The 72,089-nt window shown below is 33.4% G+C and overlaps 4 protein-coding genes across 6 annotated transcripts; 3 read left to right on the plus strand and 1 right to left on the minus strand.

Moving 5' to 3' along the window:
* Nucleotides 1–5,157: 5,157 nt before the first annotated feature.
* LOC105194585 (SEC23-interacting protein) lies at nt 5,158–21,688 on the plus strand. 3 transcript variants are annotated; one of them, XM_011159571.3, is made up of 9 exons: nt 5,158–5,490; nt 14,785–15,222; nt 15,895–17,687; nt 17,928–18,410; nt 19,033–19,210; nt 19,333–19,760; nt 19,886–20,252; nt 20,353–20,680; nt 20,757–21,688. In XM_011159571.3, the coding sequence occupies exons 1-9, from the start codon at nt 5,358–5,360 to the stop codon at nt 21,013–21,015; spliced, it is 4,407 nt and encodes a 1,468-aa protein (XP_011157873.1). In that variant the 5' UTR covers nt 5,158–5,357; the 3' UTR covers nt 21,016–21,688. The 3 variants fall into 3 exon arrangements, with proteins under 3 accessions (XP_011157873.1, XP_011157881.1, XP_011157891.1); XM_011159579.3 differs by having other exon boundaries at nt 19,060–19,210; XM_011159589.3 differs by lacking the exon at nt 5,158–5,490 and adding an exon at nt 5,780–5,889.
* LOC113003178 lies at nt 6,226–13,970 on the minus strand. Its single transcript, XM_039458828.1, has 12 exons — nt 13,281–13,970; nt 12,982–13,064; nt 12,322–12,419; nt 12,114–12,260; nt 11,903–12,035; nt 10,824–11,033; nt 8,965–9,038; nt 8,538–8,813; nt 8,049–8,374; nt 7,170–7,326; nt 6,816–6,942; nt 6,226–6,718 (listed from the first exon to the last, which is right to left on the minus strand). The coding sequence occupies exons 1-12, from the start codon at nt 13,751–13,753 to the stop codon at nt 6,357–6,359; spliced, it is 2,466 nt and encodes an 821-aa protein (XP_039314762.1). The 5' UTR covers nt 13,754–13,970; the 3' UTR covers nt 6,226–6,356.
* Nucleotides 21,689–21,806: 118 nt separating the features above from the next.
* Nucleotides 21,807–49,416, plus strand: LOC105194872. The gene is made up of 3 exons (XM_011159993.2): nt 21,807–23,964; nt 25,146–25,242; nt 48,024–49,416. Exons 1-3 carry the CDS (start codon nt 23,939–23,941, stop codon nt 48,246–48,248), a joined length of 348 nt encoding a protein of 115 aa, XP_011158295.1. The 5' UTR covers nt 21,807–23,938; the 3' UTR covers nt 48,249–49,416.
* A 5,323-nt stretch (nt 49,417–54,739) lies between these two features.
* On the plus strand, nt 54,740–66,457 carry LOC105194601. Its single transcript, XM_011159601.3, has 2 exons — nt 54,740–55,913; nt 60,128–66,457. The coding sequence occupies exons 1-2, from the start codon at nt 55,899–55,901 to the stop codon at nt 63,530–63,532; spliced, it is 3,420 nt and encodes a 1,139-aa protein (XP_011157903.1). The 5' UTR covers nt 54,740–55,898; the 3' UTR covers nt 63,533–66,457.
* Nucleotides 66,458–72,089: the final 5,632 nt, after the last annotated feature.

Here is a 72,089-nt window from a genome sequence, read left to right on the forward strand (position 1 = left end):
TCTCTACATTACGAATCGATATTGAATTACTTTTATCACGCGTTTCAAACTTTATTGTTTTATGTTTTGATGAGCACGTTGCCTAGTTACTCATTATCATTAACTTTTTGTAACAAGAGCATAATATTAAAATAAAGACATTATTTTATGCAATAATTGCTTTAATTTAATATTTTTATATACAGTCCACATCAATTAACACATTGCATAAATCTTACATTGAAACATTGTAATATTGTATGGAAGTTACAAAAAATTTCTATAATGTGACTACAAGCTTGCAATAACGTTGAAATGTCCGCAATTTTAAACCTGAAAATCTTTATGCCGTTTTAAACTATGTGCAATTGTCTACTGGTTTTACTGGTGGAAGAAACAAAACGTAAGGCCAGTAATTTTTATTTCTGCCAATTGCACTATTTTTACTAATAATAATCAAACTCATTTTTTAACTATCAATGATTATAAAATAAATGAAGATAGTTTTGTAAGTAAAATATTATATTTACGATACATGCCTCAAAAATATGATTCAAACTTTCAAAGATAAGTAAAAGGTTTGGTTCATCCTATTTAACCTAATTAACAGACTGCCGACTTTGTCACAGCGATAGAGAAACGCTGGTTGTCTGTACATACACACAGGCGGATCTGCCGCAGCGGACTTGCTACCCACAAGCAACATGAGTGAAATGTGCAATGAATCCACCATAGCAGACCCGCTCGCATTAAAGAAAAAATAATCCTAATACAAACATATTTAATGTTAAACGAGCGCAATTCTATTATTTAAATAAAGTAAAATTAGTTTTTAATTAAAAATATCTTTTCGCTTTGTTTTAAGAATAATTTATTCTTAATCAAAGATTATTTATTCTTGGTGCTATTCTAAGTATAAAATATTTTTAGATTAAAGGATTTATGCATTTTTTTAAGAATTCATTTTTTTATGTAAGCGTCTATCGCACAATACAATTAAAAGACGAAGTGCTTTACAAAACAATTTAAGGATTACAGAAATCTCAAACGTTTGTAGCTCGTTTCAACATCCAATTAGCGTTGCGGACACGACAACGAGTGGTCGAGTATAATTTATTACGAGGTGAAACGACTGGTTGCAACTGATTGCAATATTCTTCCCAGATGTCTCGCATCGACCAGCATGAGCGACGCTCGCGTTATTAAGGGGTGAAGCGCATAAATATTTTCCCAACGATTAGCTGTGTTCTACTATCTGTTACATCTTTGTAATTCTCATCAATATCATAACTTTCAATGATTATCATTGTATTCATGTATGACGATTCTCGAGACAATGACAATTTTTATTTTAATAATTTTATTCATATATTGACTGTACCAGCGAATACGAATAGTCTCGAAATTGTAAATATTTTAAATATTTAATCACAATTGATTTATTTGTACTTGTCATACAAAATGTTATATGTGTGTTGTCTGTAGGACAACTTAATCATATATTTAACAAATTATAAATATTATTAAACAACTTTATGTCTTATACGTTCCAGTAATAATGAAGTTAATAAGTAATTTTATGTATGTGTCATGATGATTATTTGTATCTATAAACGTATTAATTTAAATATTGAAGCTCGATAAAGATAAATGTTTTCATGCGTATAACTAAAGTGGTGCTTGTGATTTTGTTCAGCTTTTATGGAAATTAAAACGTTCCATCGAAATTCTTCAAAAAGATACAAAAAAATTATATAACATTTTACGAATAGCCGTCTATTTATTGGCTAATTGGCTTCAAATGGATGATATGTTTACTTTTCGAGTATTGCATTCTAAACGCCACAAGAAACATATATATTGTTGCACGCAAAATATTACAATAAATTTGGTTTTACAGTATCTTTAATCTTTGTTTTTACTTTATGATTTATTTATTTGATACTATCAAATTACAAAAAAATAAAACGTTTTATAAGTTAAAGGAGCTAAATTCTATAATATTTAATAAAAAAAAATGTTTATGAGCTGGGAGTCTAATTAAAAAATTTTTATTAAAATTAAGGACAATTTTCAATCGTGATGCCATACACAGATCAATGTGGTATAATATTATACAGGCATCTCATATCCTTGCGGCAAATAATTGAGATTTGGGGATGTTTGGTATTTAGTTAAATGGGGGTTGTGTATACGCGCGTTCGCGACTGTCACTAATCATGACCACGAATATACATGCCGTAAAAAGCATAACCGCTATGCAGGACATACGATGGAAGGGAAACGTACGCGCTCGAGGGGCTGCGTACAGGTCGCATTCATAACATCAGACGGAGTAATAAAAGTCAGCACCCTATCCCCGTTGCTTTCTACGCCGCCCTCGTTCTGCCTGGATACCCAGAGGAACGTGGAGGGGCGTGGAGATGCGTAGGTGAGTCAAAAAAGCGAAAAGAGGGAGGAACGCTGCGACTCGTATTGTTCGCGCAGGCATGTGATATATTCGTGAAACGTCGTTGCACCATACATGCCTATGTATATATGTAATATCTGATATTTTCAGATTTATATGTTCACCGAAGAATTTGATGGAATTTAGTGTCTTGTGGAGCGAATACTTTGTTGAAATGGAAAGATGTATGCTTTGTGATTACGCACTAGATAAAGCATCTAGAAATACTTATGATATAAGACAGTAAATTTTGGAATAATACTAATAATTTAATTAAATTAATTAAATTAACATATAAGGAGAATTTTTTCTAAAATTTATGGAACATTCTCTTTAAACGAGAATTGGCATTTTTTATAAATATTCTACTTCACAGAACGATGACTGACAGTTTTTGGTTGAGATTTTATTTTATATAAATTAACATAAATAATACTCTGTAATTTAATAATAGTTTATATAAACTGTTAATAATACTAAATAACAAATATTTTTGAAAAACAAGTTTTCAAAGGACTACAAATAAAGCGCTTGAAAAAGTCGATTTTCAAAGGCTCGAGAGACATGCTAACACGACCAGTTAGAGGGGCGATGATCGTACCCCGACAGTCACTTTGTCCCAAATATAATCCCCCTGTTGTAAACCACTTCAGAGGCCACCCTTCCTAGTCGGGTCAAGTGTTTTCTCCCACTAACATGCATCTAAAGGGTGCCATCGAAAGAATCGCAACTATTTCATTTTGGGGCAGATTAGATAGATTAGCGGAGAAGGACGCACGACCGAGCGATATTTAGCGATGTCATCTGTGACCAACGACATGGGGTCAAAGAATATTATTTTTTTCCCAACCCCTCATACGCCTCGTAATTTCATGACTGGTGTGTGAGCTATGTGATTGTGTCTATAAAATTTTGCAAAGTAGCATTATTGCCAATACAGCACCTTAATTTTAAATGACATTTATATGAATATATACAAATCTATCATAAATTTTTTAAGATAATGTACAGCATATAAATATATAACAACATATAAATATATTTAAATTCCACAATGTTTCAAATGCTTTAATTTCTAAGACAAGAAAAAAATTATTTTTAGAAATATTTTTCAAGACATTTATTTTTTGTGAATATAATATAAATTTAATCTTAAAGTATTTTAAATTTTAGTAAAGTATAAAATTTAATAAAATTTTTTATAATTTATAAGCTTAATTTTTATAAAATTTTTAATAAATGTTATTTTTAAATAATTATTCTAAATAAAACTAAAAAATACGTAAAAGAAATGACAAAGTATAAAACAAAGTTTGTTTTATATATTGTTTGTTTTAAACAATAATAAAATAAATTTACATACGAACAGTATTTTCTCTGTAAATTATTCTTAAGGCGAAGAATTAACCTGTTGATAAACTTGAATCACTTTAAAGGGATGAATGCACAAAGGGTTAAAGTTTCGCTTGACATATAAGGGACGCAAATCTTTAGTACTTGTATCACATGCTACTAATTACGCCACGCTTTGAAGATTTAATGCCTCCATCTTTACATAAGCTCTCGCCAAAAAGGATTATATCGAAAATCGGATTTCGGTGTTTAATCTTTTGCGATATGAACCTACAGAAGTCAAAGCAATGATTAAAATAATTCTCGATTAATGAGGACCTATACAACAAAAACGTAATTGTATCATTTTCAAATATTATCAAATATTATGAATATCAGACAGAAGATAACTATTAAAATTTTTTTATATGTATGCATTTATTAAATTGTTTTTGTGTCATAGAGAATTATATAGAAATCATAACATCTAATTATATTTCTAACATTGTAAACGTAACTGTGTCGTGTTTATATTTAAAACAAAAATAATTAAGTAATTAAACGCAATGTTAAAATTTAGTGTTCAAAATCGACAATTTTTTCTAGCGTTAAATTAAAAATAATAAGTTAATAATAAAATAAACAGTAAAATAAATTAGTTAATAATAAAATAAGTTAAAAATGTTATATGACGTCATAAAATGTTTTACAGTCCTACGAGATAATTTTTAAAATAATACAATTAACAAATAATTATTGTAATTGTACAATATTATTTTAAAAATTATCTTGTAGGACTATAAAATACGTCATAACGTTATATAGCATTTTTAATTTATTTTATTATTAACTAATTTATTTTACTATGTATTTTATTAACCTATTATTTTAGACTTGTTATTTAGATAAAATTAATATTATCTACAGCTAAATCTAAATACAGCTAAAGTTTCCATTAAGACTAGCTATCGACGAAACAGAAATTATAATTACCAATGGTTGTAAAAGTCACATATCTGTTTAGTCATATTTAATTCTTTTAATATATTAAATTTGTTTAATGCAACAATCAATATTTCTTTTATCTGTTACTTAATTATTTATGTTGTCTAATATTAAGTTACATAATATGTTTAAGTGTCATATAGTTCTGTTGTATATTATTTTTTGTTAATAGCTATTGTTAAAAATCTATTTGTTAAAAATCAATTAATTTTTAGAGCACATAATTAATTTGATTTAACATGTGCTTTTTTTTATAACCAACTACATAAATCGATGAAAACACAATGGATTTTAGCGCCATCTTCGACACATATACAAGCTTCAATACCAATGTAAATCTGGGGATACATGAAACTTCCTACATCAATATCTCGAGAAAATTACGTTCCAGCGAACGGAACAGGCGCAACGTTCCCACTGTCAAATTGCAGCGATAGGCACACGTGCTTACGTGGAAGATTGGGTCGTGCAGGTTTATATTTCGTAGAAGAATTTAAAAATACGGTTCACGTGATCGGAGTTTCGTAAAGGGTAAACATCCTCTAATGTCAGTGCCATCGCAAACAGTGTTAGCTACGACATCGCAGTGAACATGAACGGCTCATCGCGTAAAGTGAAAAATCCGTTGTTGTCCGCCGCTGGTCCGGGCTTTCCTTTTGAGAATTACGCGGAAAACACACTGCTGGTGCCAGTTACACCCGCGACACCAGCTGTGCTCCGAGACGGTGAGTTTATTCAACGAAAAATCGTGGGTGGGGCTCAGCAGTCTGCAAATTTTGTGTAATATCCAATCTAACGATATACAAAATTGGCTCGATTCCAATACAAAATTTGTAAGAGAGCAATCTCTTGCTCCATTTACTCCAGTCAGAGAGGTCCCTCTTTGCTCCAATTGACTGAGCTTGATCTCAGCATCGCTTTATTGCATCTGACTAGAATGTACTCGTAGGCTAACATCTGTTCGGTCTTCCTTTACTCTATCGGCATTGCAGAGAGAAACATTGTGTAATGAAAGTCCCTGACACTTCAGTATGGGGGACGTTCGTAACTACCTAGGTTTACTCCAGTTTTCATAGTTGTGTAAAGCATATGCACAAAAGTAGCAATGACGCAACGAACATCATGTAAGGTGATTTCTTTGTGAATATTTTTCTGTGACAATGTATAAATCCATCTAAAACTAAATTATAAAAGGTAGAGTTTTCAACTATAAAAATTCCAAATAATATTGCATAGATAAACTGGCAAAAGCTTCACAGTGTGTACGTATTGAAAAATCTATCAAACAAGTGTCTAGTGTAGAGAATATAATGTGTTCTTTAATAATAGTCTGAATGATTTGATTGGAACAAGAGGAAGTGAAAAGTTTTTAGGTTCTTGTGATTTTAATCTGTGAATAAGAGTCATGTTTTATTTTATAATGGTTACAGTATCAATTTGATTTTACATAATCAAATTGATAAATTAATAAAATACTTTATTTATACACACACACAATAATATTTAAAAAGTTTCATTTACAGTTTTTATGATACGATTGAGATTGATGGTCAGATTATAACGATATTACAGTTGATTCTCACAAGCACAGTTAGAAGCTTGTTCTTTCGGCTCGAGGAGGCTGTCTAGAACCGTATCTTTGTGTGTAAGGTAGATCTTCACTTTTCCTTTTACGAACACAGTAAACTATTCCTACAATAAGAAGTATTAAAAGAAAAAGAAGAAATAGCGCACCAAGTACAATAGCTGCTATTTCTCCAGTTTCCAAATTGTTCCATGCTGTTACATCAATGCTACGAGTATACTGATTTTCAGCTATGTCTATTGCTGTAATTGTGGCTGTTGTTATGCAGCACGTAGCCAAATAATAAAATGTAACACGGTCTTTTGTGCCACTAATGTAATTAGTACGTGAATATACTCCATTTGGAATCGCTATTAAACGTTTCAAACCTGCATAGAAGAAAAGAAGTGAATGATTCACAGTTACACAAAAAAGTGTCTGTTATTTAATCACATGTACATATTTTATAATTCATTCATTGATTACCTGAGTCATAGTCTTGAACAGTGATATCAGCACTCCAAAGTGTTTTTTCACAACGATCTTTGTCCAATTTACCAGCGCAGTTGCTATTGAATGAATACTCGATTGTCGGTTTTACATTGTCATTGAACTAAATGCAAAATAGAAATCATGGTTAATAGAATTTACATAGTAATAGTAAGCGAGAAATATAGAAAATGTAAAATCAAAATATTATACCAAGTATAATTAATTTTATATTATTTTGTATTTATACATATTGTCTTATACTACTTTTTTTAAATTTTATTTATAAATTTAAGTTTTTTTCAAGGAATTTGTGATTTTTTGGATTATTAATCAGTTATATTATCTTACCTTGGAAAATGCATTTTGAACATAAATATTTACTGTTTTTTCGGATATTTCTGTACCAAAAATAAATAATGAAAGGGTATTGATCGTCTCTTGGCTTCCTGACGGAACAAAAATATCAACAGCTACTTGATCTGTTTGGCCCGGATATAAGAACATGCTAGATATAAATTTATGAATTAATACATAAAATTTTAACAAAAAACGAAGCACGTGCACATGTACTCATAAATTATGATAAATTATTATAAAATATAGATTGTAGCAAGTGTACTTCTAACAAACAGCGCGATGTTAGTTTCAACTTTATTTCAAAATTTTCTTAATCAGCGTGGAAATATTAATTATTTTCTCAATCAATATAAAAATATTAACTATGTAAAAAATGTGATGTATTTATCATATAGCGTTTAATACAATTTTTACTATTGCATGTGATCTTCAATATTTGAATAAAAATGAACAAATAATATTTATGGTTTTATTTAAGATCCAAATATTATTTGTTCGCTTTTGTTGAAATGTTGAAGTCACTTGCCAGGATGACGTGAGAATTATAAATAGATGTTTTTATTCAATAGTTCCCATAATTTCAATAGCTTCAGTAGCTTTATTCAGTTATTTTAATAATTAACATAAATACATAGTAATAAGATTTTAATTGTTTAAATTTAAACAGGAATTGAAATTATTCTACTATGTTATTAGTTATAAATTTACTATTTTATTGGTTATAAATTATTTACGATCAGTATCGTGAATACTTGTTCACTGTAAATGTCACGCATTTTTTGATCTGTTTTGATTTATCTAATTTCATTTAAAAATATGTAAAATTATTATTCTTTATTTCACTTGCTTCTGCTAAATTAAGTTACTTACAAATATGGCTGAACATTGACGATTCTGAATGACGAACTTCTCGCTCGAAACACATATCTAACCGGAAGGATGCAATTATTCGATGCATCAAAAAGCACTCTGTGCGTTGTTCCTGGTGCGGCAATCAATTTACTATTGGCATTCAATTCTAGTAATATCTTCTTTTTTTCATACGGATCTTCATTAACTTGTGTTGAAAGTTTTTCATTTTTATTGCTATCCGCCATTTGCATTGATACAGTTTCACTGATGGTTGATTTCACCTTTGTATCGATATCTTCATTTAATGATGCGACTTCCGATGATCGCGTTTGAATGTTTTGCTCCTGCATGGTATAAAAATCTTATTTATTTCATGTCATATTAGTAAATGCTTTTCCCTGTTAGTCTCGAATCAGAGATAAAAAATGTTAGTAAAAAAGGTTTATATTATAAATTCTTAAAAATATTTGCGCCTTAATAAAAGTACAAAATTTTTTCGATAAATACCTTGGTATTTAAGAAATTTGGTAGAATTTTAAATTCACCGTAACTCATCCAAGAATTATTACGTAAAATAAAAGAATTGATAATATTTTTGTCAACAATAGGTTCATGCGAGGAAAATGATGTATTAGAAAAATTTGTCATTATCTCGTCGTTATTTTTTCTCGAGTCCATAATTGCTGATCTCTCAAACACAAATTTTCGCTTTCCATTTATCGTAGAATTTATCAAAAATAAATTAGTACTATTAGTACTACCGGCAGTGTTTTCATCAGTTTCCTATAATATACAGTTTACGTAAAGGTATATTCAAACAATTATATGATTTTATGTTATATAATTACATAAGATATCGTATGTGTATGTTATATAAAATTTATAGATGTTATGTATATAAAATAAAAAAATTAAGAAGTTTCATTTAACTTACTCTAGTCACAGTCGATGTTTTGCTTTGTATGATACGTTTTTCATTTAATATTTCAAAATCCTTTTTTTTGACATCTAGGAAAGGAAAAAGGAAGCAAAAATTTATAATAATAACATATTCTAATGTTAGAACATATTATTTTTTTATAATTTTATAGGCTATTATATAAATAGTATATATTACTAATTTTGAAAGTTTCTGTTTGTTAAACGGCATAAGTAATATTATTCTACAATACTATTTAATTTTATTATTGACGCATAAGAAAAATTTCCAAGGTTTTCTTCAAAGTTTTTATTTAATTTTTATCAGTGCAACTGAAAATAATAAATTTATTGCGTTGGAAAGCAATTCCACATTTATGGACATAGAAAGTAAAGAATAATTAAAAATTGTTTAGAAACATAAAATTACAATTATTAATAAAACTCTAAGAATTTATGCGGAAAAAATAATAATAACATATTTATAAACAAGTAATTTGAAATAATAAGGAATTTATAAAACCACAATTAATTTCACTAAGATGCGTGATAAGAAAAGCAGATATATTTGATAGATCGATTAAAAATAGAATTACGGATAATAATAGCATTGGCGTCGTTTCGAGAAACTTAGTGGTCATAAGAAAGTTGTTTAAATCTCTATTCTAAGAAACGTTTGATTGCACGTCTTTTTGAAATCGGAAGTTTTCGCTTCTCTTAGCTTGCATCTTAAACAATACTGTGAAAAACAAAACAAAGAATTTTCCTGTATCATCTTATTTCGTATGCGAACTGACGACAGAGTATGAGTCGAGTAAAAATAAAAGAGAGAGAAAGAGAGAGAGAGACGCAGAGATCGTGGCCAAAGGGCAGTGAGTGAATTACACAATCTCGTGTATCCACGAGCCAGAAGCTAGCGGGTTGGCAGTTGTCAGACAACTACCGTGTTAAGAGGAAGTAGAAAGTTTGTCGAGAGTGCGGGAATCGTGCGTTTCGCCGACCGTAAAGTTGCAACTTATTCGCGAAAAGATAAGAGTGAGTAATTTCTTTTGTTATTATAACAAAATAAAAGCATGTGATGCTATATGAATTATTCCAATCATGCATAACTGTAAAAGTTGCGATAAATATGTTGTTTCTTTTGATTTGTACTTCTGTATAATTCTACTTGTAATTATGCGATAACGTTAGTATGTAAACTTGTCATTTGTTTCTTCCTTTTAAAGCAAAATGACTATTTTATACTAAAAGATTTAAATTGTTTGTATTAATATAAATTAACTCTTATCTTGGTTTGACTATTTTCTATTTTTTTTCTTAATTTTTAACTCTAGATTACTTGATTTGGTGCAACTCACAATTTAATGATATACTGTCAACTTCTTTTCCTGATTTAAACAATATTATATTGTACAAAGATTAAATTTGACAGATTTTTGTTAAAACTTTACATTTATAAAAAAATTTAGTAATATCTTTAAACTGTCATTTTATTTTGACATTTCTCTCTCTCTCTCTCTCTCTCTCTGTTTATTTGATTAATAGCTTATAAAATAAAAGATACGTCTTATGAGCCAATTTTGGACTTTGTATTGTTGAGTAAAATGTGACCTTGATGTATAAAACAGTTAATGATCTCATATCAAGAGCTTCAGAAAAAATAATAAATTAGAATTGATACACATCACTTCTAAATCTTCGAGCAAATCTGTTCAATCCAAGTGTATTGAGAATTTACATGATATATTATGGGTAATATTTTTAATGTATAAACTTTTTATAAATGCATCTATGTATAAAAAATAAACATTTATTGAATGTACTCTGTTGAATAGTTGTGTAATCAACACGATTCAACAGCGCAGTTCTACTTACTATTAATGGGGTTAGTGATAATATCATTTTTCACATCGTCCTTATTTGTTCCGTAGTAAGCAATCACGTCGAAATTGTAATTTGAATTTTCCACGCCTGTTAGCTTTATGCACCATCTACCCGGAATGTTGCGCGCGCCGATAGCCATCCCTTTCGTGTTGCTTGCATTTACCAATGACATCACTATCCCTGGTCTCTGCACTGTTTTGTCTGTTAAAAAGTGTATATTGGAGGTAAAAATTATTTTTGAAAATTATTTTGAAGCATTTTGTTTGTTTAGAAGGTAAGACATGTTGATTAACAATGAAAAAATTGCAATTTAACGATAAAATAATCTGTTTTCTTGCATAGTTTTGAATTTATTTACTAATTATGAGTTTTGTATGTAAAGTATATAGTGTATTAGTAAAAGACAAAAAATACTTATAAATCAAAAAAAGTGCAAAAACGTGTGATGTGTGTGACATAATTTAATCTTAATGCGACGCAACGAATACGAAGGAAGCAACCAACCGGTCGATACTGCCCTTGAACGTAAAAGTTAAACGAAACCGGGTGTAACGACAGTGAACCTATATACAAGTGAATCTACATCTAATAATAAAAAAAAGTGTATAAGAGTGTATTAATGCGGTACAATTTGCAAATTGTTTCACATTTTTTTATAACACGTTTCTTGCACGACAAGTATTTTTGTCAAATGTAACCTCAGCAAACGTTGAATATTACCGATGTAACACTATGTAAGATATAACGCATATGTTATGTGAAACTACGTCTATGCTATATTCGATGTTATTGGGAGAGATTATAATATAGAATGTATCGATTTCATCTTTGCACTAATAGCATGCACTTAAACACAATAATCGATATGAATTGTTACATTATTTGTTTCCATGAGTTTATTAATATCTTAAACGTTCAAATGTCCAAAGGTGATAAGTAGTTTAGAGCGCACGGAGTATATAAAGTTAACCATTATGTCTTTGTCGTATAAAATAATTTTGATAGAAATATTCTTTAAATAAAAACAAATTCTCTTTACATTTAAAAGTACAGAAAAAAGAATTACTTACTTGTAGGGATTATTAAAACTGCATGTGTAAGATTTCCCAAAATGTTAATCTCAATTCTAGTCACATTGGCATCAGCAGTTTCAAAATTGATTTCAGTATATCCGCTCAAATTAGTCCTGTGCACTAATTTTTTCTAAGACATACATATTTAAATAATTATTCCTTCTTTTTACTTTTTTTTTAATATGAAGGAACTAACTGAGTGACTTACTGAGAATTCTGTAATGGTACTCGAAAAATCATTTTTCAATATTTTTTCATTTTGTCGATTAAAATTGTGTGTGAAACTTGAATACAATTCGTTATGAATAAAATTTCTTTCCATGTTTACAATGTCACAGTTCAAATTAAGATAAATCTATAAATAATAGATAAGTTATAATATTTATTCGAAATTTATTTTACAAAATTTAACTTACACTGCAGTAGTCTAAGATTGTTAAACTTTTGTTATCGACAGATGTATGTCTTAATATCTTTAAATTTTGATTCTCTCTATTTTTTAATAAAAAGTAATCTGAAATGATATAAAAAATAATTATAGAAAGCCTGTTTATTATTGTTTTTCATAATTTATGTGTAAAAGTTGTTTTTTAAAATTTATGTTATATTAAATATTTAACTATAATTAATTAAATAATGTTCAATTTATATTTCCGTTAGTTTTTTATTTAAATTTTTATAAAAAATTCTTAAATTTTCTATGTTTTATGAAATATTTTAGATAACATATGTATACTTGTGTGTATTAACAATAATATCTATTGACTTTAAATCGACATCTTAAATCAGTATGTAAAACATGTTTCAACATATGTTTATAATAAGGTTATTACTGTTATCAACAGTATCGACGTCATGTTATTTAACATCATATCTCGAAAGTTTCAGATAATGTTTAATTATGAGTCATAAAATATCAGGATGTGCAGTTAAAAAATAATAATTTTCAATACAATTTATAGTATCTACTTAAGAATTATTTAATCAATTATGATAAATAATATCAATAACAATAATGACTTAAAAAAATTTATTTACGTTATATTGCACTATAATTCACGCTATAAAAATGTTACCATTTCCGTTTTGATCGGCAAATGACCAAACAAGATTAATTTCTTCAAAACCATTGCCATTTTCCAATTGTTGTATACAGTACCTTTTAACAGAAATATGTTACATTTTTATTTTTTTTATATTAATTTTTTTAGAAAAGTGAAATTTTTCAATATAGTTTTCTATTTATTTGGGTTTATATGTTAAAAATATATCTACAAACAATGATTGATTATAAATAAAAGTAATAAAAATTGTATCGACATGTTTACGGTTATCTTTCTATAAATCATTATTATTGCGTAAATTAATAACAAACCTAAAACAATTTGCTTCTTTCAAATTGTTCAAGATTCTCGTCTTCATTGATTGATCCTGCATCTCCGGAGTTTCTCGTGGAGTTTCAGGCATAAGCCAATCATCTTTCAAAGTAATCCCATCCGGCCTCGTTTCCGTCTCGATTGATTGCTCGGTTCGCGTATTGCCTATCTCAGACATTTTCGTATCCGGTTCAGAAACGTTATTAATTGACGGAAAAACTGTAGCGAGCGTTGATCCATCGACTGCATTTCTGCATAGAACGCAAGTCAGATAGCACGTCACAAAAAATCGGAACACGCGCAATTCCATTCCACCGTAGTCGCAAGGAAAACCTCGAACGAAAGACTCGACACAAAAATGTGCGGCATACTTATAAAGTTTCGTTCGCGAGAGTTTACAGAGGGGTAATGTGTCTTCAGTTACATTGACGATAATATGAACGCGAAAGTAAATCTGGGCGTTGACGGGCATCGTTGCACAATCGTAGATATCTTTTTATGTGTAAATTTTGATACACGATACTTAGGGAAACCCATAATACATACCAAAGCCATTACATGCAATCTCCTTCTGTCTCGAGTTAGGCATTTATTCCAATTAAAGCCACGTGATATTTATGAAGAAATATTGTCTTTCTAAGTTTTAAAACAATAGATACAAACATGAAGTTTGAACTATGCATTTTTGTAGTAACTGTTTACCAACGAGTGCACAAATATTATTATTGAATAATGCGAGCATGAAATGTTAGCAAACCATTGATTTGAATTTCTTATTCGCATATGAATTTATGCAACGAATATTATTGTAATATTAATTGTCGTAAATAAGTTTTACGAATACACGCCCAGAAATAAAACATCACAGAAACGTTAGTAATTCAAAGTCCATCAGGATGCTCGTAATCAACTACGTAAAAGAACAAGAAGAATCCTCATTGGCTCGCATTATCTCCGTCATTGGTTCTTATATTCATTGCATCCTGTTCAATATTGACAGTTCGTGAATAATCTGCTGGAGAATTCAGTCGAAGGAAATAGTTTAGGAACAATGTTATATCTGATTACTTAAAAGTTAATAAATAGACGTACTAACTTATTAAATGCTGTACTAACTTTTGAAAATTTTTTGTCATTTTCTAAAAAAAAGTGTTTACTCTGTCAAAAATAATATTAATAGTAAAACCGATATTTATTTTTGTTATAATGCTTTTTTGATCTTTATACAAATGTTACAAAATGTTTGATAATACCAAAAATATAATTTTTATACTTTTATATATTTTAAGTACACTAAATCAATATATTAGAAAATTATATAAATTGTTTCTATTATAAGCAACGCTTTTAAATAACAAAAAATATTAGAGAAATATCGAGCGTATTATAATTATTATAAAATAATAATTATAATTATTATAAAATAATAATTATAATTATTATAAAATAATATTAAATCACATTTTTCAATTATTGAGTAAGTAAGCAGTCATCTTTTTTTAGATACCGAGCTCGACAATTTCATAGGACAAGAGCCGGTCAATATTCAAGCCTCAAGAACGAACGAGGATTTTCCCGCGAATGCATCTTGTCAATCAAAAGAAACCAAGGACACGGTGAATCAACCAGTAAAAGCAGGATATTTCACATCGATTCTCTCTTCTCTACCGAACCTGTCGTTGTCATCGAGTAAATCCGATTCCTTGGGACCGCAAATAAGTCAGACACCGGAGAATACCAGCAGAACGCACGAATCTAATCCTTACATAACGCCGCAAGGATACCATGGTTCTCAGTCGGAAATACCAGGATTCTTAGCAATTAATCCTCAGGATTCTCGAAGTACAAACTTGTCCGGATTTACTGCTTTTGGCCCTACCGGTACTGCACCCAATCCTCCTCAGCCCGCAGTTCCACCTAGTATATCTCAACCTGGCTATGGTAAGTGTTTGAAATAATGATAAAAAATTTATAATTAATAATAAAACCGTATTTTAATCAATATTAACATATTCTTTTTTATAGCAACTTTTAATTAAACCTTTAAGTCTAATCTCTCCTTTTGTTTTTACTTTTTTGTATATTATTTTATTGACAGTCGTATTTCTTGTATCTTTCAAAGGTCAATTTTTATCTTATCAATTTCAATAAAATATTGAACTAAAAGCTATAAAGATTATAAGAGAAAGCAAGAAACAGGAAACAAAGAGCACATTATGTTAGACTTTACTACATGTATGTAATATAAGTTTGATACTTCAAAATTATAATATAATACAATTCCAAGAAATAAAATTGAATAAAATTTAAGGTTAATGTTAACTTTATTTTAAGTATTATTTATTTATGCAAATATTGTACACACACACACACACACACACACACACACACACACACGCACACGCACACGCACACTCACACACACACACACACACACACACACACACACACACACGCACACGCACACTCACACACACACACACACACACAATTAATTTTTATTCGATTTTATTCTTCCACTGTCATGTGTGTAATAATGTTATATTGTACATGTGTAATGATTTATGTTTATAAGTATATTATCTAATCGGAAACAATTATTTCTTGTTAAAGCGCCCGTTTCTTATCGACTTGGTAACCAACGACGCTTGAAGTACGCACCACCGCCTGATCTAACATCGAGCAACGCAAATCCATATTCGAATCCAGCATTACAGACATTCTTACCGACTCAAAATGTTTCTGCACCACCAACCATTTTGAATCCATATGAATCAGAGAAATTGGCGCAGGGTAACAATTCTAGCGTACAGCAGACTAGTTCCTTGCCCGAACAACTTCCAACGTCTGAGCAGTTATCGCGAAATAGCTCTCTTCAAAATTCATTTCGATCCAGTCCAGTCACAACAGGAACGTCATATAATGTATCTGTAACTTCCGCAAACCAAAATCCATTTTCTGAAAGTTCTTCTGTGTCTGCGCAATTTCCTTCGTCGTCATCTAGACCGATACCTTCACGAATATTAGAGCCTGCAACGCCACAGAATACTCCGGCGAACGTTTCGTTTCCCGGTTTTACTTATACAAACCGAGATCTACCACCGATATCTAATTTCGACAAAGAGGTAGCTGTGCTTAAGAATCCTAATCAGCAAAGTTCACCGCCGGAATTTTCGAAAAGCGGTACCCTTGAGACAACCACAGAATCTGCGTATAAACCTACATTGATATCGGGAGAAACTGAAGCGACATTTGCGCCAATATCAGCAGCCAAGGTAACAGAGAAGTTAGAACATTTTCTTGCGGAACAGCAGGAAAATTCTTCCTCCAAAGCAACTACCGAAGCTGTCGCGGAAGTTGACGAAATTACATCCAGCGTCGCTACCGAATTAACGAAAACATTGGAATTGCAAGGCGATGCGTTAAAGGCAACAAATGAGATAATCGATAAATCACATGAAACAACGTTGAATGACGTACAAGGGAAAGCGGCTCGATCTGGAAATGACACATGGAGTGACGTGTTTCTTGGGCAAGAGCCAACGGCGCAATCAGTGATCTGCCTGGAAGTACATACTACTGATAACAGTCCAATTGTAACGGATCTTCAAGCTAAGTCAAACGCGCATCCGCTTCAACAGCATTACCAAGTGCAATCGATATCTATCCCAAGCACCACCTTTTATACAGACAAGCCCGCAGAACAAAAGTCGAGCTTAAACTACGTATCGCCTGTTCCATTTCCGCAGCAAGCTCCTTCTTCTGTTAATTTCTATAACTTACCGAAGTCAACGGACCAATCGGAAACCGTGTTTTTTGAATCGGTGAAGCCGAATCAGGTCTCGAGTTTTTCGTCTCAGGAAAAAAATGCAATCTCTCCGTTTGCACAGCCAGTAGTTAACGCATCGAATAATCCACCGCAAGCTCAAGAAAATTTCGCGTTTAACTCGAAAGCGATCGATTCCGCGGCTCACGTACCGTTCTGGAATACGAATCAATCTTCTCAATCGCAGGTGTTAAACGTTGCCTCTAATCAACCGACATATATCGCCCCTAACCAATCCGTATATACTGCTCCCAGTCAACAATCAGCACCAATATTTTATAATCCTGCCCAATTTGCGAATGAACTACCTAAGCAATCGACTTTACCGCATACGTACGATCAACGCTCCACTCAACAGCAGTCATATCAAAATTCGCCGTTTTACGGAAATAGCAGTGGACTGCAACAACCCTACGCTATTCCCGAAAATAATACCGTATATCCTTCGCCCGCTGTATCGATGGTAACGCCAGTACCTGAACCAACCGGATCAGCTACACTTAGTCCAGTTCAAATGTCGGTTAATTCGCCAACTAATCGCACCACACCAGATACTGTTCCACCGAGTTTTCAAAATTGGGTAAGGATAACCTGTGCACACCATGTTTTCTATTTATTTATCAAATTAAATAAAAATGTTCAAAAAATTTAGAACTGGACGCTAGATAATAATTTTTTTTTTTACTTAATTTATTTTTGTTTTTCTTAATACATTTTTGCACATGCATAAAATTATATTTATGTAAAGTAATTACAAAGTTATGATTTTTAATTGTCCAAAGCAGTGCATAATTACATGGAGAATGTTATTACTTTTTAGGCCTCTGGATCTTCCGACAAACGAATGCAGTACAGACCAGTATATCATCACTGGTTTTACCGTAAGGAAGTGGAGAGTAAAACGCTATGGCAGCCGTTTTCCATGCAGGACAGCTTAAAGCTGGAAGAAGTTCACAATTCGAGCGATATTACGCCTGAGACCACGGTGGCTACCGATGGCGGTCGTTACGATGTTGACATTTTACATCGTCAAAGAGCACCCGTCTATTGGACCGGAGCATCTAACGAAGTTAGACGATGTTCTTGGTTTTTCAAGGGAGCAGCTGAAGCGAGATACGTTCCTTACAGTGAGACCACAGCTGTGAAACTTGAGGATGAATACAAGCTAGCGTGCATCTCGAATAATTGGAACCGAAGAGTTGAATTAAATAATGGAGAATATATTATTTTCCATAGTGCTGCAGTCCAGTTTCATTACTTACCAGCTTCTGCCGATGCGGCGGGATCTTGGGGAAATAACGTTGTACGTAGATCAATTATATATAACAAATTAAATGTTGAATAAAATTTAATAAGTTAAAAAGAATATATTTTGTATAAAATATTTAATTAAAATTTTGCTATAAATGTTTTTAGTAGATAAAATTACAAAGAAATTAAAGTATAAATGTTTAGTTGCACAAATATTATATATTAATATTTTTTCACAATTTTTTAAACACTTTCTTGTTATTGTATAGTTTGTTTTAATTTAAATAAGCTTTATTTTATATATCATTAAAATAAAATAAATATGTTGCTACTATAAATTTGCTTTTTGTAATGTAATCTTATTAAAAATGTTTTGCTTTACAATATCCAAGCTTTTAGTTTCATTTAACAATATTGTGTTAATGTTTTTGTAATTATTTAGCTTTATGTGTACAGCTTTTGTTTATATGTTGCAATTAAAATCATCATACAATAATAAACAACATCATGACCATTTTATTAGCACATATTTTATTTATTTTGCAAAGTATTACTGCTGTTATTTTAAAATATTTTGTGTTTTTTTTATAAATCACATTTTGTCAGATAATATGTGTAGGTTTTCTAATTGCACGCATGGTTCTGTTTGATATGGTGGATCCTAATTTCTACAGGCTTCAGAGGACAGTACATATTTACAGGGTTCTGCAAGTAAACCAAAAAGTGTTAAAAGAGGAGTCGACGAATTCAATATAGATGAGGGTGAGCCCGAGAAAGTGGATCATCTTCTATTTCTCGTTCATGGTATTGGTAGTGTTTGCGATCTGAAGTTTCGCAGTATAGAAGAAGTTGGTAAGTTGTAAAAAATATAATATTAATATATATTAATTGAGACTAAATTAATTACTTTAGTTATTTATAAAACTTTCTCAAACTGTGGTATCGACATTTATATAAATTTTTTTTCATGACAGTTGATGAGTTCCGAAGTATATCATTTCAATTGGTGCAATCACATTATCGCTCTTCGTGCGAGCAAGGAACCGTAAATAGAATAGAAGTTTTACCGATTTCCTGGCATACAACACTTCATTCCGATACGGGAATTGATAAACAGTTGCAAACCATCACGTTAGAAAGTATTCCAAAGTTACGATTTTTTACAAACACTACTTTGTTGGACATACTTTTTTATACTAGTCCAACGTACTGTCAAACCATCATGCAAACAGTTGGAAGTGAGATAAACAGATTGCATGCATTATTCAAAGAAAGAAATCCTACTTTTGACGGAGAAGTTGTCTTAGGCGGTCATTCATTGGGTAGTTTAATCATGTTTGATCTGTTGTGCCATCAAAAACCCGAGAAAGAAAGTAAAGATGATAATGAAGAAAATGATGAAGTGAGTAGCGATAAAGAGAATATAAATAAAAGAGATTATTATATTTCATCGCTCAATTTTATACTTAATTTAATTGCTTTCATTTTTGATAAGTAGGCAATACGATAAAATGTTTGTCATTGCAGGAAAGTGACAGTGTTGGGGTCATTAAGCCAATGGCTGCGGCCGTTCTCAAGAGGCGTCTTAGCAGAAAAATCAGCTACGTGATGGGAGCTGCAGGAACAGGGCAACCTTACATACATTATCCGCAACTCAATTTTCACCCGCGTGCCTTCTTCGCTCTCGGCAGTCCGATTGGCATGTTCGTGACGGTCCGTGGCATCGACACTCTCGGAGAAAATTTCACTCTACCTACTTGTCCGGCTTTCTTCAACATCTTTCATCCATTTGATCCGGTAGCTTATCGAGTGGAATCCTTAATTAATCCAGAAGCATGCAAATTCCGACCTATGCTGATCCCACATCACAAAGGAAGAAAGAGAATGCATTTAGGCGAGTACAAATCGTTGATTTCTAAAATATGCACATAATGATTTCTAATTTACAAACTACTAGTTTGAACTTTTGTGCTTATTTACATTTATGATTGTAGAATTAAAGGAAACAATGGCACGTGTCGGAGCGGATTTGAAACAAAAATTACTCGATTCCGTAAGACAAACGTGGAATTCTTTTTATCAATTAGCCTTATTTCACAAGCCAGACAACCAAACTCTGGAACGTGAAATCGATAAAGTTGTCGAGGAGCAATTACAAAATCCGCCGAACGTACCAGATCAACAAAACAACGACGATGGTGGTGCCAATCTAAAAGTAGGAAAACTTAACGGTGGAAGAAGAATAGATTACGTTCTTCAAGAAGCGCCTTTCGAATATATTAATGAATATATTTTTGCTATTACAAGCCATGCCTGTTACTGGTAAGTCATACATTTCTTATGAAAAATATTTTGCATTATATGTATATTGATTTTTTTATAATTTGGTTAAATTTAGGGAATCTGAAGACACCATGCTTTTGATACTGAAGGAGATATACGGGTCTAGAGGTATTCAGACCGACGCACAACTTCCTCAGCAGTCAATGTCAATCGAGAGAATGTCCCCTTCTCCATCTTTAAATTTATCAGCTGCCTTGTCACCGAGTGGAAGTAATGTAGGAACGCCACTTGTTATGGGCGTAGATCCTACAGTGCCTATGTCCAGTAAACCTGTCGGTCCACCACCCAAGGCTGGTTTTGTACCGAAATCCTGATCGATGGAATATTTTTCCCATAATTACATGCCGCGAAATTCATATTAAATTATATTAAAACAGAAATCAATTTTACTTAATATTTAAAAATTATTATATTAAAAATTAGAATATTTATGTTAACGTTAAAAAGAAAAGATAAAATGCAGAAAAATCAAATTTAGTATTTTACAATGTTTTTTCATTACATGTAAATTTGATTACAACACTATTTAATAATGTATAAATATAAAAATTATATATAAATATAAGATATTAATTGCACAAAATTGGCCTATGTAACGTTTTGGACGAACTTCGTAGTGAATCAGTTATTAAATGCATAAGGATGTAAATAATAATTCGATCGACAGTTTTCCATTATAACTTGCGTTTATTTAATACATATTATTATACTTAGTATATACTATTATACTTAGATTGTATGTAATTATGGTTGTATGATGATGGAAGACATGGTTGTATGGAAAATATATGTAGAATGTTAACGTTAAAGAAGAAAGATATGGAAATGAGAATGTGCAATTGTGGAATAACGTGTAAATACACGATTTAGTCGAATAAAGGCATAGTAGATTATAAACTTTTGTAATTTGTGCTTGAACGAATTATGAACATACCGACTTTAATTCCGATGTACGCGCGTATTTTAATAAATTACTGTATTCTTTTACATTATTAACAATTATTCTTATTCCCTCTCGTATAATGTGATTATAGATTAATGCATTTCTTATCAAGTATCATTATTTAATTGATATTAATAGTATTAATTTCAAGTTCATGTCGGAGCGTATAGCGGCACGTGAATTATGGAGAACTTCAACTTCAGTAATCTCGACATCGTGCAGTTAGGCAGTGCCGATATGTTCTTTAAAATGGTGTTACATGTTCAATCGGATCAGCGAATGGCGTCACCTTATCGCGCAAGCGGCTTTAGCAGGGCTAGAAAAAAAAGAGAACGCTTCGGCACATGCACGGCTATCACGAAACGCTAATTAATTGCGGTGCAAGCCCACCAGGTTCGAGACTGCTTTGCATTTTGCGTGCAGGCCCTCGTAAAACTACATGCCTGTCAGCCCCGGCGAATTTCAAGATGATTTATCGTCCTTGCAAAACTAAGTTTTTCGCGGTACTTCGTGGCTTCTCGGCGGCTCCGAAAGGCACGGCCGACGCTTTCGACATGCAACTGTGGCCGCTGTGGGCACGATCCGTAAAGTTGACGTCGCTGATCGACTGCTATTTTATATCCTCACCATCTAGCCGGACTGACTTTGAAATATGTTTCCCTCAAATCTTTCGATGTGGAATTTTTGGTCGGCACGTTTCACGGTGACCCGCATACGCTATAATTGCGGGGAAATTAAGTGCCGGCTTTTACGTGACGGCGTTTAATACGTACGGCTGAACCTGTATTGTCACGCGAATAATCATGCACACGGAAAGTCATGTTGTACATCAATCTTTTTGTAATTTTGTCAAATTATAACAAGAATGAGAAAACTATATCGATATTGAAGCAAAGTCCATAAGCTTCTCTTTAACACATTAATATTAATATAATTATAATCTAAGACGTGCCTAAACTTCAGAATGTAAAATAATTATCTACATAATTGAATCTTTATCTATCTAAAAATTTGTACATCTTTTTATGCTAAATTATGTCAAAAAAATGTTGGTTTATTTTCAGAAAAATACACTCAGTATTTTCAAAATTGGTAATTAGGAATTTTACAAATGATGTTTCTTGTTACACCAAATACTTTGTACTTTTAGGAAATCTGTACAATTCAAAACATTTAAGAAAAATATTAACATATGAATATAACATATGCTGTTTTATATAAAGTCTTTTCCTTGGAATCTATCTAAAATTTGGAATGTTAGAAACGGCTATTCTCAAATATGCTATTCTACAACGTTATTTTCGTATATAATGCCATTCAAATCTGGCTGTCCGACAATTCGATATGCTTTGGTTACTACACTGTGTGTGCATGATGCGCAGCCACGTTTCCCTTTTCAACATGCAAATACTCGTACATTGTGAGACAGACGTTTACGTTCAACGGCGGTAACATAAAGTGGGGTAAGGGTAAGATTTCACAACGAGCCCTAGTAAGAGTGATTTACACCTCGGAAAAACTCCGCGACGTTTACGATAGCTACTCACGAATTATTTATAGCATCTGGCCATGGCAGGGTGAATTTCACGACATGTATTTTTCTTCGTTTTCCTGAAGAGATCGTCGAGGTCGTGACGAAGTAGATATCGTTAAATGTTTCCATTGAAACATTCGGCGATATCAATTAAATTAAATGTATAATGGAAAACGTAAGCAAACAGTAGTGAATTGCTACTTTTTATGTTTTTTTTTAATTTTACGATTCAATTAGTTATATACTATAAGTATAAGCTTATACACAAGTTGAAATGTTTCATACACTTTTAATGTAAATGTAGACATGGTATAAATATTTTCATTTTTAAAAGTAGTGTGTAGAAAAAGTAATTACAGTAAAAGGAGAGAACAAAATTTATACGATACATTAAAAATTGTATTTACGTTAAAACACGAGTTGATAATTTTATTTAAAATATTTCAAGGAAATTTTCGCAGAAATGTTGTTGATTGTTTATTGAAATATAAATACATTACTTCATTAAACAGTTTTTGTTTTATTTAAAATATAGGCGGTTTAGAATTTACCGCTTATTCTTCACTTTGGCAGGCTATTTGGCAGTCTGCAAGATTCACGCACGCGCTAAGAGCTTGCAATTCCATTATTAGGAGACTTTAGACCTTCTATGCTCTAGTTGGCATGCATTTAAGTAAAATTAGTCGATTCTAACGTGTAAGTAAGTGCAAGAAGCTGGTGTGTTTAACGGTGCGTCGCGGTGTGAATTTTAAGCGTCGATATGCCACATAATACGCCTAAAACTTTGTGAGTATTATTCTAATCATTTCTGTGATTATTAATTTAACTTTTATAATATATGCTTATAACAAATAAATACAGCAAAAAATAAAATATAATATTCGTTGCAGTATTCTTTTTTATTAAAATTTAATTATTTATTTCTTATTTATTTATTTTTTTTTTTGATGATACTTTTGTGATGCTGTTGTTGTTTAACTTTCTTCATAACTTTGCTATTATGGTCAAAGACGATGAATACAGGGCAAATTATTTAACATATACAACACACACAAAAATTTGGATCGATATCTACATGCTCTTCAATTTCAAATATTATTGTATAGGCAATTTGATCCTTTAATGTTCAGTCTTCTACATCAAGTTCCTCTTCCTGTGATTAAATGAAGAAATATTATGGTCATCCGAGCTTAGTTTATGTATGTCCGTATTGCGGTGCATTTTATTCCGCGATACGTATAACGAGTTAATGGCAACTTTATGCGCGGCTCCGATGACATTTACTACTGCTCTATTCCCGCTCAGCTCACGTAACAGTCGCCCGTATTATCGTATTGTTTCCTGAAGCACTCTTCATTGTTCTTCCATTACGGAAATCGAGCTCCAGCTACTAGTTTAGAATTTATCGTGCGATACGTACCGTCGTGCGCCGTATACATATAGTATACATTTCGGAAATTTGGATTTTTGCCTATTTCCGCTCTAATTCGACTGTCGGACATATGGGTTTCTGGCACGTATCCATTCCTCGCTATATTGTCTAGAACAACTTGCCGCTTCGTGACTGTTCTACCATCAAGATTTGGCGATAAAATTCGAATTTCAAATTAATTCCGACTAATACTTAGTTTTTAGTCATATCTTATCTTAATGACATAGATTACATCTAAAAAATAGTTAGATCTGTTAATTTACATCATTCAAAAGTAGGAGAAGTAATACTATACACGTATAATCATTATTCGTATTCGTGTTAGAAATTGTATCGTTATAAAAAATGTTTTAGATAGACGCAATAATTTTCATTCATATTTCTTTAAATTAATTTCAAAAATTACATTTTGTTATATATGATTAATGATAAAAAGAAAAATATGAGGATATATTTTTAATATAATTGCAGAATCTTTTATTTCCGCATTTATAAGAATTAAACGTTTATTTATTAATGGTTATTATTGATTTAGATATGTGGGCAACTTGGACCATGCTGTGTCGGAAGATTTATTGTGTGCTCTGTTTTCGCATATTGGAAGCGTTAGAAGTTGCAAGATCATCAGAGAGGTAAGAGTGTTGCCTTTTCTGCAATATAACAATAATATTTGTAAAACATTTATTAAAATCGTTTTATAATTGAATGTAAAATGTTCTGAAATATATAACGTGGATTGATGGATGAAGATAAATAACAAATAATGTAACACAGATTTCTTACAATAACATAGATACATATTTAAAGCGGCAGTCAATCGATTTCGACTCGTCAAAGTTACACGGATGATTGCGGCCATTTACATGATATGTTATCACGATTGAAGCGGACCGAGACAAGCCAGTTTCTCTCTTGTGATCTGCGAGCTCCACCCTCAAAGATCATATCGTTTGCACGAAAGCCCGCATTAAAGCAGGCAGTTCTGTCGTTATATCGATAGTCGCGGGAGTTGTACGTGAATATACATCTTACTCAACGTTACTGCATTAATAGTCGCTTAGCTCTCGTAACGTAATATGATCTCTTCATTCAGGATAATAATAGTCTGATAAAAGTTAATTTAATTTTCTAATTGTTTGGTATTATAAAAACAATTTACAATTTTAATTTTAATTCCAATTATTCTTCAAAAATATGGGTAACAATTGGAAGTAAATTGAATTTGAAAAATAAATATAAATAACAATTAAATTATTAACCCTTTAGTTACTACGCGCCAATAAAGTGGCTTCCCTATAAACAATAATTTAAAACGAAGATCCACGGTGATACGTTCTATACTTTGATATTTCATCACTATACACGTATATAATAATAATAATAAAATATAACAAATTTCTCTTTTTCTTTTCTCTTCTTTTCCTTTTTCAGTTGCATTTGGTTGCGTTCCATAATCGAACTGTACGTATAGCAGCAGTATAACTCCGCGTTCAATTCACCCGTAACTAAAGGGTTAATGGATGAAATAAAGGAAAAGAGATGTATGTTAAGACAATTTTTATGAGGATAAAACAATCCCATACATTTCTAAGAATTTAGTACAATTTTAAGAAAACAAATAAAGTTGCTTTAAATGTAAAATCACGAATCAATATGTAAATATCGTACATTTTTTTCCTTTCATTTTTATTGTCGTCAAAAATTACTCTTATGAGATTTATCTTTCATTTAGCCAATACTTTGATATATTACCATTAAATGTCAACCATCTTTTTTTGATATATTACCATTAAATAATAATAATAGTAAAAGAATCATAAACGTAAGCAACGTTTCTAAAGAACATTAATCATTTGAAAAAGACGTTAACGTCACAAGTCGGGGATTAATAATCCTTGAATGAAACTAGGATTTAGCAGTCTGTCAACAAAGGGCGAATTAGTAGGCTATTTTACTCGAAGAAACAATAACCTTTTGCAGAAGCATGCGTCCATGTATATGCGCTCACATGGGTGCATGCGAAAACAACAGTCAGACAGAAACGTAAACGCTCACAAATGTAATTACGAAACAGCGTGCAGATATGGTAGACGCGCGTATAGTACCAAATACTGCGGTTTGTACACTTTTCTCCTTGATTCTTGTAAGATTTAACCTCTCACTCGTTTCTCTCCATCTCTCTCAACTCGTTATATATTATTTTCCTTCTATACTGGTCGGTTGCATGCACCAACGAGATATACGCTCGTTGCACGATGCGGTTTCGTGCGACGTAACACTTGTTCATCATCCACCTTCGTGTATACGTCACACAAAGTTTTTTTTCCTCATCGTCACTGTTCTTCCCTTGTTTCCTACCGCTCTTTTTCTTTCTTCCTTCATTAAGCAGCAAGTATATAAGCAATATGCTGCCTATCACGGAAGATATTATGTGTGGCTCGGGAAGTAATATTAGCAAGGTACGTCAGACTCATTTTTTCGTACATGCTTGCGATTAAAAACACTAAAGCAATTTGCGGGAAATGGATAAGAGAAATTAAAAAGTTGATGCTTTGTTTTTCACGTTTATCGCTTTCCTGATAATTTTTCAAGTTTTGACTAACCTTCGATCAATATTCTGAAAGAAAATACAGGTCTTTAGTGATATAAATAACTGATCTAAATTTTGACGAAAAAGTTACATACATGATATGTACCTGAATATATCTAATAGATGTAATCTATTATTATTATATACAAATATAATTAAATTTGTATAATATGAACAAAAAACAATGATTATTAATTCATTTTTTATTTCTAGCACATTATTAACTAAATATTATTCAAAGATTTTAAATTAAGCTACTTACTTTAGCAATTTTACATTTATTAAAAAAATTTGCAAATTTCTTTTATATTTTTACACTTTTATATATTTTTGTATGTAACTAATCAATATATTTCAAATTAGAACATTATAATATTTTACTTAAATAACTTTCTGTACTGCTGTTACATTTTTTATAAGATAATATTTATAAATTTTTGCGAAATATAACTATACATTATGCAATTTATTATTAATAACAAATGATAATTTTATGGGTACGCATACACATATACATGCATGTGTATATCAATATTGATATAGAATAAAAAAATTCAATCAAATTTTAAATACATTTTACATGCAAGCTTTTTCTCAGTTGAATAAATAAATATTTCCAGTAAAACCAAATTGTTGATTTTGCTGACCCCAGAAGAATTCATCAATTAAATATTGAAAAAATTGAAATGGCTATTAATTTTTCCCTTTAGTACTATCTGACAAACTAACCGATTCAAAAACTAATCATACTAACAGTTATTAATAATATCAAATAGTAGCACTAAACATATAATTTTATTTTAAACATTGACACATATCCTCACTAAAAGGAAATTTATTATCATTGTATCATAAAACGTAAAATTATAAAAAGAAATTAGTGCTCAAACAATCATATTTTAGGTCAAAAAGATAAAGAAATTGTAATATAGGATGCAGAAAAAACTCTATTAAAATCAATGTAATGTAATTACATTGATGAAGCAATTTTTGCAATAAATGTGACGGGATTGCTATTCAATTATGTTTTATTCTAATAAATAAGATATTATTTCTGTAATTACACCAAATATGTTATATAACATTGTATGTAAATTATGTTAAACATTACTACGGTGCTTAATTTATTAATTGATCCTAATGACTATATTTTGATGATAATTTTTAAAGAAGTAAATGTAGATAAGCATTTGATAATAACTTTTAAGGAAGCCATATAGATAAACACTTATTGCAACATTTATGTGATTAAATCATGTGTAACGGCTTAGATTTAATATGTAACATATATTAAATTGTGCATTCTAAGATGATCACTGATTACGTTTTAATGAGAATCCATAAATAGTGGAAAACATAGTGGTCGAAGTCTACAAAGTTTTTTCCCCTACTGTAACGTACAGAAGAAAATTTTACTTCCTGATTTACGTGACGAAAAGTAGGAAGAATATAAAGCTTTCACTTTTTCTCGCATAATCATACGTAACGCCACGTTAATTACTAGTGTAAATGATGTTAACAGTTTGTTCACTTTCGTTTCAGCAGGTTATTTCAATACGCCTATCTGGGATCGTAATGTGACACTTAACATAAATAAAATGTGCATCGCATTTTTCATATTTTATTCTTCAATTTAGTCCGATGCTGAATGCTGGTGTCGGACGTATCTGTCACGATCTGTCAAGTAGTAGCGCGGTATCTTCTCGATATCTTCGATATCGACTACGCGGAAATGTGCTTTGATACCTGTCTAAAGTATTTGCTGATAAGTACTAAATAGAACATGTTATTTTTTTGCCAGCTATTTAACGAAAAAGTTAACGTAAATTATTCCAAAGTTAATCTATAACTCGTACTTTATTAACATATTATAAATAACAAAATAATTTTATAAAAAAGATACATGAAGTCTCACATACCTGTGAGATCTAATTAGTGGCAAAAAAAATTTTTTTAATGCAATTTTTGATTGTATAGACAAATAAACGCTTTATTTTCCGTTCAAGTTATTAAAATTGCTATGCAGTTACAATATATACTACTTGCGACATCGAATCACTATCCTCTACGACGACACCGTCGTTTCGATAGTTAATGTGTATCAATATTTTACGTATCTTGCATAAGCAGCGCGGTAGGTATTTGCGTTTATTAGCTATAAACCCTCTGCAGGTGGGGCTCGTCGCTGCGGGACGGATTTATGGACCGTGCACTTTCCGAGAAAATGACGATCCGGAGACGAAGCTTTATACATTATGTGTTGTTGTAGAAAAGTGCTGAACGTGCATCAATGACCGACTATGTGCGTTGACATTTGCGTGATACCAATATTTAATAAAATAATTGTCGGAAATCCATCTCGTTTTGTGACATGTTTAAGTGAACTCCGTAAATTTATTTTACAGCTGGAGAGAAAGCAAAATAATTAGAAATAATCGATTTACTTCAGATTATAGAAAAATTAGTCTATTTTTTTAGATCAGAAATAAGAATAGCACAGTTTCGAGTTTAATTTAGTTTAATTTGTGTCTCTAGATTTTCATCACTGTTGTTTTTATCAGCGCAACATTTCCTCTTTCAAAAGTTTTCCTGTTTTTAATTATGCCTTTAAAGGGAAGAATATTCTTCGAAGATTTCAGCAAAATATTTGGAACACGCTTCGTTCTTCTTAATTGAATTTAGACGGAATGCACAGGTGGGTCTTTCTATTGTACAATGTACCAGGTGATGCAACTACGCCACTCTTCCTCGTTACTTCTGATGCTATATTCCGCTGTCCCATTAATTTACACGCGACTAAATGAAAGGTGCACTTAGATATGCGACAGTGTTGTATTAAGATAATATATACATTTGTGTATAACAAGGTATAATTTATGAATACATTTACGTACGAAGAAAAATAATACTGAGATCTTTAATTACATTCATAAGACGTTGTACTTATTCCGTTAAAATTATATTAAAATTTTATTAAAAAAGCGAAAGACTTTTTTGATACGTGCAATCTAACTTTTCCGTAATTGACTTTTTTTTAAAACCTTTTGTACGAAAACGTATTTCAATATTACCAGTTTGCAGATAAATCTGATATTATTCCATTATAACATGTAGTATAATATGTACACAATATCCGTCAGAGAATGTTAGAAAATAAAATAACATTGTATATTTAGGATCGCAAATATATGTCTAATATCAGTTTGCTTGAAGCGACGGCAATGCGTCTCTCTCGCCAAATTTGATACATGCGGCTAAAATTGACATTGTATGCGCACAGCGTTCATACAGGATGCAGAAAAGATCGTTCATCATTTCGCATAGCGTGCAGTCGGATACAGAGAACATGGAAAACGTCATAGGAAGTGGATTCTGAGAATACTTTCAAACTATTTTCTTCGCGACGCTATAGCAAAAACGCAAAGTGCGGTTGCTTTCGGCACAATTGATCGTTGTGCAATGTAAGTTCTCTTGTACGCATAAATATGATAGCGATATGGAAATTTTACTTAATGCTAGAGAGATGGAAACTTTTAAGAATCCCATTTATCAAAGTTTAGCGACGGTTGCAAAGTCTGCGGTAAATTTTATTTTGGAAAACTTTATTTTGCAGAATCGAGCATGCATGTAACGCGATTTAAAGAGTGATCTATGTCAATCGTTGCAGAAATTTTTTATTATTTTTAGGCTTCTAAAATTATTTATGTCTAGACATTTTTTAAAAGGTGACAATTTAATGGTTTATTTGTATAAAGTTTGTTACTTTGGCAAAGTTATTGCGTAATATTGTTCCACGTGTATATATTCTCTAAATATGCTCTCATCTTTCCAATATATTTATATTTTGAATAAATATTGAGAAGTTCACGATGCTGCTGTTATTTGAAAGTTTACGAGAGGTACTTGAACCACCCAAGACACACACACACACACACACACACACACACATATACTAGCGATCGCATGCGTATATCGCTATTCTCGTTTTGCCACGCGAATGCTCGTCATACTCCACCGATACGAGGGGCTCGCGCGCGTTCGCTTCGACATACTAACTAGGTGGGATCGCAGTTAAACAGACGTTGCACGTATTTGCGACGTGTGGTGTAAAGTCCGTTTCCGTAATTCGAATTAATAGAACTGCGCACCCCCGTCGTCGCCATCGCCGTCACCGTCGTCGTCGTCGTCGTCGTCGTCGTCGTCACCGCTGCCAGCCTCGAAGTTAAAGGAAGCCTATTCCCGGGAAGCTCTCGGCGCATTCGAGCAAACGAGCCGCGACAGTCGAGCGAAATGCAATTTCGAGGACGAGCGGCGGTATGCCGGGGTTTGAAGGCAGAACACGGAATGGGGGATGGTTTAAGAAGAAGATGAGAAGGAGTGAGGATCAGCGTGTCGTTTCGAGAGCTGCTCGATACATAGTACGTGGGGTAACGAGAATTTTATGCGAGAGCACATCTCCTCCCTCGCCTTCGCTCTTTTCGCTTATTCCTCTTCTCTTCTTCCTTCTTTTGTATCTCTGTTCCTTCCTTCCTTCCTTCCTTCCTTCCTTCCTTCCTTCCTCTTTTCCTTCCTTCCTTCTTTCTTCTTCTGAGTACATCTTCGTCTTTTACTTCTTGCAAGAAGAATCGCAGTACAGGATGTATCTCGTGGATAACCGTGACGGAGAAGAAAAGAGAGGATATGTCTCCAATTTCCTAAGTAACTTCTGCTTTTCTGCGGATACCAAGTCTGCTGCATTTTCGTGTACAGATGTACTCTCGAAAAGAAGAGACAAGCGCTGGGATTTATCGTTGTGTGTATATTACGTACGCGCGTGTATTTATTCGTGAACAGTTATTATAATTACAGAATGTAAAATAGGAGGGAGCAATTTGCACTCTTTACTGTGCTGGTTTTGATTTAAAAAAATCTATCTGATGATCCCACGAATAACTGCCAAGTGACACAGCATCTAGAAGCACCGTGTATCATTATTTTATAATCAATAATTGCGCAAGAACTATTTCCAAAGTCCTATGTATTTTCAGTTTAATTTAGTGACAAATTTTTTTAATAACAATTTTAATAATAAATAATTAACAACTGGATAAAAAACATAAAATTTACTTTGGATTTTATCGTAACTATTTTCATAATTTTAGAAACAATGTATTTATAGAACGCTCTTTCTAAAAATTAATGTTGTTTAAGAAAGAATTTTTGTTATTAATTGCCAAATTAAAAAAACTGAAAATTTTTTGAATTATCATCGCATGAGCAAATCTATAGAACGGATACATCAATGGCACATATATACGTTTTCCTTCGTCGAAGGTATGTGTACTTCAGGCACATAGAAAGTCAAACTGGCTAGCAAATTGAGTCCATGCTACGATTTTGGCGAATTTCCAAGGAGGCGAGTCTCTTCCTTGTTCGTTTCGTGAGCGACAATCGTCGTCTGAATTATCCACGGGTGTCGGTGTAGACGGTTCGATCGTTAATGAAAAGTACGATCACGAAGTAACAAAATCAAAACTTTTTTCATTGTTCAATGATCCGAAAATTAATCTATGATATACAATTTCCTTACATTTTCTTACATTACCTTGATACATGTATTAGAGTTAATAAATATATATTGTTTTATTAATTATATTTTAAAGAAGCAGAAAGAAGACAGTGGCTAAAAGTTATTAAATAGATTGCTTAGTATTATAATATTATTATAAATATTATTATGCAGTAAATTATTTATATAATGAAAATCAATGTATATATAAATTACTTTATAAAATATTACCTTTTTATTAAATTTTTTCTAAATAGGACTTCTTTTGTTTCTTACAAAGGATTTGGTTTCTTCTACTGTTTTCAAAGCCATCTCATTTAAATATCATTTACGTAAATATTGTTTGAAAATAGTAATATTCCTTCTTGAAAAATAAAAATTTTATTATTCGCTTAATATGTAGGATCACCATGTTAAAAGGATCATGCGTGCCGCCTGACCTGTCCGACTAACACCACAAAGCACGTCTACGTAAGGCTTGGATTTCCATCCTGGGCAATTATTCTGGTAATTAACGTCGACGGGTCATAAGGGTAGCGCGCAGCCGAATGGGCTGGGGTCGCCTGAGTTTATTACAAAGATATACGGCACCCGGAGACTCACACTCATTCGCGTTTTGTACGCGCGCGATATATACTTTTACGCTTCCGGCGGCTGCCCGGAGAATTTCAACTATTTCCGTGGATGATGGACGCTCCTGAAACTGTCCTGGTCGTTTGTGAAACACCATTACGGACAAACATGGACTTAATAATGGGTGCGTTACACGTAATCTATGTGCAAGTTCCGTCACGTACGCAATGCATTAATTCATCTGTTAATTGCCAAAACACCTGTAAAACGTACATAACAAAAAGTGCTCTCTTGATTCCCAACATTCTTTTTAGTTACAACTTTTTATGATTTTGTGTTGATAATCTTATTTCTGAACGTATGGCAATAATATAGATAGGCGGATTCTAACACGAAAACCCCGAGGGGGAAGAAAGGTTCCGCGACACGAAGGATTTTATCCCCACTGGATGCGGAGATCGCAATTATATTAATATTAGTAAGATATCATTTTTATGAAATGATTACTTGAACTCATATAAAATTTATTTGTCGATATTTCTAATTAAAATGAAAAGTTGTCCGCAGAATGATAACAAAAAAATTAATACGACTTTTGTTATGAAATTTTAAGGTCCTGTTCCACTTAACGAACCGGTGCGTCACAGAATTGGTCGTCACGAATGGTGGCGGCTGCTGAGCGGCCGAAACTGTGACGCGCGATATAGCAATAAATCAGGCGAACGGAAAACTAAGGAGTAAAATAGAAAAAGCTTGTAGAGTAAACTTGGAGACGTGCCAGAGTAACGAGCAGTCACTGGGTGAGCTCGTGGCCTTTGTGGCCTTCGCGGTTGCTACTTCGGTTGCCTCCAGCTTTTTCACTTTCTTCTATTTTCCTCTTTCTTTTTTTCACCACGCGTTGTTACGCCTCATACAGTTTTCCGGTTCTCCTCGTCGGTTCTTTCTTCATGTGCTGCCGCGACTCTCTTGTACCAACCGTCATCTCAATCTACGTACGTAGTTAGCAACGATTCGCATCATAAATCACGCGACGACAAATAGTTCATAAGTACTAGTCGTTGTCTTCGCGGCATTTTAACTCAAGTTCGTGACCCTGCATCTAAGTGCTTCGTTCCATCTTCGTTCTATACTCGTTCTTATCTCAATACTAAGGTGTCTCTCTTTTATTTTCTTATAAATTGTTAAGTCCTTTTACATGCCTCCGCATCGGTGATATTGAGGCGTTTGATTTTATTCAGTGAATGCCGAGACTTACTAAATGTCAGCATTCTTCGAGAATTTTCGCCGCTAGTTAATTATTACTAATAAGGAGAAAGTACGTTTTACAAATTTGTTTTGCTTTCACTATTAGCCGATATATTGTTTCGATACTTTGTCAAACATATAAAAAATTAAAGACTAATTTTAGAGGAGTGATTAATATCCTCTTCTTTTTCATTAATATACGTGCCGTACATTATTACATATCCTACTTTTCTGCGCTTCCGTTTCCTGTGCTCTCCGCCAGTTGAGAACGATTAATGCAAATTTTATTGCCAGATTCTCCACCAGCACGTATCACGGCGCAATAACTTGGTTTGTCGTTGCCATTTGCAAGCTGTGCATGCTGACGCGATTAGAATTAATTAATTACATGTGCCTGATCTTTTATAATTTTTATCTTGAGCGGGATTCTATAATATCTATAATAATTATTATATACAATATAATCTTATTTACATATTGAATATGTATAGTATTTTCTAAAAAAATATTTGATAAAATATTTATTTGACATAACTTTGCTTAAAAATTTTTAGTAAGGTGTTCTAATAGCCTTTCTATTTCTAATAGCCTTATTCATTTTGTCACTAATACTTTCTCTATATCTATCTTTAATCTTCTTTTTTTATATTTCACAAAGCACGTTAATAAGATTGGAGCGGCGTTCCCAATTATCGTTTGAATTTTAAATAGCGAGAGCGAATAGATACGACGACGAATCGTTAAGCAGCTTCCTGAAAGAGACAAACGTAAAACGTGAAATAGAAGTCGAAGATCGGGGATATTTGAAAAGGAGGCCGCCACGAAAGATCAGGCACCGAGAGACGATCGACAATCAGGTTTGGGCCACGACTTTCTTCTCGTGCTCCAAACAGGTTTCATCGATGAAGGGTGTTTGACCTTGAGAACTCTGACCATGATCCAGAAACCAATGTAACTTCCTCATTCATTTCAGTTGATCTCATTTCCTATCCCAAATATCATTGTCTTTATCGATAGATCGTTTCTGTATATTTTTACATGCGTAATAAAATCAGTAATTTTATTCATTGCTGAATGAAAGTAACGCAACAGAGATTGTATCTGAACGTATAAGTTTATGTAGCGTAATTGTGTTGAGTTTTTTTTTACGAAGCTAAGATGATAATGATGAAAAAAGATGAATATTCATGAAGCAGGAGTAGGGCTAATATAATGGAACAATATTACAACGAGTTGTTGTAACATGTGGTATTGTCTTACTTTATCACATTTTCGTAACAGTTTGAGGGGGGAGCATTTCATATTCGCAATTTTGCGTAAGTTTGTGAATTTTGCTTCACTAAAATGTAATCCCTTATCTTAACTTTCACTACTCGTTCTACTTCCTCTTTTGACACATCCTAGGTACGCATAAATTTCCCAGTTTGCGAAGCCATTTAGTAAACTTTCTATGTAAAGAATATTTTGGTTACATAACTGTTTAATGAGTTACATCATAAACCTATTTTTTAAGTAAACGTTTTATTGATTTTGATTTTAATAGATATTTTACATTTGTATGTTACAAGTTACGATGTTTTCTTTATATCGAAAACTAACCACAGACTTTTATGAATCTGTTTTGTAAAAATTTTTTAGATTTACTTTAAAGTTTGAAATTGTAATACTTTAACATTTTTTATTTAAAAAATGCTAACTTTAAACCCTACAATATAGGTAAAGAAATCTATAGATAAAAAATGTATCTCGATTATTATTTTAGCCCGTGACATTATTCCGGCGTACATAAGAAATGATTTTACTCGCTAAGCGCGTAGAGGGAACGGTTTGATGGCGGAAAGTGTTTGCCGACATGCCGAATCGATTTCGAATGACGGGAGATCTAGCACCTCAAGCATCCAGGATCCATCTAAACTGGGATCTTTCGATTTAGAGTCTCCTTCCGACGTCGCAGGATATGGGATACGGCAGCGTAGTTTCGCTCCCGTGAAGGTTCCTGTTTCCAGAGGAAAAGGGAGTTGGAGGAGGCCCTTTTCGCTTTTCCTGGAATTTTATCTGTCTGGCGTAGGATACCTCCGTCTTAGGAGGGGTATAAGGGGACGTGGCTATAATACCGGCAGAGGTAAGATAAGACAAGACGTGGAGAGGAGTTCGTCCGTCACTGCAGCGAAATTCCGTCCGCAATCTCTGAAGGAATCTTTGGTATCCCAGCAGCCAACGGCTGTACAACCCTCCTGTATACAGTCTTGTTCCCTCCTATTCTCGTGGCAGTCTCGTGAGCTTCGGTTAAGACACACGAGAAGGGCCGCCAACGCGGGACGGACAGAGAAGTAAGAAAACGAAAAGACAAATGAGGAAGTATGAAACTTTGTCGACTCGACTCGGACAAAGATGCGAGAAGGAAACTGATAAAGTAATAGTTTCATTTTATGACGAGGAAACGGCCTGGGAAATATGTGCAGCCTGAATGAGGACTCATCCTTGTTGCTGGCTCAGATCTCCGGCGGGCATCGACTCGTCGGCCACGCTTTTTCATCATTCTAAGCGAGAAATGGCATGTGTTGCAAGTACCTTCGAGGTATAACACGACGATCATAACGGATATCAGAGTGAAGAGCTATGTGAAAATATGAAAAAAATTTACGAGAAGAGATACGAAATAATATAATAAAGCATGAATTTTAATTAAATATTGGAATATCATATTAAATTTCAAATATACGTACATTTAAAATATATTACAGTACATCAAATCTTTAATTAATTAAATTAGCACTAAAAATAATTATTTTCTTGTTACTACTTTTACAAGGAGTTTGTTGATACATGTAAAATATATTTATAATTTAATCTCTGGATGTATTAAATGTATAATTAAATTAGCACTAAAAATAATTTTTTTTCTTGTTACTATTTTTACAAAGAGCTTGTACGTACATTAAAAAAATATTAAAGTACATTGAATCTTTAATTAATTAAATTAGCACTAAAAATAATTATTTTTTTGTTACTACTTTTACAAAGAGTTTGTAGATACACGTAAAATATATTTGTAATTTAATCTCTGTGTGTATTATATGTATAATTTTGTATAAAAGTTAATTCGCATATAAATAGACGCAAATGTCATTGACGACATACGAGATTAATTTGGTCTATGTCAGAGCCTTGAACTATGGTATTCTTCGGGAAAAGAAGAAAAGAATGAAGAAATTATCATTTATAAGTCTCAATTAAGGTTAATTATGCGACACATGAAGGAGAGAAAACCTTTCTGTTGGGAAAAAAAATATTTCTTAGTCTTGATGTACGATTCTTTTCATTTCTGATAATAATACTGATGATGCGGTGAAATCAAGGTGTGTAAAAGTGCAGCTCATAATGTGATCGCTGATTAATATTAAATTATCTCTTGCTATAATAAGATAACAAACAATCACTTTCACAGTAGCGAATAATACTTTAATAATCCTTTTTACAGTACTTACTAGTGGTTCTTAACTGCTAATTTAATAAAATTTAATTTATATTAACAAACAGAAAAAAATTTAATCATGAAAGTTTTAAAAATATCCAAACAAATCCTTTTATTAATTTTATAAGTACTTGCTGAACTCTTGCAAACGTATTTTTATTGCGCTACATCGTGCAACACCGACGATCTCAAAACATTAATAAACACAAAGTTTTGAAGTTTATTGCGTTGTACTTTTTATAGAAACTTTTATAATGTTAATTTGCGCGGTGCCGAAATTTCCAAAATTTGTACACAGTTGTAATAAAGTTGCATACTTAAAAAAGTGAAAAAGTAACATTACGTGAATTGCTTTCTTAATGCGATTGCAAAAAATAAAAACTGTTTCTATAATAATGAGCCAAGTTTTATAGGTATACGCATACAGAAAAAAATAAAGAATATTAAATTTTGTGTAAGTCCACTCTGACTTTTTAATTCTTATTTTATTATTTTTATTAATGCATTGAATAGATTTATAAAGTTTTGCAATGTAAAAACTGACGTTATTTAATTTTATTTTGAAAGAAAATCCACTCTGACGGAATTAAAATTTGAGATAAAATTTGAGGAGTATTGAGAAAATATCGATTAATATTTATTTTAAAGTTTATAGAAAAATATTGTTTCGTTTCGTTTAATTAAATTTTTACTCCTAGGTAAAATAGATTGAATTCCTATTCAAATCTATTATATAACTGATGCAGCTGTTGTCGCGATCGTTAACAATCGCGGCGCAACACATTGACTACTCTTCTGTTCGATAATAGAAAAGTTAACTCATTGGTAATTTTCTCCAGGAAATCGGCACCGTATCTTATCTACACGTACAAGCAAAACTGAGAAATTTGCATACCATTGCGCTCAAAAGAAGGTCACGTGTGACCTCGATTTATGAAAGAGGGCAAGAAAAGTCGATCGGGTACAGTCGGTTGCAGAAAATTAATCATTTAAAAATATTGATTATTTTTTCTTATCATTAAGAATGTAGCGCGATGTAATTCGGCAAATGCTTTTACATTAAGTTCATACATTTAGATATTACATTTTATGTGCCAATTTAATATAAAATATTTTATTATATTGCGTACAAATAAAAAATAATTAAATTATAATAATAACAAAATAATAATTTACATTATTTAATAAGTCATGGTTTAAATTAGTTTACGGTTTAGTAGCATGTAATACGAGCTACCTGTTATATCCGACAATTGCTCGCTTATTGATCAAATTACACCATTCACTTTCATCTAGATTACACTAACAACCAGTTACGGTTGATATGTAAGATGAGCTTGCCGCTCAAATATAACGTTTGATGATGCATGTACTGCATGTCGATATGTGTAGAAAGCAAAATGCGTCCGACAAATAATCATTTCCTATTTCATTTATGATTAGTAAACTGATGAATAACGAGTAACAAGTTTATTTATATATTATTAATATATTACGTTATCAGTTATTATATCAATTATAATATCATTATATATTATTTTATCATATTTTATAAATGTAGACAGTAATATGTGATACTTTATTTATCCAGCAGGTGATTTCATACCTATTCATAAAGAAATTGTCCTAGAAAATCTTACTACATTAATATTTACGAGAGTAGAATAAATGTAAATATGTATTAAACATATAATTAAGTAAAAATGATCATAATAGCTGTGAAACACACGTATGCAATTAATTCGTACAATTTTATTTACTATTCTAAATTACTAATTTCACTTTGTACAAGGTACAGATAGATAAGTTTATCTCCCAGAAAAATGCAAATTTTGTGTAATGAGAGATCCATGTATTAAAGTACCTACCTGCAATTTTCATTAAAATAGAGAAATTTTAATCATTCTTCTCAAGATTCTTACACAGATTAACAAAATTTAATGAAATACTCCATTTATCAAACCATTAACTTAAATTTATTCTCATTGCTTAACTTATTTATTTTGCATTTTATCATTTATAAATTTTACAATGCACAAAATTATTATTTTATTATAATTTATTTTAATAAATTTAACTGCATTGTAAAATCGATAAAACAAAAAAAAGATTTAAAAATAATTTTTTTATTATATATAATACATATATAATACATATGTGCTTCTAATATGTTTATAAACGACACAAAAGCAATAATATTTTTATAGACATGTTGCTATTTTATAATTTAATTAGAATGTCTTTTTCAAAGAATGTAATTGGCACAGATTCTCGTTTTTCTTATATTTCAGGCTATTGGCTCACTTCACGTCAATGATTAGTCCAAATTGTCTGCGGACGTATTTTTGGCGCGTAGCGTGCCGATTGCGCGTGACTAGAGTAACAGTATTGTATCGTATCTCTTGATCCACGAACCGATGGGAAAAGTGTAACATGATCTAATTCTCATTTCAGCTTCCGAGCATGTACAACGTTTCAACGACGATTAGCAGTTTTCAGATATCGCTATATGATATTGGCATGAACATCCACTCGTTCTAATATTTTCTCCATATGACCGGATTACGTAAACGTTCTCTGCTATGTGCAAACGTATAGGTCTGCGAGATTTCGCATTTGTCGGTTGCAAAAGTAAACACAAAACTTCTGTAAGCACGAGATATCGCTTAGGGTAAAACAAGACACTTTCTCCGGTTGTCGAGCATCGGATTTCATGAGATGTCTTCTGTTTCGCGAGCCGGAACACCGGCACAAAGTAAGCGATTTGTGGTCAAAGAATAATGACTGACTACTTACTTCTTTATTTACGATTTGCTTTACACATTAGCACAATAATGGAAGAAGTATTATGTAATACAAATTAATGACACAAAATTGCCCATTGTGGTATCTAACTCTTATTCAGCTCACCGTATACTGTTGAACCTATCTGTTTCGCTTCTTGAAAGTCTATTGCATAGAACTGTTCCGGGATTTTAGTCAATGACATGTTTCTTAATAATTTATAGTTATTGTCAAAATAACTATATTGTACAAATTTGGAAATGGATTAAAAGAATCTCATAATCAGAATAAAGTAAAATTAATTGAAACACATAGTGGATTGAAATTATCAGAAGTATCTTGTATTATGTTAGCCTAAACATAAAATTCGAGAGAAGATGACAATGGTTATTTTCTCTTATCATAGAAAGTGTAAAGCCTGGTCGTGCGCATCAGACATTTACTTGCAGAAAATGTACAAAATGAAATAAAGGAGCGTACATTGCGCGAATACACAGTCGCTTTTCTACCATGTTGAATACCTATCATTACAATATTGTTCGGACCATTTGCCGCTGATTTTCTCCTTCAAAACACTCCACCGTCCCACACAAATTTAACTTTTCTCTCTAGATATCTTCACTTACGTGACAACCGTAACTTTCTAAAGAAATTTCGTCATCGTTACTTTTACAATTGTACATCTTTATCTGCGTGCGATAAAGCATGTTCAGCAGGCTGCGTGTCGTACATACAATTGTTTGTACGTGTCTCTAATAAATGTCTCGGCTTTTTAAAGCATTTGTTCAATTCTTCTTATTTCCATCTGTGTAGATTGTTTTTCACGTTTTCCTCAAAAGATTACATCATTTTCAACACTTTTATTTGCTAAAACTGATACATTAAGAAATATTTAATTATGCGGTTTAAGAGAGAAATACTGTTATTAAATTTGTATACTCGTATGTAAAAAGGAGAAAAAAAAGATTGTCGTCTACCGACCTGAACTTCTTTATTCACTTTATGGATGCGAACATCGATAGTAAATAAGCATAAATAAAAGCTTGTTACGTTGACTCAGATCAATGAACCGATCTCTTTGTCGTGCGTTGATCTTGTCGTTACAACGACGCAAACTCGATTTCACGCTCCGTATCATCGAATATCGGAAGGGTATAGGAATCTGGACTGTCTGGTTACGATCAGTTAGGCTTTCGACCGCATGAGACAGCTCGACACCTTAGCCTTCTATACCGTCATGTCGTTACGTGACTGTGACATTCGTAAATCACGTTTAAATCGATTTGCTTAGCGAATAGATTCGTCACAGAATTCTTCATAATGGATAACGCAAGATAAACGAGACTCGAGTGAATTTTTAAAGCATAATTATGTAAAAAAAGGAACTTATATATAGAACTTAATGTAGCACTGTACCAATTATATTATTAATTATAAAAAACGTATAAATAACATATAATCATAAATTTTAATTCAATTTTGCATGAAAAATAAATCACAATTTAAAGAATGTTGCAAATAATATGTAATATATTTAGTCACACACTTATCCATATATAATTCTTATCGATATTATATACATACATATATAATTTAATAAAATAGATTGAGATTCTGAGACTATATGTAAGTCGGACACCAAAGGCCTGGAGGAGTGTGTCAGAAATTTCGCCTCGAAGGTCTTTATGATTGAAGAAAGTAGAAGCATTCGCAGAAGCAATACGAGATAACGTCTTGATTTAATTTCAAGATGTACATTCGTGACAGATATAAGAACCGGATTTATTTTTGTGAAAGGCCACAAATGTTTTCTTTGCATTTCAATTATTATAAAAATATTAAATAAACATAAATGGCTTTAATTCAAAGTAATACAATTATTTCAAAGCATGTCTTGATTATTTAAATTAATCATTGCATTTTTTTATATCTATGAATTTTATTATTGTATAATATTGCAGATATTTAGATACCTTAAATTACATTATAAATGCTAATGTTTATTATTTAAGAACGTAAAATCTTAATCTTTTAATTCTTTTATTATTCTTTCTAAAGTTTCTTCCTACGTCTTATTATTTCACGTCAACGAGACGATTCAATCACTGCACGAAATACACACTCTACGCACCTTCTCGTGCATTCTCGCACTGGCGTTGCATCAACAGCCGCTCAGAATGCATAGCAATGCACAGCCATATAATTCAGGAAGATATTGCCGATTCAACGAGGGAGAGAGAACTAGTTGAAACGAAAGTTCGAGAGACTAGCGCGCATCGCGCTTCTGTCATTGATCAGCGGAATTTCTCTGATACCAAATTCCATGGATGCGCCAGTTATTCTAATGTACTACGCTATTCTAATGTGCACACACGCGTCAGACGCTAATAAGTTATGTTCGTTTCGCACTGCATCGATTTCGCCCTCGAAATTGCGACGGATGTATAATAGTGTCGGTATTACATTTGTTCTTTGTTTAACATACATTGATAGAACTCGTCTACCATATTCGTGTGATTTCATGACAAATATTTTTCCATATTTAAAGGAAGTAAAAATTATTAATATTGATTATTAATAGTTTCTGACGTGTATCATTGTTGAGCTTGTATATAAAATCACTCGTGAAGAAATATTCATTATTCTTCACATCTCATTTTAATTTGCTTCAAGTAATGAAAGTCAAGCTATCAATAAAAATATAAATGAATAGACTAAAATAGAATTGATTCATTACAAAAACAAACGTCCCTGATTAAATAACGTAGTTGGAATATGCAACATGACAGCAAAACATATTTTTTTTACTTATGCTTGTCATATGTGAACATTGAAAAAATCTCTGACTATTACTTTAATGCCTGCTTCTAATGAAATACATCGCGTGAAATATTTACTTTAATAAATATCTGTTGCCTCGACACCTTCATGAGTCGTTAATCAGAAATTAATTAATCATTCAAACTGACAAAGTCATTAAATGTTCAAAGAAAATGATTACGCTTGCTTGACACTTGTCACGATCGAGAAATAATTTGACACATGGTTTGTGATAATTGACAGTGGCTTATAATTTTATTGTAATGGTATTTATCATGTGCAACTATGATAAATAATACAATTTTTTATGTAATAATAATTTTTTTAATATTAAAAAAAAATAGAATATCAAGTTTTTGAACGAATGGAGTAGTCTTCTTTCGCGTTTCATTGCCAGTAAATCGAGATATGTAGTGGAAATCAATGTATTCAAGAATGTCGACAGAGAGATGGAGCAAAGGAAGCAGTAAAGGTTTTCCCTATGGGAAAAGTGTAGGTTTTCCTTATCCAGATGGTTGTGTCATTTCTTTCGCCGTTTTATCACTACGCGCTAAAAATTTTGTTATGTTTTTCTTTCGCAGCTAACGTTTATAATGCATAAATATTCAAATTATATTTATGATATATTAAAGTAACAAGTTACGTGATTTAACAGTTTTATAGCTTAACTAGATTTACTTTTAGTTAAAATAAAATTGACGCTGCGAGAAGGTATCGTTTTACTACCTGAGAAAGCTGAACAGAACATCTTTTCTTCGCTAATATAAAAAAAATTTAGCTGTGAATACACGATAAACTGCAATCAACATTGCTAACCATGATCAAACAACTAGCGATAAAATTAAGTTCTACGATCTCGAACTCTAATGAACGCCATAAACCGCCTAAAGAAACGTTCTTCGCTTTTGCGTCACCGGGTTACTTCCGTTTCTCTTCTCGTCAGCGGCAAATTGCAATTTGCATTCGGAAGCAATGCATTCAAACAAGTTTGCGACTAGGAGGACGAACCTGCAGGTCTCTCTTATCGAGGTGACTACCCATTCTTCCGTCTTCCCCTTCGTATCTCCTCATTCGTCGGCATTTCCTTTTCGTGACGAGTACTCGTATTACCAGATAACCAGATTCTTCAACGATGTTGAGCGTATACATGCATTTTTATCACGACCAGTGAGATAAATTCTGTCTGATATACATGACCCTGTCGAATTATTATTCATGCTAATTATCTCGATCCCCGAGCGCTTTGCTAAATATCCTTCCATCTTAATAAGAATTCGATTTAATCTGCGATCAAAGCTTGCAGACTTATGCTATGCAATTGTAGTCGCGTGCTAACCAATTTACATTTATTTACATGATATCCTACCATCTTACTCTCGCAATGATTAATTGCATAACTTAATTTGAACAGCTTAAGCAATTTGAATGGCGCTTAGTCGTTTATGGCGAATGTTAATTCTCCTTAGACATCTCGAATCACTCTCGTCGATCTCGCATGGCACGGCAATAAAATTTAATATAAAATTAATCCATTTATTCAAATTATATATCACTCGTATTATACATTTTAATTCGCATTTTCTCACTTAAAAAACAACGCAAAATTTAAATGTAACATAATAGTTTGAATTATAAAAAAATAATATTAATAAATGTGCAATTCTTAAACTTATAATAATGCAACGTTTTTTTTCAGAGAATTTTAAAAATTAATTTAAAAATATATTTGATAAAATTTCGGAAGTTCGATCTCTCAGTGCATTGTCTTATGTTTGTATACTCAAAAAGTTATACTACAGCTAATAAATGAGATAGCAATTCTTATTTTATCATTTTCTGAGTAATGAATTAATTAACATATATGTGTTCCTTGTCGGAGAAACGCATAATTTCCACACCAGACTAATTTATACTCCGAATTAACGCAGCCAGTCTTAAATGCACCTTGGAGAAGGTTCGCAGTATCGAAATAGTCTTCTCGGGTACCGTCTCTCGACCTTTCTCCTCTTCTCGCTCTGTTCCTCTTGCCTCCTCGTTTAGGGTTTCCTTCCCGCGACGAGAGGTCACAATTGTCGGGCGACCGGATTTTCCGGAGAAGGGAACTGCTACTACTACTACTACTACCACTACTACTACTACTACTACTACTACCGGCGCCTTCGTCTACCGACCGGAACGAATCGCCTCTTGCACGCAGCGCGCCGTGAGCTCGCCGCGACGGCTTCCACGCCTCGTAATCGCTCGGCGATTTACCGATCAGAGATTTACCACGCGCCTGCCTTAGAAAGTGCAACCGCACTCCCGTGGTCTGTGACTCCGCGCTTCTTTTTCCACTTGGTGGCACGGATCGCCCGCGCGACAAGTTGACACGTCGACGACGTATCGCGCTCTATCGTTCCTGCCCACTTTTGACGGAAGTTGCGCCCTTCTTTGTACGTCGGGCCTTCTAGATTTCTCGTTACGGCTCGCTTCTACGAAAGGCTTATGCAACGATGTTTCTTGCCGATAGTTATGGTCGGTTAGGAAACATTGCCGTGGGCTTTGAGGATCGTTGACGCCGTTCGCGTTATCACGGAATGTCGCACGGTATGATGGCAAGGTTGCTTTACCACGAAGGGAATATCAAAACCAATATAGAACGATATTTACTCTCCAAGAAAAAAGATCTTTCTTAAAAACAAAGAAAAACAGAAATTGATAAAAAAAAATAATTGAAACATAAAAGTATATTAATAAAACACTTAGTAAACTTGCGATATGATGATTTGTTATTCAAATATATTAGTAATTATAGCAATATCATTTTTTAATTCAAGGAATATGTGATTACGGAAGCAAAAATGCAAGTGAGAAAATAAGATTCGTTGATTCACTATTTAATTTTTAATGAATAAAATATGTTTATTCTAAAGACAAGATGTTTCGTACATGTTTCCAATCTAGCGTCCATTGATAAATCATTGATTGCTTCACTTGGTTAATAATGGCCAGGCATGATGCATAACAGACGCTACACAAGTTCAAGCGGCAAGGCCGCTTTCACGAGACTCCGACGGCCTTTGCAGCTTCATGTTATTGGGTCACATAGTCTTCTACTCTTTAGTGGCTGCATAAAATACATTCACCTGACGGAATCACGCTTTATATATTACTATCACAGTGTAAACTTGACGCGTATCGTGTTTATATAAATGCGGACCGATTTTTTAAATTTAATTGTTTAAGGTAATTATTATCGCTGTTAGGTATAAACATGTATCATCAATATCTCTAGCTTTGCCCGTTCGTTATTCCGATCAGAGCATAGTTCAGATTAATTTGCTACTGCCTGCGTAATGTCTATAAATTACGTGTATTTAAATACGAATACACGTAAAACTGAACAAGTTATATATAAATGTCATTGATACATTTGTGTCTTTATGGTTATTCAGCATCCGGCAGCTGGTTTTCGTAACAGATTGTATGAATGGAACGGAATATTCATTAATCCACTTTCCATCCTCTGTCATCTTTTATCGTGACTTAGCAAAATCCCATTTCCATATCTTTAAAACGCGCCCGTAATGTGAGAAGCACACTTTGCGGTTAACGCGATCAAAAAAGATTAATAGCGTTTATATTCATTTGATATGCCGCAATGCGCGTTACTTTGTGCAAAGACGCGGATTCAAAGTGGTCGGCTGGAAATCCCACGCTCGAAATTTTGTCTCGGGAGAAAGTGCACCGCGATCCGATGGCCCTGAAGATGAAGCCTACCCACAGGAATGTATGTTAATGACCTGCTGTGAATGGTCGCTTCGAGGAGATATATAGGAAGAGCTTGGCGGATATGCTTCGCCAACCTGTATGTCGTCATGCCATGCTCGGAATTTTATAGAGATTCCTTGAAAATGAAAGAATTTTTACGGGAATGTCTTTTGAGATATATGGTAGGCATTTGCGACGGGCCTCTAATAACGAATTTAAGCTACGAATTTAACTATCAATTAATCTGCCTATCTGCACGCCGAACAGCTTAAAATTAATTTTTCAAATTGTTAGAAGACGTCTTTTGTGTCACATGAAAAGATAATATATCTTTCGTCTGTCACATTCTTAGTTTCGGCATTCTTACGAATGGAATAATTTGACGAATTTGAATTTTATTCAGTGATATAAATCTAATTTCGATGAGAAGAGGTTTCTCCTTGTCACAATGTATGAATTTTCAAAATACATTCGTGTCTATAGATAGGGAAGAATGAAAGCAGAATTTTCATATGTTACGTATTTTTGGAGTTCCTAAGTACGTAGTGTCGTTGGAACGCGGAGATACGTGATTTCACTTGGTGATTCATCCGAGTGAAAACTCTGACGTATTCCGTTTAAATTGCAGATTCCGATTCCGCTCGTTCTGTATGCACATCCGATTAAGGATCTGACCCACAACCGTCGGATAAGAACTGCGCAACGTGACACGCAACGGCATCGGTGTATTCAGCGTCACCAAATAGCGCGCATGACTTTCGAGATTTATATTTGTCATGAAATCTTATACGTTGAAGGATCTGTCAAATTGACATTTACAGAGAAAGTTCCCCTTGGGACATATTTAACGTGAATGGCGCCAGTAACAATTCGCAGAGTTACAGTTCCGCTGCAGCGGTTACTTATTACATGATGTATATTACGTCGGCATACCAGGCGTCGAAGATGATGGACAGTTAAAGACCATTAACGTAGTAATCGCGATAATTTCTCTGCGAAGGAATGTATGCCTAAGTGAGAGTAATATTTACCGTTTTTTAATTTTTTTTCCTTACCTGCTTTCAGCGGAACTAAAATTTTAACTAGAAGAGAATAAATTTGCGTAATAATATATCTTTTTAAGTGTTTTTTTATTTAGTTACAAGAGAATTATAAAAAGTTGTGTAATGTATAATATTAGTATTAATTATAATCTTAATTTGAAAATATTACCTACTTTTATTTTTATAAAGTTAGACAAAAGATTATATCAGAATTTTGGACAAAGTATTCCTGAATGTTTAAATTAAAATACAAATTGAATACATCCAAACAGGGCATTTTTTTTATTTACACAAAACTAAAACTCATCTATTTTTTGCGACACTTGATTGCTAAGATTTCGAAGAGAATAATGAGCGCGATTCTAGTAGGTATTATTGCTAGGAACGACGATTTTCGTGATACCTGTAATCAGAAGAATGAGGTCTGATAGGTGGAAGCAAAGTTACAGTGAAACCTGATTACAGACTCGTTTTCAACAAGCAGCAGCATGAGTTCTATTATTGGTTAACAGCACGAGAAACGAACGATTCGTGCATTCGTCAGTTGCTACTATGATGCGTAAAATAAACAAATAGGTCTTTCACATGCATTGACGAATTTGCTATAGTTCAATTCCCCTGCAGTGCCCTACTTTGTCGTATATGTAGCTCGAATGACTATTTTAGTAATTATTACTATGATTTTAAATGCATAATTAAATTAATTTGTCGTTATTTAAAGGAGCAGCTAACAAAAAATTATATAAGCTAACATTAAAACTAAATTGATATTCTGTCAACCAAAAAAAGATACGTTTGAACTTTTAAAATTCTATAGACATTTAATCGCGCGATTTTATCACACAACATTAAAAATAACTGTCCAATGTAATACATTTAAAGTTATGCAAACCTTTTTATATTGCAAAATTACATAAAAATTAATAAATTATTTTTTGTCAATATCAACAAAAATCAAAATCATCAATGCTTCACTATCTTTTTTTTTATTATTAAACTTTAATATGTTTAGTATAATAAAGACAAAGTCTAATTTAGAAGAAGTATAATATTTATTAAAAAAATCTTATATGCTTCTTATTTATCATGTTCATTATCTGAGGAAAAATATTGTTGTAACAATTAAATTCGAGAATTGAAAAAGCTGAGACATAAAGTATTATGATTTTTTTTGGCATGGAACTACATGCTGCAAACCAGAGGGTAGATAAATTTTGATGATCGTGGAACATTTTCGGCGCGCAGGAGTATCCTAATTCGCGACTACCTGAGCCGAAGCGAGTAGACGGTGATAGCCCCACGAAGGAGGGGGAGAAACTGAGATGATAAACTCCGGTAAAACACGAACGCTGTAAACTTTCTCCGATAATGGCCGACATCAAACCAATTTCGCGCCCGCGTCATTACCTGATATACCGTTGGCGACGGCGAGGGGACAGAAAAAGAGTCGAGAACGCGGCGCGGAGAGGTAAGCTCCCAGTCATCGATTCGGTGGGATGACTTTGTAAGGGAAAACGCAATTACGACACACAGCGAGAAACCGACCAAACTTTTTACAGTAGTGAGAATTTTTCGTTTCCTCGTCACGCGGGCATTCTTCACGCTGCAAATACCGATCTTCTCACGTTGGATGTTACTCGCCGATATTTCTAATCGATTGTAATTTTTTTTTTTTCAAGACGCAATTAAGCGATTATAATTAGACGGGTCTGGGAACAGAAGAGTTTCCATACAATAAATGAAATTTTTCTCGAGAATGCGAACGGGATACGTCGCGAGTGAATTGTTCGAACGTGCGTAAGCGGCTCTCTAGTATTTGTCAGGCTTACACACGCCGAGATCAGCGCAAGTAAAATACGAGATAAAAAGCACGCACCAAATTCTCAGCGTTATATTATGATGTTCGCGCGCGCTTCGTTTCAGTTACGGAAACGACCGTATTACGAAAATTCGCTCGTTTCTTTTTATGGCGGATTTATGCGAAAAAAATGTCCAAAGTGTTTTCTTTCCCATTCAATGCAAAAACATGATTTCGTTTTGTATTTCGTATTCACTGCCAGCAAAGCAATAAATAAACACGCATTCATTTATCTTGTAGATTTTTTGAATACTTAATTTTTTTCAGATCCCAAATTTGTTTTGCGTACATTTATACATACTGTCAATCAACTTTCATCGATCTGCGGTTTAATGCACGATTGTCAAAGTTATTTTTTATTTTTATATGAAATTTACTAAAAAGAGGTATGCAAAGTGTGATAAGTAAAAAACGAAAAACATTAAATAATTGTAACGATAAATTTTTTAGACAAATTAGAATAACTTTTAGAAAGCCAAAATAAATTTTAGTTCAACTCTCTACATTTATAAATTTTAGAGCACATTTACTTTCTAGTTCTTCAAGCGACAGTGATTTGTCTTCTTGATATGGAAGACACATTCGTAACTTTTGTTACATTTATGACCACATAAAGATATGTAATTTACATGAATGATGAAAACCACAGCTGGTGCAATTAGACGTGTAACATGTATATTGGGACATGCTTTGTAGCTTGAATAAGTACTGAGTTTCATCACAGGAGATGCGTGCGGAAGATTGGCGTCTGTCCGTCACAATTACTATGTATTAGTGAAAACGTTCGTCACAATGTAATAGGTGTTATTGGTGAAACAGCATCTACATATTGTAAGAATAAAGGGTTGAGCATTTTGCATTGAAAGTCTTAATTATGTAAGTGAGGTTTGTCAAGTCAGCCCGTTGATTGGAAAAGAAGTCATCAGTCGATTGAAAGGAAAGCCCACTGTGTGCATTCTCGCCTTGCATACATTTGAATAAAGAATTCTTAAAGAACCGATTATTCGTTGAATTAGTAATAAACAGCACGCTTTTACGTCCTTTCTTTGAAGAGATTCTTACGATAATCTGCGGTCTTTAAGATAATCGTTTTTGTTATTATAGAACGTTACTGTTAAATCATAAAATTGTACAGGCATATATCTTGAATAGAGTTTGATTTCTTCGACATAATAATCGAATCCAAATGAAACTTTAATGCAAATTACAAAATGCACAATCTGTATAAATTACGTAGTTAAATAAGATATAACTTTGTTATTGTACAAACAGGTCTTTTCATTCGTTCATTCATCATTTATTTATTCTTTGTTGTTTATGAGCAAATGCGTATATCAAATATTAATTTATTGAGTCACTTCTGGTTGTTCGTTGCAAATCGACCCAGCTGTGGTATATGCGGATTGCCGGATGTGCGGACGATTTAACGGGAGATCAGGTGTGACAAGCCGTTTGGGGCTGATAAATTATACGTATCGACACTTACTAGATTTTCCAATATTGTTGCCATTTGCTTATAGGTATTAACCCTTAATATATGAAGTGGACATTGGAATACTGGAATACTCGTTAGAGGAACTCTAACGTATCTTGCGTATTATGCTCGCTTTGCTTTGCTCTTTGTCATGTAATTAGTATAAGTTATTACTTTATATATGCACATTTTACAAATTCTTATATACCTATTTTAGAAGCAAATAAAGTTAAATACGTTAAGATAGACAAATTAAAAAGTAATAGTAAAATTGACTTAATAAGTATTTATACGCAAGACTAAAATTAATATACATAAAGAATACAAATAAAAAAAATTATTCAAATAAATATAGATGTAATATTGTAATATACATAATTTTTAAAATAGTTTCTCTACATTTGAGAATAGAAAGGATCGAATCTAATACAAGAAGGAAGTAAGACGAAAAATATTGATTAGTTTGAATTACAACAAAAGACATCAGAAGTTTCCAAATTTTCTTTTTAGCACGTTGTTAATGATGTTTATCAACATTTATATAACGAAGAAAGTACACTCTTACCGCTAACATATTAGCTAAAGCTAATAAAAAAAAGCTTCTACTCCAAAAATATTCGTAGTTTAAAGATGTCGTTTGGAGAAGCGTTTTGTTCGGTGATTTCTCTCACTACGATGACCTCGAGCGAAAGAAAGAAGAAAGTCTTACCTGGCAATACGAGATGTTGCCGCACCTGCGCGCATTCCAGTTGACGTGACCCTAAAACTTCAATGTCCATCGATCGTTCACCTTGACCATGGATCCTGCTGTTACTACAGCTTCCCTTTCGTGGTTAATTATTTGTTGCATGGAAATGGAGTTAGCTAGATTAATATCACGCGTGAGATCTGAAATGAGAAAGACGAACAATCTTATGGATCAACTCTTGTACAAAAATATATATTTAATTTTTTTAATGTTTTTTAAAGCAGTTTATCAGAATTTTATTAAAAGTAATTTACAGAATTTTTAATAATAAAAATTTAATTATAAAGTTTTGATTATTAATACATATATTTCATTAAAATTTTCTTTGAAAGTATATCTTTGTACATTATATAATATATCATAAATATACTTATTTTACAAAATACAGAAGCTTACGTTAAAGAAGAAGGGGGTAATGTATGGAACTATAACTTTAGTAATGTAAGTTTGATAGTTTAATCAGATTAGAAAATTCTCTGTGAGTGCGCACATTATTTATGATATAAACGTCAACCAAGCGCGTACGTATAGATATAAGATTAAAGACAAAGCTCTAATACTTCCAATTTTTTCTGACACTATCATCGTAAGTTATGGTTTTCCGAAGGATTGGATATATTGTTGAACAGGGAATATCCGCTGATTCGACCGCAGATGAGCTGTTCTGAAAATATCCCACAAAGCAACGAATCTTAATAATCGGAAATGAAAGTATGCGAAATATTTTGTACGAGTATAAATGTTAAATTTATAAATCCAGACAGCATAATCCCCAAATTCACTTTGCAATTGAATATCATTATTGTGTTATGTAATAATAATTTTTAAGTATTAATAATTAAATGTAAAGTATGTAATCAAAATACATTAAATTATAATAAAGAAAATCTATTTATATAACTTATCAAAATAACATGTTATAAACAGCAATATAATCTAAACTAATTATTAACATCATATTATATCAAGAAATACCGACAGTACATATAATGCGATAACGTTATTAATATTGTTTGGTATAAATCAATATTAAAGTAAAACGAACGTGTATAAAGCGTAACAAAATAAATAAATTCCTGCCGTTTAATTAATATACAATAAATATATCTAAATAAAAAAAATGTGTTTGAAAGTTTTCGAATAAATCTCTATGATGACGATACACTAGTGGTCGTTATAACGATGTGGTGGAAACTCGACCCGCAGAAATCGGTGAATAAAGAGGGGCCGGAAAAAATTCCGATGGACGGTGTCGTTGAACAATTAATTCCAGCGCGTACCGCAGCTAGTTACCTTCGTCGCTCCTCTATGGCACACGGACTTTTGGACGAAACAATTTTGTTTGCGGGTCTCTCGTTATTCCGAGGTTTTTGCGGCAGCAGCAGAGTCAACGATAGATGGTACTGCCGACAGACAAGTAAAGCCAGACCATGAGGGGGCGGCATTTTTCCGCTGAATTATTGATGACAACGTAATGGATCTCAATAGGGCAAGGTTCGTGTGGATGTGTGTACATGTATGTCAATGTACCTTCGGTATGCACAGATTCATAAATTGATGCTGCCTTTTTATTTTTCAGAAGAAACTTTTGTATATGACAATTTGTATTAACAATTTGTCAAATTGTCCTAACGGTATTCTGCATAAATTTTGTTTTGGTAAAAATTTATACAAAAATTTATAAACTATTTGGTTGTACTACTTACACAACTATTTTCTTCATTATTTCTAAAGATGTGTTTCTTTTATCAAATTATAATGCATCTTGAATGCTTGAAAAAAACAAGTAACATTTTTATGATAAACTTTCGAAAGTTGTGTTTTCTAAAATCTTAAATTATAATTGAAATTATTTAAAAAACTTTTGGAAATTGTATTTTTTTAAATCTTAAATTATAATTAAAATTATTTAAAAATTATAAGGGGATTAATTAACAATAAGCCAATGTTTACAACAACTTTTGTAAATCTGTCTTTTGTTAGTTAGACATATGTTTTTTTTTCAAGTAGACCATCAAAATTATATTTACTATAAATATCAAAAGAAAATATAACTTTTGATTTAAACAATAACTGTATTTTGTTCTTGAGCACGTAATCTTTCAATAGTCTTTTTTCTTTATTAACTGATTACATAAAGACATAAAAAAAAATAATTACATTTCCAGTGAAAGACAGGTTTTATGTAATAAAAAGAGTAACTTGTTTTCTCATATTACATTAAAATTGCTACAAGTTCCGATCACATTGCGATAATTAATCAGTACGATTGAAGATTACATCAATCTACAATTATTATGTCGCGTTGCGTAAGATTTATGCATACCTCATGCATACCTACATACATGCGACGCAACACTCTTGATAGACATCCTTCAAGACTCAATGAGTGTATATTATTGATTCTTGATCAATCCTTAAATTAACCACCGCAAATATCTTAAATAAGAATAAAAGTCGTAATGAATCTCAAGTATCGCGTGCATACATTTGTCAGCGTTCAGTTATTGGCCAATAATTGTTGAATCTGCTGAAACAAACGTCCATTATCATAACATACATAGGCACTTTACCATAAGTTTCACTTGAATTTTTATGCAAACCATGGCCTTAATGCACCTTTTCGACCTCCGCCAAATTACCCGGACACGTAACCAATAATTCTACACATTGGTTGCTTATTGTCGAGTGTAAGGTGAAATATTTGATTGACCAATTTTTCCGAACTGTCCTCTGTGAGCGCAGCGGAAGGATTTACAACCGGTTTCACGCGACATACGCGTTGACCGGGGACCAAGGGGTACACGTGCGACGACGCATCTTCGACTTCGGCGAGGCAAGGCTAGCCTACTTTCTCTACAAAGAGAATTTTTAAACGACGTACGAGGAGGGCTGACTCTTCTCGCGCTCTTCCCCACATCATCTCTTTGTACGTCCTCTCTCTCTCTGTCTCTCTCTCTTTCTCTCGGTTCCTCTCTCTTGTCTCCGTACCCTTAGGCGCACTCACTCTCTCCTCTTCCCGGGTCTCCTTTCCACGATTCACCCGGCAACTTCAGTCGACAACTCCTCCGACTGGTAGTCCTCTCGGAGTCTATATAAGCGGAGTCTTCATACGAGACTGAGCATTTTTTGTGTTAGTACTGGCGAGTCGTGGTGCTCGCTTGTCAAAGAGGCTACGGCCTGACGAATGCCAGTATGGTGCGTGTGACGTGTGATACGAAGAGCCACCGTTAAATCGCACACGACAAGCTTCGGTTAGGCGCGACTTCCCTTAAAGTGCGGTGGCGAAAAGCAGAGGAAACGCTTCAAGTGTAAGGAGATCTACGTAGTGTCGGATAATCTGTGTGTAGTGCCGAGATTGCGGTTTACGTGCGTGTGTCATGGTTAAATTCAAGGTAGGTCGCAACGACTTTGAATTGTCTGCTTAATTTAGTCACTGCATTTATCCTTTCTAAAGAATAAATAGAAATGTGATTAATATAGTTACATTAAACAAATGAATAGTCTCATTTTACGTAATATTTTTTTTTAATTTTATAATTCTGCTTTATTTAATATGCTCTTTTCTTGGAAGATTTGATGTTTCTGAAAATGTTGCAACAGATGCGTTTTTTTAATTTATCTTCATATTTCTTTAATCGAAATAAAAATTTAAGCTTATTTAAAAATTTGATACTATTTTTACAATAATGTATACTAATTTAGAAATAATAGAAGTAATCCGAGGTAAATAATAAATTCTTACCGGTAAATAATTAATTCTTTTCAGAAAATAATTTTTAACTTTATTGTAACTTTTATTAACATATAAATGGTGCATGATTTTTTTATCGCTAATTAACATTATATTTATGTTTTTAATTTATGCTGTACAATACTTAAAATAAAAAGTTTATATTTAGTATTATTTCATCTATTAACCACTTATAAAGTTCAGTCATTTGTTCTGTTTCTGCTTATTAATTAATATTTGTTATTTAATTATAATCAACTATTTTAACTCTGATAATTTCCTCTAAAAATTAGTTATTATAAAAATTTAAAAGTTCTTATTTTTAAATACTGTAAAATAAATGTAAATTTTTCAGTCACAGATAGTGATAATTGATTTTTTATAATTAATTTAATTTAAATTAAATTTTATTAGACATTGGATTTGATTTAAAAAAATTAAATGCTTTAATTCAATTAATTAAGTTTATAATTGTGTTATATCTTATTCATTTAATTATTTGCATACGTTTATAAAACAGATTATTAGTTCCGCGTTTTGAGTATAATCAACTTTTTAAATATGTATGCGTCAGGCCTATTAAGCAATAATCGAAAAAATAAAACTCGATTCGGAGAAATCTCAACGACTAAAATAGCGTTACACTCTTGATGTGAATAAATTTCCTTACTAATGAGAGAGGGCGCATGCATTATGAAAGAAGTGCATGGTGGGGTTCTTAGGTGTACATATTATCAATAATTATATTGCGACGATTGCTAACAGAAATGAAGTAATTGATAGCTTTTTTTTATCGGTGTCTAGTAATGACTAATCTAACGTACTGATCAAATCTATTCTTTCAAATCCGAGTAAGTTAGTCTTTCTGTTTCAAGTTTTCGCAAAATGTTTGCATGTGTTATGCATAGAAAGTGAAAAAATGAAATAAAAAGTTAAATAAAGGACGATTGTACTAGTTAAAGAATATAGGTCATTGAACCCGCCTGCATTACAATATGCGTGAAAACGAGAGTCCGCGTGAGATATATGCGTTTTCATACGGGCAGTAAAAAGTGCATCCGCATGCAAAAGTAATCCAGGTATGAAAGTGGCTATTCACAACCATGAAAGGAAATGCAGAAAATGTCAATGCTTTTTATTAGAGTGATACTATCTTTTTCTCAATTATGTATACGTAACCGATACTTATAATTGTGACAGATATTTAAATTGCAATTTATATTCAGATTTTATGCATTCTCATAGTTATCGTTTCTTTATTTATGTTGCTATTAAAATAGCTCTAACGTGTTTTTAACAATGTAATCTACAGAAAAACAAAGTATAATATAAGAATTAAAAATTGTTGAGTCAAAATATAGTTATATCATAAATTTAGCATTATATATAATTAATAGTTAAAAAATTTTTCTATTCGATATGTATAATTCAAGACATGCAAAAATATATTTCGGACAAACATGTCTCGTTTGATTAAAACTTTCTTTTGTTGACCTCCTTTGCATTGATGGATTGCGTATGTGTCATCCTGTAAGTTGTATACCTACTGTGTTATCCTAATCAAACAATATTATTATAATTTATTTTGATGATTGTAAATTGAATTGCAAAACGTGAAGAGCTTTATTATTGACACAGTTGTCTCACAACTAATCATTAATTTGTATAAGTAAATTTATTACATAATCAGGTTATTTTTGAAGATGACACATGTTCAGCAATCAGAGATTTTTTCAATAAAATTTATGATTGTTAAGTTACAAGTAATTAAAAACTTTTAATAATAGAATTTGCTATACTGTAATATTAATTTATATTATCAACTAATTTTATTTATCTTTTTCTTGATAGAGAAATTTAATAGATGACTATTAATATGACATAATTGTATTGAAAATTAATTGTATGTAACTGTTATAATTTTTTGTAAATAACTACTAATAAAATCGTAATAATTTTAAAGATCTTGGTAAACTATTAGCTCATAAAAAGAAATTATTCACGTATACAATATCTCAATTAGATTCTACTTTTCTTTAACAGCTATTCTTTTCTTTCAACTAATTAAAAAAAAACGCACATTTCCGCATAAATAATCAAATTTCATAATAAAAAATGAGACTGTGGAAGTCCTTAAAAATGCAATTATTTGAAACTGCAATTATTGCGATACGTTGCCGGGTTACAAACATTTCCCGTGGTCTTTGGAGAAAGTACGGTTGATTATGTTAGCCTTGCATCTCGGCCATCGTGCCACTTAAGAGAAGCCAATGGTTTCTTGCCGGCATTGACAGACGGTGAGCTTGTACGTTCTCATCGTTTCTTTTCATCGATCTAATATTTTCTAGAAAAAACACATAAAAATGTTATTGCAACTAATTTCCGTAGAAAATCATTTTATATGTAATTTGACATATATTCTAGCTACATCAAAATACGATATTATGTGACAAGTAAGCACAAAATGTAAGCGCAATTTTTTAGTAAGACAAGTTTAAATACAATGTTATCTAATAATTAAATCTATTTTTTTATATACTGTAATAAAAGAGTTGTAAAACTTTATTGTAGCTATTGATGTTATTTATTAGTATAATACAGTATAATCGACATTGAATTATTGTTATAGTAATCTAATGTCTATTACAGTAGATCTATTATTGCAGAATTATATGAACGGTGGCATAAATAATAGTTTCTCTTGCAAAAGATATTTATGACGAAAATATACGTACTTTGCGCGATCAAATTTTATGTGTCATGGAAAAAATATTTAGCTAATCATTTTAACAATTACGACAAATCGAATAAATTATTGTTAATAGAACATACCTCTTTACAAAATATATGCTATTACGTACATTCTTTTCCAAATTATAAACATATATATAGTAGTTCTATATTTAAAAATTGCATTGTACTAAAAATAAGCAAAGATAGACTCTCAAAGAAAATCTCATTTAATCATTTTTCGTAATTTATCTTCATGCAACACCTGCTATTCCGCTTACAATTGACGTAATTATTCACTCACGTGCACGGTTCCCTAATGCCCAGAATGTGTAAACGTGGCTTTACATAATTTTCACATACGTTGAGATGACTTCCTGGGCTTAAGCGAATTACACGGGAGTTCTCACGGCCTCCAATATGGCTAGTACACAATGGCGAGCATGTGTGATCTTCATATGCTCTGTGAAACTATTCTTAAGCGCCCAACGAACTAATTAGAACACCGTATAGTACGGCGTTTTGGATGCTTGAATGGATATGTACAAGATGTAATTATTTCCCTTTCATTTTTGATAATAACATTTACAAAAAGAAATAACAGTTTTATAATAAAATATAATGCTTATTGCAGCATACTACTCTACTCTAATATGTTGTATCAGAAATGATAAAATAAAAGATGTGAGAAAAAATTTAAAAATATAAAAATTTTAGAAATTTTTAAATTAATATCGAATAATGATTTAATAAATTATAATATTTAAGTTTTTATAAAACGTAATGTTAGAATACTAAATTATTTCTAAATTATTATTTAACTAATTCACATTCACACATATTCTATATTTAAACATAAGATAAAGTCATATAAATTAATATAAGTAAAATTAAAAAAAGAGCAAAATATGTAAAATTATATTAGCTTTATTACGAAATAGTAATGCTTTTTGCTGCAGTTAAATCTTCCGAGATTTTGAACGCGACGTATAATTATCTTTATATAAGTTGATATTATTCCACGAGTTTATTTTCAGTATATATAATCATAGATAATTAATGTTGAAAATAAAAAAACGAAAACTAATTGCAATAGCCGTGAAGCCATAACTTTCTCCGATTCTAGTCATCCCGTTTTGCTTTTAGATGTTGTTTGCGCTGTTCTGCGTCCTGTTAATTGGACATCATGTACAAGCGGTAGTCAACAAGGCGACCTCGCAAGTACCGTTAACCAAGGAAGAAGAGAAACCCAAGGTTAAAGCCGACGATAGAATAAGTAATACTTTCGATTCTCCATCTGATGAGTATGGGCTACCGCTGGGACCTGGTTTCAAAGGACCTGCGCCGATATATGGGCCTCCGGAATTAGTCGGTAATCTTGGACCGACGCCTATTTATCCACCACCGCCACCGGAATTACCGCCTCCTGTTGGATCGTTGGCCATCACCTACGGGCCACCGCGAAATATCAAGCCTCAATACGGGCCGCCGAAACAAAGTTTCGGCTTAGCAACGTCTTCTCTCTTTTCTAAGCCTACTTACGGCCCTCCGAAACTTCATTACGGACTACCGAAGCAACATTTTATGCCGCCGTTGGTTTCATTCCCACCGTTCAGATCACCGAAACCTCAGTACGGTCCGCCATTGAAACTGGTCGGTACATCGAGCCAGCAATATATACCGCCTAAGCCAGGTCACGGACCACCTATCCCTATATCGCTCGAGACTTACGGTCCACCGCCTCCGAAATTAGCTATTCAGTTTAATCCTCTGCCCAATGACGAGTACGGTCCACCGCCGCCGCCCGTATCTGTGCCGCAACCGCAATACGGTCCACCAGCTGGTGATTTATACGGACCTCCACCGCCAGCACCTCCACCAGGAGTTCCAGCGCCACCCACACCCCCTGACATAAAGTACGATGGATGGCAGCCCATTGCCGGATTGGCCACCGCCCCTAATCAAAGTGGTCCTCCGACAGATACATATGGTCCTCCTCTCGACGCGAAGCATAATTACGTCGAAAGTTCGCCGGGACCGCAATTGTCTCACGCTTCATTGAGTGCCTCGATGGATGCGAACGTGCCTAGCGATTCTTACGGCGTGCCGTTACAAAATCCTGAAGATCAAAATTTGAAGACGTCCGTGCGCGAATCCTCAGCTTCCTCGGAGAGTAATGGATTACCGCCGCCGCCGTTGCCGCAGAACGAACCTTTGCACAACAATCAAGGACCGGGTGCTATCACTACAACCAGTCAATCCAATCACCAACAATTCGGTCGACAACAATTAAGCTTGCAGTACGGAGCGCCAAACATTGAACCCTTGTCTATCGTAAAGACAGTAGGATTTGAGCTGTTACCTGCAACTGGCGCTTTGAATGCGGACGTTCCATTGTCAGGTGGTACTTCTGACATCTCATCGCTCAATCAAATCTCGCATTCGGTTACCAATACTGCTCCGCTTCATTCAGGTCTAGAATTGACACCGAACAATGGCGCGTCTCAAGTAGATGCCCTAAATAATGTCGGAGATTCTCATGAATTTCAGAATATTGGGAACGATCTATCCGTGCAACAGCTTCCGCAGCCAGCGCCGTCGAGCAATTATGGCCCGCCTTTAACTGCTGATATATCTGGGACATCTTTACTTTCTCCTCCACCTTTAAATTCTTATGGTGCACCACTTCTCTCTTCTTACACGCCTAATGGACCTTATTCTGCGGCGCATGGAGGATCGTTGTTTTCGTCATTTGGAATATTTGGAAGCTCTTTCCATAAGCAGAATCCGCATTCTCATCGGTTTCTTGGGCCACCAAGGCCACTCAGGCCACCGTCAATTCCCGTTGGCTCTTTGATGCCACCGCGAAATCGGGAACCGATTAAATTCAGGGAACCAATACCAACGGGACTCTTGTCGAATATTAATCGATATTTGCCGCCACCTGCAAAACAGCAGATACCGAATCTCCACGTGCCAGTATCTTTCCGCCATACATCAGGATCGAGCAATCTATTTTCAGGCTCATTTGCGTCGCCTGGTTTATTTAATGCACACAACTTCAATTCTCCAATTGCCGCGCCTCATGTTCAATACGGAACTCCACTATCGTTCAACGATTTCAATACACCAGCACCGCATTTGACTTATGGAGCGCCTAATTTTGGCCCACCGACTTCTTTTATCTCAACATCTACCGGATTTGGCAATAATCTGTACAGCGGAATCCGGAATACGCTGTCAACGACGTACGGCACACCTGTGGTAAATGCGCCATTATCAATCGGCGGCAGTTACGACTGTAATTCCTTGCAGCCACTCTTGCCCGTGAACGGGGCGTTGCATTCAAGCAGAGGAGTATCCGCAACCGGAGCGCTACCTTTAAGCAGTAGTTTACCTTCAGGCGGAGAATTGCATTCCAGCGGAGAGCTACACTCGAGTGGAGGCTTATCTTCAGGTGCTGAAGTGCCCTCGAGCGAGGGGCTATCGTTAGGTAGCGGATTACCCGCGCATTTTAGCAGCAAGTTGCAGGGTTTTGAAAATACAGGAAACACAGCGGACAATCACAGTCCAGCTTTTACGGGAAATGATATATCCGATGTCAACAATCAAAATTCCATTTTTGTAGATAACGTACTACCGCTTACAAAACCACTCGATAATTTTCTGGGAGGACCCCCGGTGAATACATTGGATTTACAACATAACGAACAACCGAAGATCAATTTGAAGGACAGTTACGGTAATCCCGTAGGACTAACTTACGATTCATCCAACGAAGCGAGTAATACCAGAACTGTTCACACATCCGTTGCAGGATCCGAAGTTTCGAACGAGCTCTCCGCGCAGTCTAGTCAGGCTCGCAATGTTTACCCCGCGGCATCGTCTTTCGAACACGACTCAGGAATTTCGGCTGAAGCGCTGACAGCAAGTTTAACTGCACAAGCGTTCAGCCAAGAAAATAATATTGGATCAAATGAGGTGGATGCTAGTCAATTTCTAAAAACGAGCGAGGGTAGTGAAGCATTATCTTTGGCTCAGAGATTGACCGCTGACAATGCAGACGGCTTTGAGATTCAAGGTTCCAAAGGTACTTACAGATTGCAGATACAACCAGCGGATGGAGGGCTAGGCACCGAGAACTCGGATGGCAGCATCAGACACGATCAGGTGTTGTCCAATGGTCTTCTTCAGGACATATTAGCTGCTATAGAGCAGCCAGAAAATGGCGTTATACAACTACAAGGTCTACCGCAAGCTCAGCAATTGGATAAAGTTTTCGGTCCTGATGTGTCGCAAGAAACAAGTGCTACCAATGGTCATTTTATCACTGTAGATAGTCAAGCGCAAAATAACGATTTACAAAATAGAGTCGAAAAAATTAGCGATAGAGACGAAGATAAAAACTATTCCAAAAACCAATCATCAGTGGCTTTGTTTTTTGATACTAAATATGGCGATACGAGAAAAGAGATTAGATCAACGTTGAAAAACGAGACACAAGCCACGAGCAAAGATAAGCAGGAGATCGACAAAACAAAATCCTCATAAATTAATTCATAAGTGCCTTTGTAAAAATATTTTATAGTATTCTTAATATATAGCCTCAATCGTCCTGATTCTCTTTGCAGAGAGTTGTCGATTTCCATGTCTGACGAGAGAAAAGATATTGCTGCTAACGTGATTACTTTCTTTTCTTGTTGCTGATTAACAAAAAATTGTGACAAAATATTGGCATTTTATATTAAATTTGTACGGCTACATCTGCAACACGATTTCAAATGTTTTTTACATATTTGAATAAGAACATAAAACATTATAGCTCTAAAAGTCCTTTGCTTTTTTTTTTTAATATATGATCACAAACGTGAACGATCATCTTTCCATGTCGTTAATGTATTAGGATTTCTATGTGTAAAAATTGAGACAAATCGTTATTTTGCAATTTAATGAAACTCTCTGGTAACTCGTCAGGTTACTTTATTTCTAAAAATTGTTCGAGCGAAAACATGATATTGCGTAATGATGATAGCAGCACGCTGAAAAAAAAACACTTAACATACTCGATCAACTGGAAACTGAAATTAGAAGTCTTGAAATGCGCGAACATGAAACGAAAGTTTATGCAATCCTTTTTATTTTATTTTTATCCGAGCAAGCGAAAGTGATAATTACTTGTTGGCTAGTACCGATAATGTTTTATTAGACGAATCGCCCGCTTATTCAAGCATTTCTCGCCTCTCACCAAAATTATAGGAGCGATTGTAGAAAGAGGCGTTGGTACCAACGGCATTTTTATCGCGAGAAGATTTCACATCTAGTGTTGACTTTTTTTATCAGGCGTTTGCTAAGATCTGCTCGAGGACTTAAAACGCTCTGACTTATCCATATCCTCGCATCAACGGCTTATCTTATTCTCGTCCATGGAAATCTCGTTGACTCGATAGGTGTTTCGAGAATGAGAGAATTATTTAATATCGAACGAGATTTTTTTGTCGGATTATTGATAATCGGTGTCACCACCTTCGGTCAGATTCGAAAGAGGTGGCAAAGTCTGGCATTCGCTGCTCTCGCACAATGCATGAAAACGTTAAGCGTGGTACGAGGCGCACTACGCGACAGTTATTAACACTTATGTAGGTCAATAGGTTACGGCACCGCTCTCGCGAAGTCTTCTCACAACTAGCGATACACGGTGTAGCCGCGTAAAGTCACTTGATCGGTAGAAATTGATCGACGGCCAAGTATCTTTCGCGGTTTTAGCCTTCACCGAGGTGAAAGTTCAGAACCTCATTTAACGACCTGGCGGAATAGCGCCCAGCACGTATGGGAATCTCGTCTCGAGTGAAACGCTCGTCTCTGCTCGTTTCTGCGGGCGTGCAAGTTGCGTTACGCTTGGTTTTACATGCCTTTGTGACGATAACCGGTGAATGCGGATCTATTACCGTCTAGTCCGCTGTTAGGTGCGTGCGAAGAAATACACACACATGTCGTACGCTTACTTAGGGCCGTACACGGCGGAAACGCGGAGCAACCTCAAAACGTCGATTACTATCGGGCACGAGAGAACGCGAGCGATGTACGTACGTTACTTCCTTCCGCCGCTCGCGTATTAACGACTTTTACGCGACTCAGGATTCGCAGTTCTGCGCGTAAGTTGAAAATGAGAGCCTGTCGTGAAAGCGCACCGTTAAAATCCCGAGTGTGGCATAATCTTAAAGTTCTTGCATTTTTATGCTCTTTCGCCTGGCAAACGGTTATGCATAACTTGGTGTATTGCAGATACGTAAAATAAGTAGAGCGTATAGTTTTAAGAGACGCTCATTGTTACAAAGTACGCAGTGACGATACTGCCAAGCCATAAAACGCATCCACTTGCTCCTAACCCATATCCACCTCTTTTTTAGAATTTTAATTTATATACATTTTTATTAGGATTTTAATTTATATTTTATATACATAGAGTTTATATCCGATGAGCAATCAATGTGATCACTCGCCGGATATAACAATTATTAGCCTGTACTCTTAATGTATGCTCCTCATGTAAATATATCAATACTTTGTAAATACAGCTTAATATTCATTTCTGCTCCCTCCTTTATCCTATTCTAATGTAATATAGGTGTAATCAATTTGACACGCTATAAACGCTTCGAAACATTTTATTGAGCCATCAAAACAAAGAATTTTAATTTCTAATTGACCAATCAAAGTATGAATGCTTCATGACCGCACCCTACGTGAGATAATTGCATAGTGAATGTCATAATAAAAACTGTAATCGCAATTTTTATATAATAGATATTTTTTTTCTCTATGTCATTAGTGCGTTATGTGATTTACTCTTTATTCACAGTTATGCGCTACATCAAGACCAGCCGTAAATATTGGCATTAACAGCGTCGGTTGTTACACAAACACGTTGTTTTCGAGTCCATTTGCAGAGATTGGCGGGCCCCGTAATGTGGATTACAAGTTTGCACATCTGAAAGTGTTTGTCTCGAGAAAGTACTCAGCTAAATCGGCGGTCGCCTAAATACCGCGAATTCTGGCACGGTGGAGAAACAGAAACGTACGAGGGAATTAGGTATCCACCACTAAGTAGAATTACGGTTATGTAAATGAAACGATATCGCTTCATCTTTGGTTAGAAATGGTTAGTATCCAGTTTCTCGTGCTAAAATCGTTATTCGCAGATTTTCCACGCGAATCCAGTCGCCGTCAGTATTCATCAGTTTCTTTTCTCACTATCTACGTTGTTTCTTGCGTTTCTTCGCTTCCTTTTTACCCGCTGCTTCGTGTTACTAGACAATACGATCATGAAACTTCCCGTGCAATCTGAAACTGAAGCTATGAGAATATTCACACGTTTCTCGCTGCAAAGACGAGCTTGCTCGCGTTAAACCAATGGGTCACATTAAGTAAACTAATTGACGATACGCTAATGTAACACGAAATTTTATTATTTCGTTGATTCTTTTAAATATACGGCAGTAACAGCAACTTAAAATTTTTTAAATATTAATATTGCTTAAATATCTTTTGTGAAAACTTAGAATAATTGTTTTTAAACTTTGAAACATTTATAACAATAATTTATTGCTTAGAATAATATACTATCATTAGTCATAGCTTCTATTAATACATATAAATTTAAAGAATATTATATATTCTTTTCTTAGAAAATATATTTTTTCTCTTGCAATTGCATAATAAAACAATTGTATTATTACTTTAGAGAAAAAAAGAAAAATAAGAAAACTGTTGATTGGGTTTTTAAATTAAAACATTTTTTTAAATCTTGTAATTTGTCAAATTTATTATTGCAATGGAAAAGACAATATTACGATTATAACAAAATTATCTTGCTTTATGTTAAATAGATTACACAGCAGATATTAGAAAAAGGATTATATTTAGTGGGTGATGATAATTTCCGGAACTCGTTAAAATTCATCTAACCTGCATAAAACATTAGAATTTGCTATGAGGAAAAAAGTTGATGTCTATAAAGACGAAGTGAATTTTATCAGCTTTTAGATGATCTCCAAGGCGCGTAACGACTTCCTTCTCATGTAGTTCTAATCGTACCCCCTATCGCATAGAGTTGCCGGTTTTTCGGGACGAACTGGTGACGAGGAGGGATTGGAAGGGATCTCGAAGGAAGGTTTCAAGGGTTAGCCAGCGGGAACGTATGCATTTTTCGCGGAGCTCGGAAGTGCTTTATTTCCATACTGACGTCGTATCCGTACACACCGACAGTCATACTGATCTCAAGAGGCACGTTGTTGCCTCATGGGCGATATATACGGAATATAAGGCAAGTCGACAGGCGGAGTCTCGGATGTATCGTTGCCGGTATGCCCGACGTAGCCCTACCGCCAAAGGCAAAATTGTCTTTCCTGTGAATAGCAAATAGTTGCTGAAAGCGAGATCTTCAAAAAAGAAAATTTTCTTTCCAGAGATTTTAAAAAATGTTTAGTAAATAGCAATATTTAAATCGTTTTGTGAGGCTTTAAGAATATTTTCTTTAACTTTTCGCCGGGTTGGCCCAATTAGAATAATACCTTTTGTCTGGCATTAAAAATCCTTCTCATGTCAAGCCGCAAGACACGGTTGCGTTTACTCATTTATCTTTCGCGATTTCGTATATACGTGTGGTCGCAATTTAAAACAATACGCATGCAATTACAATCACCCGATTAGAGACATTCACACGCCTTACGTTTTTTTTCCTTCCGCATCCGCATTAAAACAAAGTAGGTCTCTAGGACAATTTTTTGCATACATATGAGCATAGCCGACAATTGTGATATTTAATTTTAAAACATATTAATTTTAATTTAATTTAATTTAATTTTAGAATATATTTGTGAATTTTATTGTTATGCACTCTTTATTTGTGTCTTATTTCAACATCGAGAGTTATTTACTGTCTTTTTTATTTATACATTTTTAAAAATTGTCATTAATGTTTTGTTTTAATTTTAATTATATGTATATCAACCTTTTGTTTATTAAAAAAATTCTGAAACTAAAACCTGTAAATATTAATATTTATTAAAAAAAAGTAATAGCTAGGTATAAAAGAAGACAAAGTGCAAGTGTGCTTGTATTTTTGTATGTTGCATTTTCTATTTGATAGCTCATATTTTATAGAAAGAGAGTACAGTAAGTTCCTAGTGAGCGGAGAAAGGTGACAGGTGATGTGTATCGAGAGGATTTCGACGATCTCCTGCAAGTGATTTGACCTTTTTCCACAAGAAATTTCATGGGCATAAAAAAAAGAAAGTATAATATAATGAAGAGATGCTTAGTACTCTACTTTATGAAATGAACGAGAAGAAAGATCTCATATTAATGATATTATTATGTTAAATTTTAATTAAGAAAGTAACAGTACTTTCATTATCAATATTAATATGTGTTTTCAGTGAAAGTCTCCATGTGCTGAAATTTAATTAACAAACATGACATTAACCTTTTGTCTCATTTTTTTACATTAATTATATTTGTAGACTGAAGTTAGAGTATTTACGTATATGCGCATTATTAATAATGGGAATCAGAAACAATGAAAAAATATGGCTAGCAAATAAAAGAATAGAACAAATTTATGTGAGAATTCTCTTAAATTAAAAATGTTGCATACAATAATCTTTGTAGACGCTTTTATATATATATATATATATATATATATATATATATATATATATATATATATATAAAATTTCTACGCAGTATTGTTCAGAGTTCTAATTAAATATGTTATTGGCACATTCATGACCATGATCGTTAGTAATTGCAAAAGATAACGCGCGGATATTTATAGATGTGACAAATAACGTCATACTGTATGCACGTTTCCTAATTTGGTTAGTCAGATTAGTGACATGCAGTTTCGCTCATGTAATCAATTTATTGACGTATTAGCCTTCGTGCGTGAGAGTGAACAAGGATGTGCGATTACGTATTCAACTGAGCACTGCTTAAAAGGTAACGATCTACGCCTACGCGATTTGTACGTAAATGTCGAAATCTTGCTAAACGGGTACACATGCAACCAGATACTTTTAAAAAGTGACATTAATTACATGATTATTGATCATATATAATAAGGTACCAGTACTCGTAAAGTGTTAGTAATGGTAAACGCGTGTTTTGCATACGATTAACATTTAACTTTCATTAATAAGTAAATGACATTAAAATAAATTATTAATTGAACCAAGAATTGCAAAATCTTTCTTGTTGCAAAATTCAGATTTATATAAATTTGCAGAAACGTTTCGTTAAAATTAATATTTTAATACATTTGTTTTGTCCAACCACCCTCAAAGGAAACAATAGGAGTATTTTTATTTAAAATCTCTTTGATCCCGTACGAAACCACAAGCAAGATCGCGACATACATAGGTAAGATACACAGTATATTACATGTAAGAAGTGAAGAATGATTACCAAGAAGTTGTAACCGTGAAACGAATCAATAATGAAATAAGAGGAGCAGATCAGAAGTGAAAAGAAAGAGTAAATGACAGAGAAACAGAATGAAATACGTTTGTAATCGAAATATAGAAAGAGGAAAGAGGAGGTGCAGGAGGCGGAAAGAAGTCTACAAGGAATTCCATAAAAATCGGTGAAATATGCATGGTACTGCGGAACGTGGGGAGAAGCGTCGCGACGTTGTCGAGCGTCTCCGGGGAAACCGGAATCTCGGCGCGAAGGAAGAAGGAAGAGCGGGGAAACCTGACGATGGAGAAGAACGCGGCGGTCCAGAGTGGGAAGCGGGAGATGCGAAAGAATGAAGGCGGAGTGGGTGGATGGCGGGGTACCCCAAGAAGAGAGGTGGCGTAGGACAGATAAAAGAAAGGAAAGGTTAGAGAGCGAGCATTCGGAACGTCTTCTCGAACGAAATCTAATTTTGCTCCCATGGCGAAACTAAGCTATTTTCCCCGCAATATGCACGCACGCGGGCGTGCGCAAGTGTTCCAGCGGCGTTTCCCGGCCTCTTACCTCCGAGGCCCGGCGCTCTCTTACGAAGGAGATCGTAGTCTCTTTCCTGCAGAGACGCATCCGGTGCGAGTGTGTATATTCGCGAAATGGCAGATAAAATTCCCACTGTCGTAATCCGCCGCTCAAGAGCGTCACTCCTCGTAATTTCGCTACGGCCATATTAGCCTCAGCAGTTGGAAAACGATCTTTCATTTGGATATGCTCAGTCGTTTGTTTCCACGGTGATGTTGAGCGCACGTATGAGGTTCGCAAGCTTTATGCCGCGGCATGGTATTAACGCGCGCTAAGGGTCATTCATTATTTTCAACGCTTTGTCTTTTTGCCATCTCTGTTCGTTAGAAGGTAACTAATTGCTGGAATTTTGTATACAGCTAATTGTTTGTTGCCGACATCAATTTTGATGTAAGAGTGAGTACACTATCTAAAATACTTTTCCTCTCGTTACATTTTTATTTCGCTACAAGAATTTTAATTTAAGGCTTAATCGCACGATTATTTAAAGTTTAGTGTTAAACGGCTGTAAAAAGGCGTAGCGTATGATTGAATTTTTATTCAGAAAAAAAAATTTGAAATTCAAAACATATTTTCAAGCGTTGCAAGATTCTTGACTGCTATGACAGTTGAATCGGCAGTTTGAACAGCTCTGTACACGAACTTCTTTTATTGACCACTCGTAAAATAGAGAATTGCCGCAGGGTGTTGTCGCAACATTTTGTATGATGCTGATCCCCTTTATAATTCGTGCCAAGGGCGAGATGATGATGCGGAACACCAGCCGATCTCACCATGGTTTAAAGCGGCAGAAAAGCTTTGTGAAGACTCGACGAGAGAGAAAGAGGAAAGTATCGTGCTAATGGCTGATCTCGCCCATGTGCAATTAAAGAAGAATCATTTCGCTCAAATTGCTTCGTTTGCGTTACGTTTCAACAGCAAGAGTAGGATTATCTCTCAAATTACACTCGTGCCTCGGTAAATTATACGTTAATATTCTTGTTAAACATAAAATGTTCATGTTTAGTATTTGTTAATTAATAATTAAGTGTTGTAATTTTTTATATAAAACACTTTTTTCTTAAATTATATTTCGCAACATCAGAAACTTTTTTATTATATAATTATCATAATTAGGCATTTTTTTATATTATTTATTATATAATTATCATAATTATCATAATATTCATAAATAGATATAAAATAATCATCGAAGTGCATTATTTTGATTATTCTGTTATCTTTACAGTAAAGTAAAGAAAAATATTTAACAAAATTAAAATAAATAATTTCTTTTTCATTGTGCTGTAATCATCGAGAATGTTGGCTTATTATACTTAAACCAATTAAACATTATTTTTCAGTAGAACACGGAATACACTAATAATTGAAAGTACTCTCAGTGTATTCTACTTTTCGTTTCCTTAGTTTCTGTAAAGTTTTCAAGGCTCTTTAAAGAAGAAAAGATTCTCCGTTCACGTAGTTGAGTCTCGAAGGACTATCGAGAATGAAGCCAGAGAACTCGAATGAACGAATGGCATGGCGAAATGGCAGAAGTAGTGGCCGTGAGACTGTGGCGAAAAGGTAGGGCGCCGGTTCTTGCGTTCTTGCCCTAATAATTAAGCCGCCGTCGGTTTTTGATGGCCACTAAAAATGTCGCAGAGGGTCGAATGGTTAAGGAGTCTCGTCGTGCAGAATCGTCGTGCTGCTGGCTTTTGCCGGCGGTAAAGGGCTCGAAAGGAAGGTGGCTCCCAGATCGAAAGAGAGAGAGAGAGAGAGGACGGGGATGGCCCTTATGCTCTGATATTAGCAATACCCCGTCTCGTAAAGTCGACTGTGCGGCAATTCGAGTCACTTTGCGAACCCTTTATATACTGCCGTTCCCGCCTGGTCTCTCTCTCTCTCTCTCTCTCTGTCTCTCTTTCGTTGCTTTCACCCTGGTGCAAGCTAAAGAGAACATAATGCGTAGAAGCGAGAGAAGCTTGCGCGAGAAGGAACAACGAAGAAGGAGTCACTGAAATACTGGCAGAGGCAGTGATTTTAATGCGGGTGGTTCTTAAATTTTACGTCACGCCTCACCCTCTCCATGTGCACCACC

The sequence above is a fragment of the Solenopsis invicta genome, chromosome 16, assembly GCF_016802725.1.
Source record: "Solenopsis invicta isolate M01_SB chromosome 16, UNIL_Sinv_3.0, whole genome shotgun sequence".
Lineage (NCBI taxonomy): Eukaryota > Metazoa > Arthropoda > Insecta > Hymenoptera > Formicidae > Solenopsis > Solenopsis invicta.

What these genes read in the sequence shown, in the direction of transcription:
- LOC105194585 (XM_011159571.3), top strand. Translation starts at nt 5,358, where the DNA reads ATGAACGGCTCATCGCGTAAAGTGAAAAATCCGTTGTTGTCCGCCGCT. An exon ending in CACCGAGTTTTCAAAATTGG is followed by an intron (nt 17,688 to 17,927) that starts GTAAGGATAACC and finishes ATTACTTTTTAG; the next exon opens with GCCTCTGGATCTTCCGACAA. An exon ending in TCGCAGTATAGAAGAAGTTG is followed by an intron (nt 19,211 to 19,332) that starts GTAAGTTGTAAA and finishes TTTTCATGACAG; the next exon opens with TTGATGAGTTCCGAAGTATA.
- LOC113003178 (XM_039458828.1), bottom strand. Translation starts at nt 13,753, where the DNA reads ATGCCCGTCAACGCCCAGATTTACTTTCGCGTTCATATTATCGTCAAT. An exon ending in CAAATTTCTTAAATACCAAG is followed by an intron (nt 8,375 to 8,537) that starts GTATTTATCGAA and finishes TATACCATGCAG; the next exon opens with GAGCAAAACATTCAAACGCG. An exon ending in GTCAATGTTCAGCCATATTT is followed by an intron (nt 7,327 to 8,048) that starts GTAAGTAACTTA and finishes ATTTATATCTAG; the next exon opens with CATGTTCTTATATCCGGGCC.
- LOC105194872 (XM_011159993.2), top strand. Translation starts at nt 23,939, where the DNA reads ATGCCACATAATACGCCTAAAACTTT. An exon ending in CATAATACGCCTAAAACTTT is followed by an intron (nt 23,965 to 25,145) that starts GTGAGTATTATT and finishes TTATTGATTTAG; the next exon opens with ATATGTGGGCAACTTGGACC. An exon ending in GTTGCAAGATCATCAGAGAG is followed by an intron (nt 25,243 to 48,023) that starts GTAAGAGTGTTG and finishes TTTAAATTGCAG; the next exon opens with ATTCCGATTCCGCTCGTTCT.